The sequence below is a fragment of the Pituophis catenifer genome, unplaced genomic scaffold (genome assembly GCF_029215685.1).
Source record: "Pituophis catenifer annectens isolate HBS135680 unplaced genomic scaffold, rPitCat1.0.hap2 SCAF_6, whole genome shotgun sequence".
NCBI classification, from domain to species: Eukaryota; Metazoa; Chordata; class Lepidosauria; order Squamata; family Colubridae; genus Pituophis; species Pituophis catenifer.
The window spans coordinates 56,234,184-56,306,272 of NW_027256886.1; the positions used below are offsets into that span (position 1 = coordinate 56,234,184).

Consider the following 72,089-nt stretch of genomic DNA (forward strand, 5'->3'; position numbering starts at 1 on the left):
AAGTTTTATTCTTTTGTCGAAAAACTTGGACTGTAACAGAATAGAACAAGGCTATGTGCTTCTGGTCCAATACTATAATTGGGTTAATCAAAAACAGCACAGCATTTTGGTTCCTATTACAAAAGCATAAACATACTGACAGTTCTATCCAAGCTGAGTGCTTTGATGTCTCATGCAAATATGGCTTTTATCATTGAAGTAGTGGACTTTAAATAAATTTACTGATTTTTCACTAGTTTTTGTCAATTGCACCCCATTCAGCTTTAAATTAGATCTGTATCTAATTTCATGATTATTATTTTTTGTCCTAGCAATAGCATTTAGGCTTATACAGAAACCATCCCATAATGCTTTATAGCACACTCTGCTGGTTTACATTGTTTCGCATATTGCCCCCAACAGTATGCAAGGCTGAGTCCACCTTCAGGCCTGTCAGGATAAAACTCCAGGCGGTGGGCAGAGTTTGTCTGCAATACTGCATTCTAACCACTGCGCCACCAGAGCTCTCATCCTACTTTCAGTCTTTGTGTTACAGGTAGCAGTTTTCAATCAATAGTACTGCAAAAGGCATCAGGGAAATTCTAAGCAGAAGTGCCCCTTAGGCAGCACTGCCACCTTAATGCCAAAATCTAAACTCATTTGAATAAAACAAAAAAAATGGTATCAGAATATTAAAAATATTAGCATTTATTGAACTTTTGCTGGAATTTTATTGATGTTGAACCCAAATCTTTAAATTTCTACATTTCCTAAGGACTTATTAATGAAGTTATTTCATGTAATGACCCTATTTGGAAGTTGTACAGATAATCAACACAAGAACTGGTACCTCAGACTTGCACTGTCTAGTCAGTGGAGTCCAATGTAACCTAGTCAGTAATTTTGGTCTTTGTATGACCAGACTGGTCCAGGTAATCTTTGGAAGCTGCAAAACTCTGAAATGATGTTATAAGGATACAAAATATCTGCAGATCAGTTTTCCCTAAAGAGATCACTGATAAAGACTTTCTCATAAATACGTATGCACAGCCATATGCACTTTTAAACCTAATTAAAATGGTAGAATATACCATTTGTATTTTTAATTTAGAGGTAAACCAGACCACTATCTTTTTCAAAAGCAAGACCTGCAGAAGTCTTGGGTCCCTATACCAGCACTACATATTTTGAAACTTCTTGGATTTCTGCACGGACCAGTGTGGCTATACAAAGACTAAAATCATTGACTAAGTTATAGCTGACATCTGAACATGCATATCACTGGAAACTGGTAAGATGGAAATCTGCTAGAAAGGAACGTCAGGTAAGTAGATAATTATGTGCTGTTTAAAAAAAAAGCCCTGCAAATGTTTAATATTTTCCTCAACTGGTAAGCTATTGAATATTACTCATTAAAACATTTACAGCACTTTTGCAAATGAAAGTATCAATCACTCAAATCTTTATTACCATCATAGACCAGCGATGCAAATAAAAGACTTGAAATATACTTGGGAGATTCCCCCTTGAAAAAAAAAGAAAAAAGAAAAAAGAAAAAGTATTATTCTCCACTCTGAAGAAATACATGAATCCACTGATTTGCTTCAGGTGTATGGGGTCATCAACAGCTATCCTGCCCAAATCGTAGCTACTTACCAGATGCTTCTACCTTTCATCGTTTTCTGCAGGTGGACAACATCTAACCCCAACTTCCATCAGCGGATATGTCCAGCAGTGATGGGAATTTCAGCGCTAGGACATTTTGTGACATCCTTTTGCAAGGGATTTTAAACACTACCACTGATGGTACCAGTGTTAACCAGCAAAACTTCAAATAAAAAAAAAAAAATAATCAGGAAATTCTAAAAATGCTCTGACCAGAGACAGCATGTAAGAGTGTCTCTAAATAAATGACATATTTTTTCCTTACCACCCTGTACTCATTCCAAAGCCTTTCCTCAGAGGTCTGGAAAGATGTTTTTCAGAGGGATCAAACATTCTGAAGATGCTTATAATCAGACATACGCAAACATGAAAAGAAGCAGGGTTTTTAAACAGTTCAATAAATGCACTCTATCATGTTTGAAATGGGTTTGTATGTGCATATTTACTTGTTATGCAAGGGATAGCAATATAAAGTATATTTTTGTTTCCTGTGAAATAAAAAAATATACAATAAAAGTGCATTTCAGTGTTCTTCTGTATGCTATTAAAGAATTATGTGCTATAAACTAATATTCTGTAGTCTCTGCTAGCATAATTTGTTTAAAGTGCCTATTTTTTCCTAAGTATTTTTTAAGACAGAAGTATCATACATTTTATATCCACTGCAGTTCATTAATGTGGTTCTGCATATTTGCATATTGCCTTACTTTGTCCAGAATCTTTAAAGAAAACCAAAAGTCTAGACTATTTTTTGTCCCTTGTTGCCTCTGTGACTAGAACTGTTTTCAAAAAAGAAATGATTCATAGTTAAAATGACCACACAAAATCTGAATGGGTCATCGAAATCACGTAACTTTCTTGCTGTTTCATTTCCATTAAAATTCGTTACTGCTTAGAAGGCAAAAGCAAAATAGCACAGACATCTGCACTTAAAGGCAATGAAAATGTTTGTAATGTGCTGCAAAGCTAGTCAAAAAGATTATGGTACATTCTTTTAACACATTGTCCATTTTTGTTCTAAAGTTTTCTTTTTCCACAGTTTTGAAAAGTTGCAAAAGTTTTAACACCAGGCATTGTTTGGTTGTATTCTGTTCCCCCACCCCCCAAGACTGGATAGGAGTCCTGGAAAGTGGATATTTTTGTATCTTATTTTCCACAATGTACAAAAGGAACATCATTAAACACCTGACTACAATTACAGGGTTTTGGGCGTAGGGAATTCTAAATTTTCTTGTAGACATGTTTGCTGATGATTCTTACAGAATTTTCTAGCAGTTTAGCAGGTGGCCCACACATACAATCTTACAGCCCCCAAACTGATTGTGTTAGGCTAATTTGAGAAAAGCAGAATTATAGGCTCTTTTGTGGCACAGGCTAACCTAAGGAATTGTAGCTGTACTAGAATTGATCCAAGATTTCGTTTTTATATAAAGTAAATCCACACTTTGTTATTCTAAAAAACCTGTCTAGAAGATACAATTGCACTGTAAGCCTCACTTTTGCTTGAGGAGCTCAGTATAAAGAATACCACCATGACTAGCAAACTTATTGTCAGCAAATTATGACAATATAAATGGTCTGCATCCAACATTAAATTGTTAGTTGGATTCCTCCAAAGGCAACTTTCCAATTACGTAAGAAACAGAAATGTGTTTAAACAAATAAATAAAAGAAAGCACGGTCTACATTTAAAAAATCAGTCAATGCTGGCTATGTTGGCCTCTGGCAAAATGGCAAGCAAAGTCATACTTGTTTTTACATTTGCAACCACAAATGTTGCATTGGAAAGGGTTCTCAAATCCATGGCATCCCATATGAATAGTGTACAGGATATTGTCAGCAAAATACATATCACAGTGCTGGCAGTGATGCAGAAGCTGAGGATCTTGAACCGGAAGAGTTGGTGCTGGAGTGCTTGGTTGACTGTTACTGATACTTGGGGTGCTGGCCTGGGCACTGTGGTCACTACTTGGACCAGCCACCGGACTGTAATTTCTTTGTGAATGTACAGGACGAGGATCTGGACTTGTAGGGGATGAGTTCTGGGGAATACTGGTTGTGACAGCTGGAACAGAAGTTGCTGCAGCAGGTTGCTGCATCATAAAAGGCTTTTCATCTTGACATGGTACAACATCAGGAGATGGTGGGTTTTGGTTTTCAGGGGGGAGACTAGACAACTGTCCTGCTAAAGTAGATAGCTGGTTTAAAGGGTTATCTATCATAAGGTCTTGTGAATCTCTTGGCAATCCACTAGTCTCTGTTGGCTTTGTTATACTTTCGTATGCTTCAGCCTGAATATTTGGAATTTCATGAGTGAAATCATTAAGATAGTCTGGCTTCTGAACCACCATGGAAGGTGGACTTAAGTTAATCAGTGCTCTTCGGCTATACCCCAAGTTACTGGTCTTCTTTTGCAAAACACCCCACATCTTCTTGCTACTAAGGGAAGGCCGTGTACCCTTTATTGGCACCATTTTATGTTTGCGTCTCCGATGGTGAGACAAGTTGCTTCTGTCACTACAGCGGAAGGAACACAATTCACATTTGTAAGGTTTTTCACCAGTATGAGACCGCATATGAGCTTCCAGATGACGTTCATAGGCTGATGCAAAGGGACATAGGTGACATCTATGTGGTTTTTCACCTGGAGAAACATGAAGGAAGCTTTATTTTGATCACTTTTTCATGGCAATTGCATCCTAATAAATCAAGAAGTTACTACAAATAGTCTGAAAGAAAGCATTGCAGTGAGATGAGTTCCAAGAATTTTATCAAATTCTAAGCAGTTAAGATACTTGACAATTACAAGAACCGACCAGATCCAAAATCTAAACTGCAGTCTTATTTCTAAAATAACAAAAAAATTAAGAAGTCTGCCACATGAGAAATATAATCTGGCTTGTTTTTCTTGCCTTAACTCATATTTAAATTTTAAGCATTTGTTGGAAAATATAAAAGAAAAACACATAGCTTACATGCAATGTATTAAAGTGTGTAACATCACTAGAAAAATATAAAACATGCAGATACGATGATACCTGTGTGGATTCTGATATGTTCTATGAGTCGTGCTGTTCCTTTGCTGGCATAGTTACAATATCGGCATTTTAATTTCCCATCAAAAGTTCTTTCAAAACCATCTACCAACACTCCTGAGTTTTCATCCAGTGGAACTTCTACTGAAGGGTGGTCTAATCCATTTTGATCACCTTCAGTCCCTGCTGCAATTAACAACAGAAAGGCACATCAAGCTTCTTATTGGGAAACATTGCACAGGTTACAGGAAAAGAGGAAAAAAAGTATTTCTTAAACATTGAGCCTCTTTTCATTTATACAGATATATGAAAGCTCAGCTGCACCATGTTAACTTACCTCCTTGAAGTGTCTCTGCATCTTTGTCCCCACTAACAGAGCCTGAAATCATATTCACATGGTGAGTCTGTTGAGTTAGGTATTCCTGAAAATCTTTTACAAAATCCAAAGGTTCTGGTTTCTTTTCGCCCATAGTCACACTACAAATTCACGATGTTGCAAACCTAAAACATGACATCAAGTTATAGTTTATACCAAAATTATTTCAGGGTTTAGTACAGTCATTTGTTGCAAAAGTATCAATCTAACTTACACAATAGAAAGGAAGGTGGTAAGATAAGCATAAGTGTCATGTGTGCATATATACCTTTCTTGTTGCCTTTTCTGAAAGATTTTAATTTGAAAAAGAAAAACAACAAAATGAAGAACTAACATGTTGAAACAGAAAATGCCAACATCTAGCACCATTTTTATTCTCCATAATCCCTCTGATTTATATATAGACATTCTTAGTAAATTAAACAAATGGGGGCACTCTTAGTAATTAGTTTAATGAAAAGAAGGACTGGGGTGACATAATAGCAATGTTCCAATATATAAGGGTCTGCCACAAAGATAAGGTGCGGGGGGGGGGAGTTAACCTATTCTCCAAAGGAGGACAAGAAGCAATGGATGGAAACTAATCAAGGCAAGAACCTACCTAGAACTAAGGAGAAATTTCCTGGTGGAACAATTAATCAGTAGAACAATTTGACTCCAGAAGTTGTGAATGCTCCAACACTAGAAGTTTTTAAGAAGGATTGGATATCCCTTTGTCTGAAATGGTATAGGGTTTCCTGCTTGAGCAGGGGATAGGAGTAGAAGACCTACAACTCCCTTCCAAATCTGTTATTCTGTTAATTTGTTTGCATATATGTACATCTAATCAATTAAAGAGAGATGGGTAAACTAGGCTAGTAAAGATGCTACAGGACTAAAGCTGCGGTGCAACCATATCATAGTAAATAGACTGCTTCTAACTGGGCCAGTCATAATGACAGTCATTTTATGAATAAGCAAGTTCCACTGATTACTACTTGGTGAGAACACATCTTGCTGTCGACATTCTAAACAAGCCCGAATAAACTGTCTAAGCCAACAGAAACTGGCTGGGTTTGCAGAGCATAAGCCAGTTTTGTGGTAGTGATTTACTGGAAACTAAAATTGTTTTAACTACAAACTAAGTGGCTTAATGTAGTACATAAAACCAGTGATTTACCATTACCTGAGGCTGTTTTACATTAGAATTTTATAAAATCATTAACTCTATTTCTTCCACACAAAGCATTTTACAATGACTGAAGTCTCATGTATGTGTTTTATTATTACATAAGAGATATTATAAAATTATTAAACATTCCTTGAGCACTTAAAAATTCATTGCAATTACCAATTATGCATTTCTTTTCATTAAAATGGTTCCTTAAAACAAGACTGGCTCTCCAGCTGGTGAAGAACTGGAAGGGCTGAATATAGCCCACCTCTGTGCTATAAGAAAAGAGACCCATGATTTGAGTAACAATTAAGAGGGTTGTATGTGCTTTTAAAGGCAAGATCTCTAATAAAATGACAATTTTCCTATTAGAAATATCATACCTGAATTTGTTATGTTGAAAACATTGTGAATTCTTCAAACCTTACAAGATTTCTTACGAGATATAAAGCAGACGTGTCCCACTTTTCCTAATAGAAAAAAGAGATCAGCAAATATTAGCTAAATTAGCACTTCTATTCTTTCCAACAAAGGTAGTTCAACAGCCATAATGCCCTGTATCACATCAAAATTATAAAAAGCAGAAATAAACTACAGCATAATTTTTACTTAATGGATATTTGTGCAATTTCATCAAAATATACAAATCAACCCAACTATCATCCACAGAAAAGTAACCTTTCCTTAAGGAATCTCATAGACCATTACTATATCAGTCCAATCATTTGGAGTAATCATGATTTACAAATCAATGAAGTCTCCACAAAGCTTACTAAGCAAACCGAAAAACACTGTACCAAAGAAAATTAAATAATAAAATAACTTATACAATAACTTTTACTTTATAACATAAAATGTATGCACACAAAAAAGTAAAAGATAACTAAACATACCCACAAATACCAACTAGCTGTCAAAAGTTATGATTTGACTTTGTTAATCATGATCCTGGAGGGTAACTTCTTAGAAACAGTAGAACTGTTGCAACAAGACTGATTGAAAAATGCAAGAGAATTTTTAGAAACATGTCACTCCAACCCAGCCTAGAGGATGAAACTCTTAGCTATGCACCTGTCAAAAAATGTAATCAAGGTCCAGTAATAGTAGGCCAACTCAATACCCAACAACATTCCTTCCCATCACACAACAGTCAAGCAGCACCTACAAACTAGTCTCATCTCCTTATCACAAATATAATAATTCAACAACCACACACACACAAATAATGCCATCCTCCCAACACGCTATCACTTCATACAGCTTTAACACAGGAAACAACCAACATACAAGTAAGATAGAATACCTTACCAGTTAAATAAATAATTTACCAACAAGGTACTACTTACAAAACAACATCCACCCACCACATTCTACCTTAGCACATGCAAAGAAAGCAAGATAGATAGATATATACCAATAACCTCAGCCAGGCAATGAATCTTGTTTATCCAATATTCCAGTGCTGCTGTTATGTAGTATGGCAATGAAACTTCTACAACTTCAAGGTTGGTTCTAAAACCAACCTTGGAAACTGCAAAAATTCAACATGCCATGATCTATATCTAGTTGTTTCACTGTAATACGTTACCATCAGAAATTTTGTCTTGTCAGACTTCAACTTGATTGTGTGTTTTGCTATGTTCTTAAAACTTCACTATCATCTCACATTATGCTCTCTCAGTCTTCTCTTCAGTTGTTCCCTTTTATAAGCAAATTCCTTCAGATTTGCTTCTTCCTCAGCTTTTCAATTGACCAACCTGGTTCTGCCTCAGCAGTCAACCCACAATTACCTGCAAGACTGCCCCAGTCTGATCTTTAAGCTGCCTTTTCACAGAATCATGCCTAGAACAGCTACAACTGATTTAATCCCAATATAAAGAAACAAATCTAAACATTACAAAGAATATACTGAAGGAAAATAGTAAAATAAACTACAAACTCTTCTCCAAACTCCTCTCCATCTTCTTTTTCTTTTCACTCCTACCGGCCTGCATCACCAGTTGCAAACTATCCATTTTCTCTGCTGTCCCTGCTCACCCCTCCAACTTGCATATGTAAACTAGACCAACCCCAGGCTAATGCATAACTTAAACATAGCTGTTTCCATTAAAATTGCCTTTTAATCCTATCACAAAAACAATGAAAATTCCTCACCTAAAATAGAAAACAGTGAGAGACCACAGACAACCCATCTGCTTAAAAATGGAGTTCTTAGCAGTTTTGCTTTTACAAATACATTTTCCTTTGTTTAAATACCTATCTTTCTTGCTCAAAATGTGTCCATGAATCAGCTCCTTGAGATTTTCTGCTTGTCAACCCCAAAATGTATAAAGATTTCTGCCTTTCTGTTTTTCAGGATCTTTCTTGCAAAACAGGCACCCAATGATAACTGAATAAAGATTGGCCATTTCTCCTCAGAATTGTGCTCCTTTCTTCAGCTAAAATTTTAGGACACTGATAATATTTTTCTTTATGCTCCTTAAAATATTTTACTTAATTCTGCAAAGCTTTCCTCAGCGGTATGCTCAAATACATCTAAAGTTCTGTTATTATTAAATGTTAATATTATATAACACATTTGAATCCACAAAGCATTTACATCACAGTTAAACATTTGTAAATCTAAAATATTTATAAAATATCATGCTCTGTTGTTTTAGTACAATTGGCTTATCTAGAGAACAAAAATTCTACAGCATTTTGTAGTGAACATTCTACGGATTATAACATTTATCAACTATGATGCTGAATTCAGTAGGGACTCACATATACAAACATTTAATTTATGATCAGAGTTCTTAACATGCAACAGAAATACTACATAACCCAGGAACTGATTATTACAGTTAACAGATGGAAACAAATATGAAATAGTCATTACTACGGAAGTGCTAAACTTTTTAAATTTGAACTATTTCACATTTAAAATATATCACTTGAAAGTGATTCAAAACAACTGTTTCGTCTCAAAACCAGAATCGCTTTATACCATTGTTTCTCAACCTTGGCAATTTTAAAATGTATGGACTTCAACTCCCAGAATTCTTAAACATCTTAAACAGTTGCCAAGGTTGAGACATACTGCTTTATACTCAAAATTTGTATCTCTAGTCTTTATACTGTTGGGGTATTTTTGGTTCTTTTTGTTTTTTGAAGTTTCATTTTTACCTTAAAAGATTAAAAAAAGGCAGTAGATATAACTGTATCTTGTAACAAGCGAATTTTAATTATTTTTTTCTACTTCCAAGTAGTGTCAATAGAAAAAATCACCCATTAGTATGCTAAAACTTGTTAACAATTACTCAAGGTTAATAACAAGTAACTGTTCAAAGGACAGAAAAAACAAAACCTAACAACCCAAAACCCTAACAAACTCAAAATCGTAATAAACATGGATAGTCCTAAGAAATTCAAAGAGAAAATTCCATACAATTAATCTCTACCTTTTAACCTCCTTTCTCTACTAATGGTCAAAATTCCCATCTCTTAAATCTTTCTCTTCCTCTAACTTATTGCAATATTGTATTTGTTGCACAATTATTCTATTATTAGTTGTAGCAGTAGTCCTCTAATTCATACCCAATGACACAACAAGGAAATTTGAAGGATCTTAAAAACTACTTAAAACTTTTTGGTTGCCACTGTCCATTTTGGTTTGTTTTCTTTTTCTTATCATACACAAAAAATAAGTAACAATACAGTAGAAACCTTTGTATTAATTATTCAGCTTAAGACAGAAACAGTTTTATTGTACACCAAATACTTATATGTGATTTTTCAGTTGCTTAATAATGCTACATTTAGCTTTGGATATAAAATTTAAACAATCTTATGCTTATTAGCATCAGCATCAAATCATAGTTAATACTGATATAAACTTTTTATATATTTTTTCTTTAAAGGTCTAAGTTATCAAAACATGAAAATATTAATAATATACATGTAGTATTCTTTATTTGTCTTATAACAATAAAACAAAAAATAAACTATTTGAGGTTATAAAAATTACCTTAATTACCTTAGTCCAAATTAGCTTCAAATCACTGACAGAGGCAAAAATCCACTTCTGAGATTTATGTTCCATCATACTTGGAAATACATTTTTCTCATTAATGCCTCTACAATCAGCCTGCAAAAAACAAAACCAGGACATATATTTTAATTAAAAGTGACATTTGCTTATGCACTTTAACAAATAACTTATATTTTTACTAGTCAAGTTTTTTATATAACTTAGAAAATGCTAGTGTGGATCTCAGAAAAAGGAAAGTTTCCATAACTTCTCAGGAAGAAACATATTCCTTCCTTCCAATGTTGTATATCTCATGTCTCTCATATTCTCATGTATCTCATGTTCTGAGAATTCCAACTAGTTCAGTCACAACAGTGATACAGAAAATAGCAATGCTTCGCTAGAAAGATTCCTTCCTCAATCCCGTTAGACAATTGTGTCAAAAGTTAGCAACATTAAGAGTGACCCGAGCTAAAGAAAAAAGCAGCAAGCCGGCAATATTCTGATTTTCAAATTAAGGGTAGGCATTTGAGTGATATTCTTAAATAATATTTTTTCAAACATTTAAATTTCAGGGGATTATCATTAGGTCTAATGCCAATTACATAATTGGTAATTGCAATACCTTAAGGTCTCAAGAAAAGTCATTCTTTTCCACAACAGTTAATTTTATTTTTATGATATTTTATTCATTCTTCTCCAAGAGATTTCATATTGGTAACAGTTCCCTTGCTCTCCATTTTATTTTAGCATGAAATAAATTAAGCTAAATGACTGATAGTTCAATATAATTAAATGAGATTCACAGCTGAATAAGATTTGATTCTGAATCTTCCTGATTACCCTTTGACACTATTCTTGTTCAGTCATAGTACTTGTCTTATGATTTTTTTTTCTGTATTAGAAGCTAATAGTTATAGCAGATAGCTATTAGGAAAAAATGTGTTATGGTCCTTGAATTGCTTCCAGCAAAGACAAACTGCCATCTTTAAAGTACCTTTCCTGAAATAATTGAAATAGCTCATCTGATAAGGGCAACTATCTGAACTCACACACAGAGAATCATATGAATGTCCCCAAATAATAATTATGATATTTAAGCTTCAATCACTTCATACAATTTGCAGGTATTTCTTATCAAAGGCAACATACACATCCTTGTAACAGAATCTAGCCCATAAACACCAAGAACTGATAAAAGTATGTTGCATTCCTGATTTTAATCTAAAGCTCCTAATAATCCCAAAACAAAAAGTGAAAATGTTATGTGTAAACACTTGTGTAAATGGATGTGTGGTTCCTTCTTCTCCTTCCCTTCCTATTTTATTCCTCATAAGCACTGTCAACTCTATAGACCTTAAGGTATTGCAGAGACAATAAAACTTGTTTTTTTTTAAAAAAAAAGGTATTGCAGGGACACTAATACAACTCCACAGCATGTCTAATGAAATTCTGTTGCTCAAGGAAATGGACTACCTTAATCCGGTATCATTTTCAAACACACATCCTTTTTTCAAATTGTATATTAATAAAAACTTTTGCTGATTTTCTTTCCATTATCATCAGCCTCCTAAAATTTTTACTTAGATAGAAAAAGCAGGAAAAAATATTACTTTTTAAGCTCACAAAGCACTGCTACCACTTCATCCTGAGTGTATACAAGCAGGACAGAAGGAAGAACAGGTACTTGTTCCTGTCTTCTTTCAGCTTCTATTTCTTAAAACCATTTTCTTTTCCTTTACAATCAATTTGAGAAGTTGGTGCAGGAGGGAACGGGGATGATGTGTGCCATCTGTAGAGATGGTATTCTACTTTCCATGTTGGAATATTTCTTCCAATTCAGATTCTTCCATGAGCTGTGCATAAAATGTCCCTAATTGATCTGCATTTCCTAATATTAGCAAGTCATAAATTGAAGGAATTTCCACAGGGACTGAAGTCCTGTCCCTACCCTAGAACGGGTAATTCCACACTATCATGTTTTATCCACACCCTCACAAAAAAAACCTCTATAGTATTATAAAATTGAAATATAAATGGAGTAAATCATAAACTTAGTGATATAACAAGGAGTTATGCACAAAACCTTAAGAACTGAATATTACTATTTACGTGAAATTACCTACAAGATCTAGGATGGTTATGTCACAATATTCACTAACAACTTTTAAAACAACCACTCTAATGATTTTGGCTGCTCAAAAGAAATAAAACATCAGATGGGAGACCATCAGGAAACCTAAGGTTGTAAGCCACTATAAGAAAAATAGAGGTGGTCTAATCATATTCATTGAATAAATAAATTGCATATCAAATGTATGAAAGAAAACTGAACAGCTGTAAGAAAGGGGAGGACCAAGAAAATCATGGTTGGATGAAAGACAGAACAGTGACTTTAAAGAATAAAAGGCAATATATATAATGCTAATGGACATGATGGAAGCAAGGATAGAAGTGTGGGAGAAGTAAATGATACTGAGGTAAACTAATTTTAATGATTTCCTTTTCCAAGCTCATGTCTTTAATAACATATTTCAATAGAGTTGGTATTAAGTTACATATCATGTCTGTAGCAGTAAGGGATAAATCTAGTATTCTCCAGTACTAACATTCTCACTATAATGCATAAAATCTACAATATCAATATAAACTATCCCTGCATTAATTTTCCATTGGGGGGGTGGAATGTTTTTTTTTCTCCTGATTTATTTTAGTGGGAAAATTCTTTCAGCCAAAATTCAAAAATACTACATACAAAAACAAACTTTGGTTGTAGACTGAATGTGATTCGTTTTTTTTAACTCTGATGTTTCTGTAATTGAATGTACTCTGTTCTACATAGGACAGAAATAATATTTAATGCTCATGTCTCTTTAATATAAATCTTGTTGCTAATTTTTGCTAAAATAATTTATCAAAACTAAAATGGAGATAACAAATAAAAGAAACACATCAAAATAATCTGTGCAAAAGAAACACCATGAAAGTATTTTTCCTTCTTTATAAAATACATTTTACTTTATTCAAAGTAACTTTTCTTTCCAGAGAAAAGGAATAAGCAAGTACATCATCTTTGCTTCAAATCAAAATCTAGAGATCTAGTTAAGAACTATTTCTACATCTCTGATTCCATGGTATAGTTTAATTTCTGATTTATAGGTTGAAGTGGCACTTAAAGCAGAGGCAGGAAATTACATTATGATTACGGATCAGTTTATTCCTCCTTATAATGTTCATTCAACAGAGAATACTGTATTGACTAAGGTTTCATAAATCATTTGGATGTTTCTTTCACTTAAGTGGCAATCTTCTGGAAATATTTTTGATGCATGCTCAGATGAACTGAGAAAACCCTGAAGAGGTCAGGACGTGAAAATATCTTAATGCTTCAAGGAAAACTGCAATAGTCAAAGCACCCTTTTGCACCACCCTAACAGCTGCCACTCTTACCGTTCTTGGTAACTCTCAACCTATTTCCCTTCCTTACATAGTCAATAAAACTTGAAAGGACATGAAGCAGAGGAACCTACTGTACCTTCATCAGTACCTTGAGAGTTCTGCTGTATGAATTATGTACAATCCTGTTAGAAAAGAACACTTCATTTGCTAGCACCTATTTAGTTACTTTGCCTGTGCAATTCTGTGCAGTTATGGTTAGTCACTTTCATATAATTACTATACATAAATGCTGGGGAGACCGTGTGGAGGATGAGTAGGCAGTTGGAATAGAACTCAGATTTTTCATTCACCAGAACTCTAAAGGCCTGCTCTATGACTTACTTAGTCTCTGGCCTTCCTTTCTTCAGGCCTACGCAAAAACTGGCTTACTGCTTTTCTACCTTACCAGAGCTCTTATGCTACAAATGTTGAATGCAATTCCTATTTCTTCCATTCTCAACACTAAGATCGCCAGGCAGTCTTCGAGTTACGGCTACAATTGAGCCCAAAATTTCTGTTGCTAAGTGAAACATTTGTTAAGTGAGTTTGCTCCATTTTATACCACTTTTCTTGCCACAGCTGTTAAGTGAACCGTTTCATTTGTTAACTTAATAGCATGGTTGTTAAGTGAATCTGGAATGCCCATTGATTTTGTTGGGTCACATGACTCTAAGATACTGCAGCCAGCCTAAATGTGAACCAGTTCCTAAACATCTGTATTTTGATCATGTGACCACGGGGGATGTTGCAACGGTCGAACGTGTGAAAAAACGATCATAAGTCACTTTTTTCAGTGTCGTTGTAATACTTTGAATGGTCACCAAATGAACCGTTGTTAAGTCAAAGACTGCCTGTACTTTCCCTTTTTTGCTTAGCTGCCAGCCAGTCCGCATGTTAACTACACACGCAAATTTGTGGACGCAATGAACCTTTCAAAAGCTGAATAGTCCGCTGGCGTTGCTGCGTCCCCGGTTTGCGTTAACAGAAAAGAGAAGGTGGATGTCTGAGGCGGTTAAGCATGTGAGAAAGTATCAGGAATTGGCTTTATTTTCCTTCAAGTGTTTCTGCATCTCTGTAGGGTCTACAACAGTGTTTCTCAACCTTGGAAGCTTGAAGATGGGTGGACTTCAACTCCCAGAATCCCCCCAGCCAGCGCTCCTGGCTGGGGGGATTCTGGGAGTTGAAGTCCACCCATCTTCAAGCTACCAAGGTTGAGAAACACTGGTCTACAACAACGTTTGTTTTAATAACAATATTTTAAAAATATTGTTTAACGCATTGTAAGCCGCCCTGAGTCTCCGGAGAAGGGCAGCATATAAATTGAACCAATCAATCAATCAATCAATCAATGAACAAACAAACAAACAAACAAACAAATAAGGAGTGTGTTAGTCTGAGGCGGTAAAGCGTGTGAGAAAGTGAAGGTCTACTAAGCGATGAAAGAAAAAGGCTGTATAAAAATGGCTGGTCAGTAAGGAAAGGAAAAGGTTTAGGAATAAGAAGCAACAATGGTAAATTCCTCTACCTTCTTATTGCTTCTTATTCCTATACCTTTTCCTTTCCTTACTGGCCAGCCATTTTTACACAGCCTTTTTCTTTCATCGCTTAGTAGACCTTCATTCGCTCCCTCACACACTGAACCGCCTCAGACTAACACACTCCTTATTAACACAAACGTTGTTGTATGTAGACCCTACAGCAGTGTTTCTCAACCTTGGTCGCTTGAAGATGGGTGGACTTCAACTCCCAGAATCCCCCCAGCCAGCAGCGCTGGCTGGGGGGATTCTGGGAGTTGAAGTCCACCCATCTTCAAGCGACCAAGGTTGAGAAACACTGCCTTACAGAGACGCAGAAACACTAGAAGGAAAATAAAGCCAATTGCTGACACTTTCTCCACACGCTCAACCGCCTCAGACTAAACACACTCCTTTATTACCACAAACATTGTTGTATGCAGACCCTACAGAGACACAGAAGAAAGGGCGGCGGAGGGAAACCCCATTCCCGACGTCTGCAGTTCTCCAGGATTTAACTTCTGGCAGCAGCAGCCGTTTTCTCCCTCCAAAGTTGGGCATCCTCTCGAGACACCCACCCCTCTCAAGAAAACGCGGTCCTGGCATGGTCGCCAGGGTGACGAGGTTCAACAGAGAGAGAGAGAGAGGGGAGGCTGCCTTTCAACCGAAGCGGGTTTCGGCTTTCCTCGCTTACAGGGCTCGACGGAGGAGCTTCTTTGGCGCAGCGGGGCGATGCGAGGAGCCCGCAGCTGGCCGTTTTTTTTTCTCCCTCCCCCCCAGCCTTCCCGGGAAAGGGCTTCAAAAGTCACGGCTCCAAACTCGTCCCGCGCGTCCTTTCAGCCCGCGGACTCTTTTAAGGTGCCTCCCGGGACACGCCAGCCCTTTTGCCCTTGACTTGCCGTCTCCCGCCAGCCGCAAGAAGCTAGAACCTGCCGCCACCTTCTTAAATTCACCGGTGACCGAGAAAGAGGGGGGGGGAGAAAGGAAGAAAAAGACCCCGGAGGACGACGCAGCCTTCCGTCACTCACCGCCGCTGCACTTTGCAGTCACCCGGGCCCCCAACTCTCGTCGCTGCCGCCTCCATGTTTGTTGTGTCTCCCGAAGCTTAAACGTAACCTATCGCTTCTCCTTAACAAAGTCCCGCGAGAGTTCAACACGGCGCGTCCCGCTCGGGCCAAGGAAAAGGGCTTTAAAGAAGGATTTTCCCAGAGAGTTCATGGCTTTTGTTTTTGTTTTTAAAAAAGCTTCCGGCTCTCAAACGCCAGATGGGCTCCGGGGCCCTGCAGGAGAAGAACGGGATTAAAGCAAATCATTTTGGTGGGCATAACGCTGTCTACCCGAGCATCGTTTTTGAAGCAAAGATTCGTCGCTTGAGCAGATGACAAAGTTTTGTCTGGAAAGGATGAAATGAGTGGCCAGCCCCGCAGATGCGGGATTCCAACGGGAACCAGAAGTGAGAAGAAGAAAAAAATAGCGCCTTCTCTTATCTCTTTGAGGTCCTCATGCAAATCTGCGCTTATCTAACCTTGCGCGGCTGAAAAGCGGGGGACAGAACGTAGAAGGCGAATTGGGAGAAGCCAGGAGCTACATTGCTTTTAGACGTCAACGATGGCACCTGCGGGAGCTTTGGCTTTGCTGAGACGCTGCAGGAAAGTAAGGGGCTGTAAAACTTGTAAGGGCGACAGGCGAAGAACTGCCGCCTGGATGGCTCCGTGGCAGAGCGCAAGTTTAACACGCCGAAGGGGCTCGCTCGCGCTCGGTGCCTGGCACATCCAGATGTTCAAATAACTAGGTGATTGGCGAGGGATGTTGCTGGTTCCAGGACACTAATCGAGACGAATCCCTATCTTTTTACCGTGGGCACGAGGCCAGGAAGTTAGGAAGGCAGTTTTGCAAATCCTGAGATGTCTTCTAAGCCAGATATTTTGGCTTGGGCTGTTGTGTGACAGCAAACATTGTGGCCTGCGACACAAAATTAATTGTGTGTTGTGGATTGGGGTTTAATATAGAATAGAAGGGAAATTGGAATTTGGTTAAAATTAGAGATGAAAATGAAGGGTAAAATTGATAAAAAAAATAGATGAAAGTGAACACAATGGCAAAAAGGAGGTATAGAAATGGTAATCTTAGTTGTAAAATTAAGAATTGTTTAAATTTATTAACCGGCCAAATAATCTGATCAGCAAAAATATATTGTATGTTTGTGTGTATGTATGTGTAAAAAATAAAAACTTTTTACACACACACAAAAAAAAAGAATTATGTGTTGCAATGCATGAACCTTGACAAGGAATTAGAAACTGTTATTTAACAGATGAGGAACCAGGGGGGGCATGATTAGAGTTGGTTCCCTTACTCTGTGTTAACTCTAAGTTATGGCCACGTTTGGTGGTTGCAGTCCACAGCTTTATGTTCCCAGATTGCAGGGTTCAGGTGATATACAGTGTTAAAGCATTGTCACCTTTTAAAATTAAGAATGTGTTGATGTGATGTGTAATAAAGGGTAACAGATAGGGTTAGGGTTGTTCAGTGGGAAACTACAAGAAGGATAACAAGGTGAAAGGAATGTCAGAGCTTCTGTATTGTTGTGTTAATTTTCATAGAGATCCAGTTGCTGACATTTTTCCTCCTGAACAACGTTAAAGATTCACAAGTACTTTTGATTTATTTATTTATTTATTTATTACATGTATTTATATGCCGCCATTCTCCCGAAGGACTCAGGGCGGCGAACACAGTTAAGAAACAGTACCGTATTTTACGGTGTATAAGACGACTGGGCGTCTAAGACGACCCCCAACCTTTCCTGTTAAAATATAGGGTTTGGGCTATACTCGCCGTATAAGACTACTCTTCTTCCAATGCACACCAAATAAAAAATAAAAAAACATCAACTGGCTCACCCACAATGTAAAAGCAGCTGTGCTAGACCCAAAATGGCCCCTGCAACAAGCAGGAACCTCACACAGCCACAAAAAGCCCCCCCAAAAAACTTTCACACTTTACACACACACAATACAACACAACTGGCTCACCCACAATGTAAAAGCAGCTGTGCTAGACCAAAATGGCCCCTGCAACAAGCAGGAACCTCACACAGCCACAAAAAGTCCCAAAAACCAACTTTCACACTTTATACACACAAAATTCCACGTACAGCTTTGTAAGATTTTGTGAGAACGACCCCCGGCGTATAAGACGACCCCCGACTTTTGAGAAGATTTTCATGTGTTAAAAAGTTTTTATTTTGTTTTTTTTAAATATAAATAAATAATAATAATAATAATAATATATATATATATATATATATATATACATATATATATATATATATTTGTTTTCTGAGGTTTTCGCTGGTATTTGTATGTAGGTCTTTGGTTATTCGGGTTTTCTCCCACGTAAAATTGGAAGTGTCTTGGCGACGTTTCAACGAAGTCTCTTCAGGCTGGTGTTTTCGGCTTCGTGCTTCTAGGAGCAATGTTATATGTGTGTGTGTGTGTGTGTGTGTGTGTGTGTGTGTGCAAGTCTTGGTGTATTCGGGTCTTCTCCCGTGTAAGATTGAGAGCACTTTGGCAACGTTTCGACAGAATCTCATCTGCCATCATCAGGCTTATATAAGGGGTCTTCTGCAGCAACTGCCGTTAGTATTTCAAATCTGGTGCTGGTAGTCTGCTTTGCTGAGATGGCTCCACCTCTTAGTTCTGATTGGTTGGGAATCCCAGTCTGTGTCTATTGGCTTGGCTTCGAGTGTATGGTTGGTTTTTCTCCACCAGGTGGCAGGGCTTCATCTTTGTAGCTGGCTGGAATGTGATTTGGTTGGAGGTCTTGGGGGGGGGGTGTCTGGTTTCTGGGGTGTAGATTTTTCTGTCTGTGGGTGCTGGGACTCATTTGTTGACAAGGGCTAGTTTCCAGATGTCTGGTAGGCGGGAGGTATCGTCACGTTTATTCATGTTATGGAGGTGTTTTTCTATTTCAATGGCTTCCATAATGTTCAGTTTTGGAGATTAATTTGGTTATATATATATATCTGTCTTCTCAAGTTTTCGCGGGTGTGTGTATGTAAAAAGTTAAAAATCTCGGGTGTTTTCCCGCATCATTAAAAGTCTGTTAATTGAAATACATAAAACCCTGGCTAAAATCCCAACTTAAAATCCTATATATATATATATTCTCTAGCACAGCCATATAGTACAAATTAGAACTACAGATTTTATATGAAATATCATTATTTGCTGAATCTAATCTTATCTCTAAGTATTTTCTTTTTTTCTTTATATTAAAATATTTTTGCCCATAGCCAAGATGGAATATGCCTCTCTGCATAAATGATTGGATGACACATTCTTGTCTCTCTAAATCTTTCAAATCAGAAGCTTTACCACATATAGTCAAAGAAGGATTAACTTGTGCTCCACTTCAGACATATACAGAAGAAGAGTTAATGATTAAACAATCAGGTAATGTGTCCGGTGTAATTAAATATATTCAAATTCTTTCAACAAAATCTGAAATTTGTTGGATACTCACTAGTGATTTAAACAAATTATAGAATCGTTCAACTGTTGCTGTGCTGATAATAACAGTAACAAGATCAGATTTTGCAGAACGACAGTGATGGAAGCTTGATTTTAAAAGATTTATATAAGTACCTAATAGAGAAATACCCCAAATCCAGTATATATAGTAGTTTGTAAATGGGTTCATTTGTGAAATATTTGTCCTGTCTCGGCATTGTACAAATAGTAGTCTGTGCAAATCTGAAGGACATAACACTGGATTGTTTATACTAAAGGTATGCTAATAATATGAGTGCAACTCATTCAGTTCTTCTAGCATTGTTCTTTACAAGCTAGGATCTTTAAGCTAGAGACTACCTTACAAGCCCATATATAGTTGCTTGTTATATTGTATCCCTCATCTTGGAGGTTTGTGTAGGGTATTGGCAGTCTGCTGTTTAAATATGTATATAAATATATTAAAGCTTGGTTCCTTTGTATCCTTGTTTCTTTTGTCTAGTAAAAAAATTTGCTCAAGAACAAGTTGTTCCATTAGTACAAAAAATGGATGCTGATGCAAAATTTGATGATTCTTTACTCCGAGGACTATTTGAACAAGGGGTTTGTACATGATTGTTTATGCTTAAAAATGACTTAAGCTTCTTTTTCATCTTTAACTAGGTTTTATACAGTATAAGCTCCATGCACGTACAGTATATTGTTTGGTTGTTAGCTACAATACTATAGTCTGTTATAGAATAGTATAATCTAAAAATTAATTATGATTATTGCCAAGTGAACGTTGGGACAGAATGCTGGTTTCCATTCATTTTTTCCTCTAGATTTTACTCTTTATCTTCTACTTTAAAGGAGAGACAATTTAGCAAATTGCTTCAGTGGAAATAGATTGGGAAAGATACATGTGTAGTATTATGCAACAAGCATTTTGATTATTCTTTAGTAAAAATAAAGATCTCACAATGTGGTTTATGTATCACTGATTTCAAGGTCTGCTGCCTAATATTCCATTGACTTTCTAGATTTAAACCCAAATAGTTTAAATTTAAACCCTAACTTGGAATTACTTGGATGTCAGTAGCTCTTGCTTTGACTTGAATTTTTATATTGGGATATAAATCACAACTTGTACACTTTTCTTCTCCGTAACAAAAACTTATTCTTTTTTTTTTCTTAGTTAATGGGTATTGAACTTGAAGCAGAATATGGAGGAACCGGATCTTCTTTCTTTTCTACCATTCTAGTAGTTGAGGAGTTAGCCAAAGTTGACCCATCTGTATCACTTGCGTGCGAACTCCAAAATACTTTCACTAATAAAATGTTTACAACGTATGGCACTGAAGAACAAAAGAGGACCTATTTGCCCAGGCTGGCAAAAGACATGGTAGGTAAAGCACGATGATTAAAGTAAAACATAGATTTACAAAGTTTGCACTAGTGTCATTTACTATCACTACTAAGTGAGTAATATTACTATGAAGTTAAGATCCCAATCCCCATTAAGGTTACATTGAAACACTGTGATGTTCAAGTTAACATTAACATATTCCCAATTGGCATTGTACAGGTAGTCCTTGACTGAGGACCACAATTAAAACCAGAATTTCTGTTGCTAAGCAAAGCAGGTGTTAAGAAAGTCACACCCATGCCATGGTCATTAAGCGAATCATTGCAGTTTAAGCGAATCTAGCTTTTTCTCCATTCACTCTGCTTGTTGGAGGCCAGCTGGAAAGGTTGCAAATGTTGACCACATGACCCTGGTACATTGCAACTGTCATAAATACTTGCAGATTGCCAATTGTCTGAATTTTAATCATGTGATAGTGAGGAATGCTGTGATGTTCCTAAGTGTGAGGATCCATTGTAAGTCACTTTTTTTCAGTGTTATTTTAACTTCAAATTGTCACTACATGAATGGTTGTAAGTCGAGGACTACCTACTGTATGTAGAGTTGCTAATGATTTATTAAATCTCTGTGTTTTATAACATAATCTCTTACTTGGAGCTTTTGCTGTTTTAGATACCTGTAAATTTTGCAATTCAAAATTATAGTGTATTTTACTGACTAGAAAACCAAGGTCATTCTAGTGGTTTAAGATAAAAGCTATAAAGTCTGAAATGTTACTTTTAAAGTTTCAATTTTATTAAATTATTAAATATTTCATTTTCTTTTATTTATCACATTTATGTAGCCATCCACCCTATGAATATGACTCTGAATGGCATACAATAAAAAATAGACCATAAAAAACCCAACCATTAATACATTTTAAAAAATAATATTTAAAAATATAATGATTTTTTTTTTTTAAATTTGATTTATATGCCGCCCTTCTCCGGAGACTCAGGGCGGCTTACAATGCGTTAAGCAATAGCCTTCATTCTTTTGTATATTTTATACAAAGTCAGCTTATTGCCCCCACAAACTGGGTCCTCATTTCACCTACCTTAGAAAGGATGGAAGGCTGAGTCAACCTTGAGCCTTGGAGAGATTCGAACCAGCAGAAATTGCAGGCAGCTGTGTTAATAACAGGGTGCACTAAACCCCTGTACTATCAAGGCTTGAGCATCTTTACACACATTTAAATTAATATCTTTGAAGTGATTAAATATGCATTAAATATATATGTGAAATAGAAAAGGCAGCATGGCTAATTACATTTGAATAGCATATCTTTCAAAACTATTGTAAAGAGAAAACTCTTCAAATGTCTCTTGATTGACTACCTGCCTTTATTTACAATGGCTAATTGTATCAATAAATTAGTAATCAAGCTCTTGCCTCTGGATTTTTTAAAATTGTCTTGACTTCTTTCAAGGCCAATACCATAAAAGGGAAGTTTTCTCTGATTACTTTGCCAAACCTACATTTTCAGTGTCCAGTGGAATTAGCTGACCTCTGAATTCTATGTTAAATGGTAGATGGGCGCCATCTGCATTTCTGAACCAGGAGCTGGCAGTGATGCCTTCTCGATGAAGACTCGTGCTGAAAAGCAAGGGGATTATTACATCATCAATGGATCAAAGATGTGGATTAGCTTTGCAGAACAAGCAGGGGTGTTTTTGGTGATGGCAAATGCAAACCCTTCAGCAGTAAGTAGTTAAAATCATTGCAATGTGATTGTGCATGTATTGTTATACTAAGGTTAAAAATATAGGATAATGTCAAGCTTTCATCTCGCTTTTTCTAATTGCCATTTTCACATAAATCTTCAGCTTATAGAGTATCTTCCTTCTGGAAACTTCAGCAGACAATTAGGGGCAGAAATTGTTATCTGTTCCAGAGGATTTTTTTTTCTTCATTTGAGGCCTGTTTATTCAGAACAGCAAAGCCTACTGTGCTTGGAAATAAGGTGACCACACTTTGTGACCTCACTGAAGATTAAAGTTTTGAACACTTTCAGGTGGCCTAAAAGATTATTCAAGAAGGGACTTTCTTTGGAAGCAGAGGTGATCCAATTGCAGTGCAAACAAAACCCTGCTTTTCTTTGCTTTGCGTCAATGTTTTGAAGGTATCTTGCTCTCAAAACATTTGCTTCAAATCAGAGGCTAGTAATCTCTTCATCTATCAAGGAGTATGTTGCAGAATCTTATGCTATAAAGTAACACACATTTTTAATTCAATTGAAGTTTCATACAAGTGCCAAAGCTCACTTGCAATAGCATTTAGACTTATATACTGCTTCACAGTGCTTTACAGCCCTCTCTAAGTGGTTTACAGAGTCAGCATATTGCCCCAACAGTTTGGGTCCTAATTCTACCCACCTCAGAGGAGTCAACCTTGAGCCTGGTGAGATTTGAACTGCCAAATTCAAAGGCAGCCGGCAGTCAGCAGAAGTTGCCAGCAGTACTGCACTCTAACCACTGCACCACCGAGGCTCATAACTCGTTGAATCTCATTTAATAAAACAAAATCTTACGTAATTTCAAATTCCTTGCCTGAAATCACCCATGAGCAATTTACATTGAAGTCACTCAAAATTTTGGAAGCTTTTTATTTCATTACAGGTATGTATGTGTGTCTACATAGATGATCCAGAAGTGGTGTTAGAATAGTATAGACATTGTGTTGCCAAACCAGATACTATTAACTACCGTATTTTTCGGAGTATAAGACTCACATTTCCCCTCCTCCCCAAAAAGAAGATGAAAATCTGGGTGCGTCTTATACACCAGATGTTGCATCAGCCATATCTGGAGGGAAGGGGGAGGGAGTTGGTGTGATGGTGGCAATGGCAACAATGGGCAGCAACAGACAGCTAACCTGACCTGCTGCCCTATCGCCGCCACCCCTCGCTGCCTGGAGAAGCCTGCCGGGCCGCCTGAGCCACCACACCATCGCCGCTGCCCAGAGAAGCCTGTCTCATCTGCTGCCAGACCGCTGCCACCTGAGCTGCCGCTGCATTGCCACCGCCTGCCCCGCTGCCACCTGCCTGCCTGAGCTGCCACCCCGCTGCTGCCCGCTGCCACCCCATCGCTGCCTGACAGGTTAGCACCTGTTTGTAAATGGTTAGGGGTGCAAGGGTCTTCAAACTTGACAGCTTTAAGACTTGTGGACTTTATAAATCCCAGGATTCCTGAGCTAACATGACTGGAGGAGGAATTCTGGGAGTTTGAAGTCCACAAGTCTTAAAGTTGTCAAATTTGAAGACCCCTGGGTTAGGGATTAGGGTTAAGGTTAGCATTTGTTTGTAAAGGGTTAGGCTTAGGGTTAAGGTTAGCACCTGTAAAAATTATTCTGCTATACTGGTATTTTATTAAATAATATATTATTACACCATTTGGTTCAAAATATTTTTTTCCTTGTTTTCCTCCTCTAAAATCTAGGTGTGTCTTATAGTCTGGAGCGTTTTATACTCCAAAAAATACGGTATATTAACCTGGGTGCTCTGGCGTAGAGAATCTATGCAAGTCTTGATACAAAATGCAACACTATGGCAGGAACTGCAGTTGGATCACCTGTGTAGGAAAAGAGTTATGGATGCCTAAAGAAGGACCCACTTATTTGAGTGGAACTTTGAGTATGAATTATTTTGCAAGGGTTGGAATATATTTATGTGGTATATACTCAACAACATGGTTAATGTATTACTGTATTTGCCTTTTTCCCCCCCTTAGGGCTATAAAGGAATTACATGTTTCATAGTAGACCGTAATTCAGATGGCCTACATGTAGGAAAGAAAGAAGATAAGCTGGGAATCAGAGCAGCATCTACATGTCCTGTAACATTTGAAAATGTGAAGGTAGAATAAAACTTTTAAAGCAGTGTTGCATTTGGTTCTGAGTTTGAAATTCTACGAGGTAAGCCAGCAGGCTAAAGTTATAGAACACTATGAATTTGGAAAGAGAATGATGTATCTCAGGTTTGCATTTTATATAGATGGGTGATAGCCTAATGGGGTAAATATCTTATCAATCCATATTATCAATTGAAAGGCACATGGCCATAATTTATAAGTGACCCAAATTTAAAAGACAATTTCTGAATATCAAAAGCTGCAGCATTTTTGTTTTCTGCTCTGCTTTAAATTTCTTCATTTTTAAAACGTGTATTAAAAAAATTAAAACTAGATTTTCCCAGAAATGTTTTTGAATGCAGTGTCATAAATAATGGCCTTTTGACTTTTGGAAAGGACAACAACAAAAAAAAGGAGTTGATACTGATTATGCTTTTGTTTCTTTTGTTTATTTTTCATTTGTTTGGTTTTTTTTATAGGTTCCTGAATGCAACATAATGGGGCAGGTTGGTCAGGGCTATAAGTATGCTATTGGAATGCTGAATAAAGGAAGAATTGGCATAGCTGCACAGGTGAATATAATTGAAAATAACTGGCCTTGATGGGCAAATCACAATAAAAGAGGAACTTTAACTCGAGTTCCACTTTGATTTTGAGAACAATTGCCCCTGCAATATTAAGCTGAAACAGAAGCTCAATAACAACATGCAGAGAGAGTTTAGATGCATGAGAAAGTCAGTTAAGCAGGAATGAGAACAGTAACAGAATGGAAACAGTTCTGACAGTTAATTCCAAAGAAATGCATACTTAGGGATAAAAGTGTTGACCATACCAAATAGTACAAAGAATAATTTTAGGCATGCTCAAAAACATGAGCTTGGATTTTTTGCCTTTTTTTTCTCCTTTGAACTACAGGCAACTGTCACATACTGCAATCTACCTTTGAACATGCCATCTGTTTAAAAAAAAATGGCACATTATGGAAAAAAGGAACTATTTTTATTTTTAATATATTTTTTTTGAAAGTTTTAGAAAAATTAGTGCAAACTAAAATAAAAGAAAATTAGAACTAAAATAGAAGAAGGGGAAATGAGAAAAAAAGAGAAAGCCAAGGTGCAAAAAGAAAAGAAAAACTAGAAAAGAAAAAATTGATATACAGATGTGACTTCTGATTTTTACAGCTGTCATAAGTACAACTGTTCTCTAAAGTTATAGCATGACTCTCTTCTTTGCATATAGTATATAATCATCAAAAAAGAACTATTTTTCAATCAACAGAAGCCATGGTTTCTTTAGGGGCATGGCATTTGTTGAATCACACAGCTAATGTTAATATTAAATATTATGGTTACTTTCTATATGGAGAAATGATTAAATGTGACAGGTCCCTCAAAATTACATTGAACAGAATAGTTTCTCTGCTAAGACAATCCTAGAAATTCCTATATGTATCTATATGCAGTTCTGAAAAATCCTTTTGAAGGCTTGTAACTTTTTCCTAAAGAAAGACAGCTAATCATTCTTAGACCACATTTGTGTCTCTGTGAAATCCCATATTTGGCAGATAGATTTCGTTCGTTTTGCAGAAGGACCTCCCTTCAAAAATACTGATCCAAATCTTTGGAGTAAAGCAAATAACTCTGTAATCTATTCTTTGCTGCAGTATTTTCCTAGTGAGAATAAGACAATGATAATATGGATTTCTTCACCTCAGTAACTTCTTTTTTTAACGGGAGGCATTTTATGGCTTCCAGATGTTTCTGGATGTTTCATATAATTCATATAGGATCATATTAGCTGACTATGTTAGGACAGCATGCCAGCCCTATTTTAGAATGAACAAATCTAGGATTAAATTACCAGTCTTTCAGGAACCACTATTTAGTGATAAACCTGTTGCAATAGTTGCCATAAAATTAAGGTATTATGTGAATTAAGGTGCTTTGCAATAATTTTAATGCTTGTTTATCTGCACACAGATGCTGGGATTAGCACAGGGGTGTTTTGATCATACTATCCCATACACAAAGGAAAGAACCCAGTTTGGAAAAAGCATTTTTGATTTTCAGGTATTGATTGATGTGTTCTGTGAAATAGGTGATAAAACATAAATAATTATGGCTGGTAGAGGTAAACCTTATGAGCCATGAGCTATACCGTACTGTTACTATTCTACTGCAGCTAATACTGAGTAATTACCACAAAATAATATATTGATAGTCCATGTATAATAACCACAACATATTCAATTGAACAACATATCTAAAATGTCACTTCTGTTCCAGATAAAAATAGTTTGCTTTTATTATTTTATACGTCATGACAAAATTGTTACAGAATCCATATGCATTGTCAGGTAGCAGTTGTAATACATATATATAACATTGTATGTAACCAATTTTGATGAACAACCAGGACAACAATGGTTTCCCCTCCTTTGTCTAGTTTTAATTCAATTTTGGCCATTCTAGTCACTGATCTTTACACACTCACTCATGATTAAGCACTTTCAAGCCCAATTAGATTTATAACTGAGTAAAGGATTGCTTAAGAATTGCAAGGATGCTACTATAAGATTGAGAACTCCATGTATTGTTGATGGCCGTGAAAGGAGAGTTATTTTTTTCCCGAGAGCAATGTTTCAATATAAGTTTTATTTCTAAGGGACTGCAACATCAGATTGCTCAAGTGGCCATTCAGATTGAAGCTGCAAGGTTGCTGACCTACAATGCAGCCCGATTTGCAGAAACTGGGAAGCCATTTATAAAACAAGCAAGCATGGCCAAATATTACACAGCAGAGGTAAGGTCTCTATTTTTTTCTGTTTAAATTTTAAGCAGAACTGAAGGGAATTTATTGTTTCTTTCAGGTCTCAAATCTCTGTTTCAGCCAGCTATGCAGAGGGGAGGGCAGAAGGAACGAAAAATGAAACCTTAAATATATTTTAGAGGATTATTTTAAAAAGAAAGAATAAATTATTTCCTACTTTAAAAGAGAGAAATTATATTATACATTTTGATTATGTGTATGCTTATTTGCTAGCTAGAGTTTACAGTATATGCTGCTCCAGTCCCAAAGGCTTGTGAGTGGAGTTTTGTTTTTTTGCAGATATTTTTGGTGCCTTGGACCACTCCTTGCAGTTTTTCTGGCAAGTTTTTTTTTTTCTGGCAAGTGGTTTGTATTGCTTCCTTCTTAGGGCTGAAAAAAAGTGACTAGCTCACTGGCTTTGTGTGAAAAGCAAAATTAGAACTCACAATTTTTAGCTTCATGCCTTAACTACTACACCAAACTGGCTTTCAGTGGCTAATAGACCCTCTTAAAGTAAGAAATTAAATACGAACAAATTAGAGTGTGTTATCACAGCAAATTTTATCTTATTGAACACTGTAAATCCAATCCTGTACAAATTCGATATCTCTGAAATAAAATTCAAATACAGGCTGCCATGAGCTCAAAGGTTTGGTTTGGTTTGGTTGTTTTCGTTTGGTTTAAGCATCCCCATTTAATTTTTTTGTCATATAACTATCAAAGTTCTTTGTCAGATTGTGGCAAATTATATTTCAAACTAAACTGCTATGGTCAAAAGAATTATAGTTTTCCACTTGAGATCCATAAGCTTTAGAGCTCTTTAATTATGCATCATTAATTTAACATGGCTTTATTTGATTAATATTTTGTATCTTTTGTAGTATATTTATTAGAAGGGTGGTTAATAGTAGAAACCAAACAGTTCATAAACCCTCATAACAGGCTTATTGTATATCTTAAAGGTTGCAACTCTAACAACAAGTAAATGTATTGAATGGATGGGTGGAGTTGGCTTCACAAAAGATTATCCAGTTGAAAAATATTACAGGGACTGCAAGATTGGTAAGTTATATATGATGCATTTCTATATGTTGCATTGCATTGAATTCAGAATTTAATTATTGCAAAGCTGTTAAAAAGCATCAATTTTAAGAGTTTTCTGATAGATATTCAGGGGCAAATTCTTCATTTATCTGACAAGGAGTTTTTCTTGTCTTTTTCCTTAGTAATTTTCTGTCGAGCTCCTCTCGACACCGCCAGATATATCGGCGACAGTGATCCTTATCGACCGAGGCTCCTGGCGCTCAACTTGCTGCACCGTGAAGATTGGGGGGGGGTGGAGGTCGCGGATTCGAAGCTTACACGGTGGAGGGGGGTGTTTGGCAAATTAGGCGGACGGTCACCCAGCGGTCGGGGATAGGCTAGCTAGGCTTCTGATGCCCGACGTCCCGTATGTCCATCGCCGCGCTGCAGGAGGGGCCTTTCCGCGCGTGCGCTGAAGATCCTGTACCCGGAAGGGCGTTGGCGGGCAGGCGCGAAGGTTTAAAAGGCGTTGGGAGGCAGCTGCTCCCAACGCCGACTTTGCGTGTATTTCGCTCGTGTTCACTTGCCGATGACGGGCTGTTCGAGGAAATAAATCGTTTAAGCATCTGGAAGCTGCTGGTAGCGTTTTCTTTGCCATCCGACGCAAGCCTGCAGAGGCGAGTTGACAGAAAGTCGGCGTTGTTTTTCCTGGTACCACCGGTTTGCTTCGTGACAGCCATGGCGGAAGGTACGGCGGCCGGAGCACCGGGACCAGAGGAGGTAGCTGGGGATGAGGAGGCGGAGACCGTTCAAGTGTTGGAGGAGTCGGTGCTGCCGGTGGTGCGCTCCAAGGAGAAGTTGCCACAGTTGCGGGAGAACGTTGTGACGGAGACAGAGGGGGATAGCTCCTGCGGGGGGAAGCCTACACTGGGGGAATGGTGGCAGAGTTCTGCTCTCACCGGAGCCAAGCAGCAGCTGACGCCTCAGTCGAGCGACCCTTCGTTTAAAGGTTGGAGAGAAAGGCGCTGGGTGGACGAAGAGGAGTGTGAGTGGAGCTATACCACAGGGGTAGGCACTTCCACGTTGGATGTACTTCGTGAAAAGTTTGGAGAGTCCAGCTTCAGGGATGCCGCCTCCTGGCAGCCATGGATATCGGGGCAAGACGCTTGGCATGGACAGGGGGACACGCGGGGTAGCACGGAGCCTCGGTTCCGTTTAGCTAGTCCAAAACTCCGCTTAGAGAGAGGGGTCTATAGGTCTGGCAGAAGGGACCCTCCCTCCTCAGGGTCAGTACCATCAGCGTTAGGGGGGGTGTCACGAGGGGAGGATAGGGTTACCCCACGTCGGCAGGCCCCGCCAGCCCCGGGACCACGAGACCTGTTGGGCCAACAACAGAGGGGGGTTGGCTCAGAACAAGGTGCTCAGCCGGCAGGGCAACCTCCTATGTGGATGCCTGGTGTAGGGCAGCCACAACAACAGTTCTGGGGACCGCCCCCTATACAAGCCACATTTGATGGCAGTGCTGATAGGGTTTCCCTCTTCCTAAGCCAAATATTGAGCTATATGGACCTATATGGTCACCTTTACCCGTCGCAGTGGGCCATAGTGGTTGCCATCACGGCTGTATTACAGGGTGAGGCAGCAGACTGGGTGGCAGACCTCCATAGCGACCATGCAAAAGAGTTGGCGAATGTAGGGTTATTTTTGGAGGCTTTGCGTGTCCGGTTTGAAGACCAGTCAAGAACTCAACTATTGGAAGGAGAACTAGTGACTTTAAAACAAGGCGGGCGTCCTGCTCGACAGTACGTTAAGGAGTTTCGCACTGTAGCTGGCCGTTTGCGGGCCTGGCCCGAACGACTCTTAGTGCACCAGTTCCGGTTGGGGCTGGATAGAGAACTACGGCAGGCCTGTGTTTATCGGGGACTACCCCCCAAATTAGCAGATTGGTTTAATGCCGCGGTGGATCTGGATGTTGGCCTGCGTGAGTTCCGGCCACGGGGAGTGGCTGCTTATCCACCTCCTCCTCGCCGAGGTACAGAGCGAACGGTGGTCCAAAGAGGCACGAGTTCATCAACACCTCGTTCTTTGGTACCAGTTGGACGGGGAACCATCCGTTGCTTCCGGTGTAACCAACTGGGTCATCGGGCAGCTGACTGTCCGGTGCCGCCTGGGCCACCTATCACATCCAGACCCCCGCCGACGTCTGGTGGTGGACACGAAAGGGCTCGCTCCTCGTCTGAGTGGTCCAAGGCAACAACCCCGAGGACATCTCGTGGTCGTCGAGAGGAAACGGAAACGCCTTCGGTTCGGGAGGACCTCCAGGTTGCCTCAGAAAGCAGTGAGGAGGACGCTCCAAACGATCCCATGGTGAGTGGGCCAGTTCGCCCGTTTGTCATTCCCATTGTGCTAAGACACCCCCAAACCTCAAACTTTAGCCATCAAAAAGCCCTTATCGATACGGGTTGTACCCGGTGTCTTATTCGTGAGGCAGTAGCTAAAGAACTAGGTCTTCGTATGCTGCGGTTACGAACTTCCATCAACTTTGAACAAATGGATGGTTCTCTTTTGGGTGGTAAGCCAGCAACGCGGGTGACCGAGATAGTCCGATTAGAGATTGGGGAGCACTGGGAGAACATCCGGTTTATAGTAGTGGATGCCATGGTGGAACCCATAATATTGGGGCTAACGTGGTTAGATAAATGGAGACCGTTGATATGGTGGGAGGGCGGTTTCCGAAAGCTTCGACTGAGTGTTGGGCCAGACCCAGAGCTGGAGGATCGGGTGCATCGAGTCGACACAAAGGGGAAAGAACCCTGTTCCAACGAACTCTTTGATCTAGGGTATCCCGACATATACAGGGACTTAGCAGATGTGTTCAATGAGGAGGAATGTGAAGTCCTACCCCCCCATAGAGCCACCGATTGCGCCATAGAGCTAAAACCGAATGTTAAGTTACCCAAGCCACGTATGTATGCTATGACAAGGGCCGAACTAGAGGAACTTAGACATTACATAGATAAAAACCTAGCTCGGGGCTTTATTCAGCCTAGCCGGTCTCATATGGCTGCTCCCGTTTTATTCCGGGAGAAGAAAGATGGGGGGTTACGATTATGTGTGGACTTCCGGGGCCTAAACGCTGTGTGCGTTGAACACTTGTATCCATTACCTTTAATGAAAGACTTACTTGCAACTTTAGCGACCGGAAAAGTGTTCACGAAGTTGGATCTTCGAGAAGCTTATTACAGAGTTCGAATAAAGCCTGGCGATGAGTGGAAAACCACCTTCAACTGTCCATTAGGCAGTTACAAGTTCCGTGTGATGCCGTTTGGGCTACAAGGTGCCCCGGCCGTCTTTATGCAGGTCATAAACGAGGTGCTCCATGAGCACCTGTATCGTGGAGTGCTTGTCTACCTAGATGATATCCTAATTTACACCAAAACGATGGAGGAACATACAGCCCTCGTACGACAAGTACTTTCTAAATTGTTACATGCAAAACTTTTCGTGAAGTTATCGAAGTGCGAATTTCATCGCACTCAATTGGACTATTTAGGGTATCGCATATCGGGAACTGGGATAGAAATGGATCCAAAGAAAGTAGACACCGTGTTGGGGTGGCAAGCACCCACAACACGGAGACAATTACAGAGCTTTCTTGGTTTCGCGAATTTTTACAGGCAGTTTATCCCTTCGTTCGCTCATATCGCCCTTCCTTTAACTGAGTTATTGCGCACAAAGCAAACAAGTATGAAAGCGAAACCAGGACAACTCCTCACGTGGACGCCGGATTGCCAAGAAGCTTTTGACGGACTAAAGTCCTTGTTCTCGCAGGCCCCTGTCTTACGTCATCCTGATCCAGTAAGACCTTTTATTGTGCAAGCGGATGCTAGCGATGTCGCAGTGGGTGCAGTGTTATTGCAGCGAACTCCTGAGGGAACACTGTATCCCTGTGCATACACTTCCCGCAAATTTTCTATTACTGAGAGGCGATGGGCCATTTGGGAAAAGGAAGCTTTTGCGGTGAGATGGGCTCTGATTACGTGGCGACACTTGTTGGAGGGTAGTGGTGTTAAATTCGAGGTCTGGACGGACCACAAAAATTTAGAAGCACTCCAAAACCCGAGACGCTTATCACCCAAACAAGTACGATGGGCCCAGTATTTCCAGCGTTTCAACTTTGAGTTGAAGTACGTGCCAGGGGGGAAGAATTTTTTAGCAGATGCACTCTCAAGATTACCGCAATTCGCTAGTAAAAGAGAAGATGTAGTACAAGCGATGGTGCCAAAACATCAACAGGTAGCCCGAACATCACATGATGGGCCGTCGCCTTCGTGGAAAGATAACCTGCAACAGGCGTTAGTTACTGATCCATGGATATCAGAACATGGGGAGTTAATAACACACCGGGACGGATTTGCGTGGGTTAACGATAAGTTGTACATCCCCAAGTCACTGCGACAGCCAGTACTACACCAATGTCATGATGCCAAGACGGCTGGTCACTTTGGATTTTTGAAAACGTTACATTTAGTACGACGACAATTCTGGTGGCCCCATCTGAGAAAAGAGGTTGAGCAGTATGTAAAGAGTTGTAAGGCCTGTGCCACGGCAAAATCTCGGCCAGGAAAACCTTTCGGTCTTTTGCAATCTGTAGCAGAGCCTACACGGCCTTGGGATGACATCGGCATGGACTTTATCGTAGACCTACCGGACAGTAATGGCAATACGGTAATTTGGACGGTGGTTGATCTCTTTTCGAAACAAGCCCATTTCATTCCATGCCACGGGCTACCATCAGCTAAAAAATTGGCAAAGATGTTCATCTGGCATATATACCGTATTCATGGGCCACCGCGGCGTATCATTTCAGACAGGGGGGTCCAATTTACCGCAAAATTCTGGCGCAATTTTGTGAAGATGCTAGGGGCGGCACAGGGTCTCAGTTCGGGTTTTCATCCGAGCACCAACGGTGCTGCTGAAAGGGCTAACGCCATGATAGAGCGATATCTACGCTGTTATGTAGCATACCAACAGTCCAACTGGTCGGACCTTCTCCCTTTTGCCGAAATAGCCTACAACAACACTGTCCATAGTAGCACAGGAAGTACCCCCTTCCAGGTGGTGTCAGGGAAGGAATTCTCCGCTATCCCTGACCTAGAAGTACAAGGTCAGGAACGGGTTTCCCCTAATAAATGGGCCACTGATATTAAGAATCGGTGGCCACGAATAAAAGACGCCTTGGAGAAAGCAATGGAATCCTATAAGTACCAAGCGGATAAGAAAAGGGCAGACCATAAGCCATTTGCTGTAGGGGACCGGGTCTACCTCTCAACTAAATACCTGAAATTACGCATCCCTAGCCGTAAATTGGGTCCTAAGTACCTCGGACCATTTACCATTGTCAAAGTCATCAATCCGGTGACCGTAGAATTAAAATTACCTCCCCTCCTGGGCAAGGTGCACCCTGTATTCCATAGTAGCTTACTGAAGCCGGTGGAAGGGGTGAGAGAGCATATGCCACGACCTGGTCCCGTGGAGGGAGATCGCTACGAGATAGAGGAGGTATTGGATTCCCGACTCCATAGGGGTAGAATACAATACCTAGTCCGGTGGAAAGGGTATCCTCTCGAGGAGGCATCCTGGGTTGGTGCTAGTCATGTCAAGGCCAACCGGTTGCTTCAGATATTCCATAAACGATATCCACAAAAGCCCAACCCGAATATATATCGACCCCCGTGAGCTGAATGTTAACGTGTTTATTTCTGTTTTCCAGGAGCACCTTTGGTAGGGGGAGCCGCCTGTCGAGCTCCTCTCGACACCGCCAGATATATCGGCGACAGTGATCCTTATCGACCGAGGCTCCTGGCGCTCAACTTGCTGCACCGTGAAGATTGGGGGGGGTGGAGGTCGCGGATTCGAAGCTTACACGGTGGAGGGGGGTGTTTGGCAAATTAGGCGGACGGTCACCCAGCGGTCGGGGATAGGCTAGCTAGGCTTCTGATGCCCGACGTCCCGTATGTCCATCGCCGCGCTGCAGGAGGGGCCTTTCCGCGCGTGCGCTGAAGATCCTGTACCCGGAAGGGCGTTGGCGGGCAGGCGCGAAGGTTTAAAAGGCGTTGGGAGGCAGCTGCTCCCAACGCCGACTTTGCGTGTATTTCGCTCGTGTTCACTTGCCGATGACGGGCTGTTCGAGGAAATAAATCGTTTAAGCATCTGGAAGCTGCTGGTAGCGTTTTCTTTGCCATCCGACGCAAGCCTGCAGAGGCGAGTTGACATTTTCCTTTAAAATGGGATGGTTGGCTTAGATGAGTTGAAAATATGGTAATGAAAGCTGATACATTTCTTCTGCCTAATTTTCTTAGAGGAAGAGCAGTTAAAGTAACTTTCCTTTGTATTCGTGTGTATGTGTATATATTTTATTATTCATTAGATTTATTCATTAGATTTTTATCCTGCCTTTATTACTTTATAGGTAACTCAAGGTAGTGAATATATCAAATACTCTTATTACATCCATTTTAGCCTTTTCATTTATTTATCCTCTCACTTCCCTGAATATTCTCAATTCTGTGTATACTACTTTCCTTCAGTTCAATTATATCCTCTCTTTTCCTAATTTCACACACAACGTATCTATATTTCTTCCTTTCATTTAATTAATTAATTCATATCCTTGTTAAATAAGCCATGATGGCTTTATTCACACATAATGCTATAAAACATGGCTTATGGCTTTGCTGATACACAGTTAATCAAAATCAAATAAATCATGTTATGTTTTAGAACACTATATAAATGCAATCATTTTTTCATCAGTAAACAATTTACTGATTAATACATCCCTGACTCCACTGAACTGTCATTTATACAGGTTGTCATTGCAATAAATATAGCAATTTTATCTATATCGATGTAATAGCCTGTGGGCATAACAATGAGAGATAGGAGGAGGAGCTGACTAGATTCTCAGAACCATGAGGGAACATGGGAAGTCAGAAGGCACCCTCCCTAGTTTTCCAGGAAGTAAAAGGAACATAGAGGAGAAATATTTTCAGTCTTGCAAAATTATATTAATGTAAGTTTATAATGAAGTTAGAGTTTGTATTCGTGGTTGTGCTTCGTGTCTGGACTATACAAAGGACGAACAACAGTTGATTGCTCCCTTACATTTACGTTGTGGCATGGTAAACTAAAGCTGAAAGTGCTTTAATCAGTTTTTGTATGCCTCCTTTGATTCATTTTTTCCCCTGATGGTTTGTTTCAGGTACCATATATGAAGGAACTTCAAATATCCAGTTAAACACTATTGCAAAGTGCATTGCCCAAGAGTATTGAAATTCCAGGAATTGAGTGACTGTTGCCAACCTGATTTCTTCTCAGAAAGCTAAATAAGATTTCACTTCTTTGTGGGTTGCAGATTATCCGTTCATTGCAAGTTTGAAAACAAGGCACCAAATTACATTAATTTTTAATTATTGTGCAACTTTCTGTACAAGAGTGCAATATAAATGGCTGAACTATTAGGAATCAGTAATATATCATAAGAACACTTACTTGTTTTCCCAATCACTGAAATAAGAGTTTACGCACTTCCACACTCTCTTTTAAACAAAGAACTTTTGCCTGCTTTTGTACTAGCCCAGTGGTTCTCAACCTTTTCTTCACCACGGACCCCCCCTTTAAATACTTTTTGTGGCCACAGACCCCCAAGACTTAACTTAAGATTTAAATCATCACATTTATTTAAGCCTTCTGGACCCCCTGTGATGACATTGTGCCCTCCCCTGGGGTTTGCGGACCACAGGTTGAGATCCACTATATTAACCTATCAAATATCTAGGAAGGCTTTATAATTCTGTTTATTGAAGTGATAAGCCTGAGCATATTCAATAATGTTCAAATACTTTGCAACTCTTGCAGAGTAGTAGAATAGTAACAATCAGTCCTTGAAAAGATTATCTTATTATTTAGACAAAGTAAATACTCAGTAATTGGGTAACTGGGGAGATAAAGCAGATTTTTATCCCTTGCTGTTCAAATGAGATACTGTATGTATGCATGCATGCATACAAACACATGTATTTGTTAGTAGTGTGGTAGATTTCCTAACAGGGTAATCCTATTACCATTGTTTGAGATCCCCAGTGTTGAACAACAAGATAAATGTCATTCAGAAATTTTATTGCATTGTTCCAGGTTTCTTTATCCTGCCCATTAGAATTAATATTGTAGGATTTGGGTGGGGTTTTTTTAGAAGCTTCTGAATTCTAAATTTTCTCCCATCAGGGGTTTAGTTGAGGACAGTGAAAGTTTTGGCTCTTATATATACGGAGCCTGCCGAATTCCCAATTTTATCCTTTTTCTCCTTTCTCAATGCCACAGATATTTCTAAGACGGCAGGGAGTGGAGATCCAACAAAAGATCTACTCAAAATTCAGAGCTTTCTCTTAAATTCCAAAGAGGAATTCCCAGTCTTTATTACAGTCCTGCAATTGCAGCCCTTTTATCCTTATACAACACTCCTATGTTCGAGCCTCAGCATTCTGTATAAATAAAGGCATAAATGATATGTAAGGACAAGAGACTTGTGCTTTACATTGAACAATGTGTGGAAATGATGGCTTCTTGAAGGTGTAGATAAGAAAAAATACAAGTTCCATTTAAATCAGTGGTCTTGTTTTAGCTATTGTCACAATCTTTGCCTTTATTGGATTATAGAATGTATTCTACCTCATTGGGAGGAATTATGACAACAAATGAAAGTGCCTACTTTATTTAGTGCCACATTTGAAATATAGCTGTGTCTTACATATGTAAATCATCTGGGTATGATATGTGCTCTTACTAGTAAGGAAGACGGATCACTTGAAAAGGGGATTATTCATCGCATTTGCACAGAGGAGTAAAGAAGACAAAAAGAACACAAGAAAACTAGCAACAGTAGAACATTGGGGAATATGCTGACGTAAACTGCCCAATTTAAAGCTGTAAAACACTATGGAGCAGTATATAAGTCTAAGTGCTATTGCTACATTCGTACATACTTATTGGCCTAAGCCTCTTAGAGAAGGGCACGAAAATGAGATATGATTTGCACAGGGAGTGTAACATAATCTCTTGTAAATGACACTTGTGAAAGTTGCTTAGCTTCTGCTGACATTTTATATGGCTAGCTACTAGGAAGAAGTGGTGTGCTATGATCAGACAGCATAATAATCATGTATTTTGAGATGGTAGGGGAGAGACAGTGCTGAGGATAAGAATGCAAAAGTGCCAGAATACAAGGCCATTGGTTTTATCTTTTAAATGTCAATAACCAGCTGAAGCACTTCGTCTCATTTTTAAACTGTCTTTGGGGATGAGTAACATTTACTCTTGACTGGGAAAGGTACATGTATACATGCACCCATAGTGTATTCTACTTTTTCTCTAAATCTTTAATGCTGCATGAAAAGGCTTTGCTTGTCTCCCCCTTTTCTTCTCGAGTAGCTCCGAGCCTAACAATAACAGAAATATAAATGCAAATTAAACTGGTGTGCCAGATAGACAATTTGGGGAGAATTACATCTTTTTAAGAAGTTTATCTCTTTTTAAGAAGTTTATCTCTGTTGTAAAAGGCAAATAATATTTTCCAAATGGAAAGCAATTTTTTCTTTTCTGTTGTAGGGATCAGTGTCCTCCCACTCAATATTTTGGAAGTTTTAACAACTCTAAACTATGTGGGGAAGTAGCTGAAGGCGGTTGGCAATTGAGAGAAAATTGGCAGAATATCTTGCTGTACCCATTTGTATTGCTGACAGCAATCTCTTCTAGACCTAGACAGCTAACTCTAAATTCAGCATACTAACTTTTTATTTGAAATGGGTTTGTATCAAGCATTCCTTGCTTGGATGAATGTTATCCTGTTTAGTTTGGGCTGCATGCAATGAACTGTATTCGTTAAAATAAAGATGCTGATTTTTTTCCCAATTTAAAAATAACATTTTGTAAACAGAACATCTAATACAGGCATATGTTTGTATTCCTTGTATGTTTGTATTGGTGATGGAAACTTGATTCTTGGAAATGTATTTTGTAATTTTCGTACAATGATTATAAGCTTCATCTGCAAAATGATTCTGTGAATCTGAAAAGCTAATTAAATGCAAAGATTAAGCAAAAGAGTAATGAAGTCATATAGGGTATGTGGTCTCTTTCACCCACACAAAGAGCACAATGTGTTTTGAATTCCATGCTTCTTTATCTTCCTCCCATAGCATAATCCTCATTTGCCTCTTGCATTTTTCTTGCCAGTTATAGATTAAAAAAAATCAAATACATGTCAGATGTCATATATAGCTTACTGTATCCTGAAATAGCAGACACACAACTAGCCATAGAGAAGGTGACATTGGACAGAACATCCTAGTGCTGTATGGAAAACTTGCTTATTTTAAGACCACCATATGGTACTTACCGATAGAGCGGTGGTAGCACAGTGGTTAGAATGCATTACTGCAAGCTCCAGGAGTTCAATTCTGAATGGCTCAAGGTTGACTCAACCTTCCATCCTTCTGAGGTCGGTAAAATGAGGACCCAGATTGTTGGGGACAATATGCTGACTCTGTAAACCGTTTAGAGAGGGCTGTAAAGCACTATGAAGTTGTATGCTATTGCTATTATGATAGGACAGAGGTTGTATTCATTCCTAAGCATAAGCATGGCCATACATATGCGCACACAGAGTGAAGCGGTTTGCAGGCTAGCTATTTTTGCACATGTCTGTTCAAGGTACAGTCCCATTCCCAAATCTATGCTGGCAGCCTATCGGGCGTCCATATATTCAGTCCACACAGTTGCAATGAGGAAGGTAGAAAGGCAGCATTTTTCTTTTCAAGTTCTGTTGGTTTATGTATGTATTTTAATGGGATACTAAAAAAAGAACCCACCAAAATGTATTGTAAACAAATACACAGTAAATATTTTAGAACTATTATGAACTTTTCCAAAGAGCAGTTGATAGTAGTATCCTGGACGAAAGACTATTGATTCCAGCTAAGTGCGTATCTGAGTTGGTTATTGTGGGTCTTTCTAATATGGTTTATTGAGTGAGGGTCACAGAAAAACAAAAATGCCATATTAAGGTTTTTAATGTTTGTATACTTGAAGTTATCGGAAGCCTGTCCTCTTTTGATCCCAATATAGTTTAGATTGCTAGGGGGGAAATTTAAAGATTTCCTGTTCCTTTCTGCTTCTGTGTCAGCTTCTGATTTAGCAGTGCTGCAGCCATTGCGATGATGCCAATTTTCCTTAACAAGACATGCTGACCATTGGACATTCTTATTACAGAAGTAAAGCATTGTTTGTATCAGTGTGGATAGGACTCTGCGGAAACTGGATCTTGCAAAAACAGCTTTCCAGAAAATCAGTTGCAGTATCAGTAAGTCAGGAAGGGGCTGGTAAGTGACGGAGAGCAAAGGCGACATCAGAGGCCCTTGAGGCCTGCTGGTTGCCCACCTCTGACCTTGTATAAGATGGGAGTGTTGTTGAATCAATTGGAAAAAATGAGCATAACCTCATCAAACTTAATGTATATTTATGTGGAAAATTGCTAAAGTAAATCCAAAATAGTTCCTTTTGACTTCAGAAAAGGAAACTTCTCAAAAATGAGATTAAAGCCAAAAAGGTCAAATGTCTCCACTGCATCTGGGGTTACTCAAAACTGCACGAATAGAAACTCAGCTAGGATGAATATTGCAGGTCGGAAAAGGTCTCAACAAGTCCACCAGCTCATCAATGCAGTTAATAAGCAGTAGCAATAGTGCCAAGGAAGCCATTAAGGAAGGAAAATTTTCCTTCACAAAATAAAAACAACACATCCACCAAAGAGATGCAAGTGGAAAAGAGATGCCAAAAAGAGGTTTTTTTTGAAGAGTACATAACAAAACACAACTGGGAAAGCTTCAAATGCATCACAACTAGGAAACCATCAGGGAGATGGTTGAACTACAAATCTTACTTCCATAGGTTTGTATAGTGCCCAGTTTAAAAACCTCCGAGATGTTTTTACAATAAAGTTGAGAAAACAACACCCCAAGAGCCTTGGTGGCGCAGCAGACTAAAGTACTGTTAAGTAACACCAGCTGCCTGCAATTACTGCAAGTTCAAATCTCACCAGGCTCAATGTTGACTCAGCCTTCCATCCTTTCGAGGTAGGTAAAATGAGGACCCGGATTGTGGGGGCACTAAGCTGACTTTGCATAAAAAAGAACACCGCTTGGGGGGGGGTGAAATCCCTACTAAGCAGGTATATACAAAAGTATGAAGGCTATTGCTTAACGCATTGTAAGCCGCCCTGAGTCTCCGGAGAAGGGTGGCATATAAATCGAACCAATAAAATAAATAAATAAATAAATAATATAACAGAACATTAACCAAATAAAATTTAATATCAAAGGTATACATTAATATATTATATTATATTATATTATATTACATTATATTATTATATTATATTATTATATTATTTATAATAATAATATATTAATATTACTGGAAAATAATTTTATCATGAAAGTTGCAAACTAGATATTTGAACTGAATTTTTTCTAGGAATGGAATTGAATTGAATATTTTGTTTTACCAAGTGTGATTAGACATACTAATTTGTCTTCTGTGCAGAAGCTCTCAATGTGCATTCAAAGCAACAGAATATGATAACTATAATAATAATACCAATAAGAGGGAGCATTATGTTTTGAATTATTTTGACCAGTTAAATCCATCCAGTTGCTATGGTTTTTTTAACTAGTCATATTGATGTATTTTCTTTTTCTTTTCTTTTTCTTGTTTATTTTCTTCTGCTATTTATTTATTGTTCTATTATTTTTGCTTTGTTTAAACTTCCTTTTTTAATTCTACACTTTTTATAGTGTGAGCTGCCTAGAGTAGTAAGATAGGTGTCAAATAGATTTAATAATAATAATCTAGCCAAAATATTGAGATCAAATATAAAATGATTGGGTTTCTAATGCCAGGGTATTCTTAAGGTTGATCTTTGTACCAAAAAACTATAATGTAGTTATAATAATAATATTTTTTAATACAGTATAAAGAACCGGGGTGATGCATAAAGTTGCTGATCCTTTTGGTGAAATTTACTGTAAAAGCAGTGGTGGGTTGCTACCAGTTTGCCCGGATCGGGCAAACTGGTAGCGGCAGCTGCAGGAGGCTCTCCCCACTCACCCAGACGCTTCTGCGCATGCACAGAAGCTTCTGCACATGCGCAGAAGCATCGCGAGCAAGCGAGCACATGCACTCACGAGCGAATTGGTAGCGACGGGTTTCGAAACCTGCCCCTGTATAAAAGATACAGCACATTTCTGTACTACAGAAGAAGAAAGTTTGCTGAAGAAAATCTACTACTAAAAAAAAAAAAATGTATAAAAATAAATAAATCTTGCATTACCAACCTTTTAAATTTGACCACATTGACATGTATGTGAATTGGTGTGATTTCATTGACATTTCATTTACTTGGACTCCTAAAAAGGTTCCGATATATCCTCCTGACCCTAGGATAAGAATATCTTTCCCAACCTATTGGTCTCAATCAGTGGTGGGTTGCTCCCGGTTCGCACTGGTTCTATAGAACCGGTAGTAAATCCAGCGGTAGGCTCCGCCCACCGACCCCAACATCACCAAAACGCTTCTGCGTATGCACAGAAGAGCGCGCGCGGCCCTGCTGCAAACCAGTAGTAAAGGTAAGTAGAACCCACTCCTGGTCTCAATAGATGTTGGGCTTCTTTCACTTGATATAAAATATTTGGATATCACGTGATCAGGGCAGAGAGGGAAAGGTCCTGTTAGATAGCTAGCTAGATAATTAAAACAGCACAAGGTTGGAAAAGCTGAGACAGTTTTTAGAGGAATTCAGAGAGTGAAATATAGTATTGAACAAACTGTCTATCGGGATCAGGATGTTTGGAGACCAAAGACCAAGTTAGCAGTTATTGTAGGATAATATATGCAAACTTTCTGTAGGGAAGTTTGGCTAGGAAACTGAAAGAAACAGAACTCTTTTGTGCCTTTCTTTGTGCTCACCAACATCCCAGCTGTTATTCCCAAAATGTTATTTCTAGTCTGTGAGCCTTGTTCGAAAGAAATTTATAGGCAAACTATTTCTAAGATATATTTTTTTAAAAAAACTTCTATTATATTGTGTTTTCAATGACCTTGTAGCCTGCATTGTAAATTGATTGGAAAGAGACCCAAGCCTAATAAATAGTAATCAGCAGCCTTAATATCCAATATCCTAGCTGGTCCAATTAGGCAAGAATACATAACTCATCACTATGTTTCTTTTGCTGGAGTTATTTACTCACAATCCCAAAGGATCAAATCCATTTTGAATTGTTTAGGTCCTTCGATGAATCCAGTTTCTTCCCAACTGCTTGGGGTTCTACCTAATGCCATCTTTTTCCAGGATGACCTATAAAACTGGTTAGAAGTGGGGTTGTTAGGACTGTTCTTGCTGTAATTTTATCATTGCTAAGGTTTCTGTTGTCAGAGTGATTTAAGTTGCCTTAAGCTTTCCAAGAGATGGGAAAAATATATTTTAAACAAAGGCTTTCCCAGTCCTGAAGTCCATTTCAGGGAGAGAAAGAAAAAAAAATGAATTGATAAGTTATTCGAGTTTAACATAGCCATGTTCTTCCTCATGGGACAATTTCTGAAACTTATTACATAAGCATGAAACGTTGCACAGAAAACAACCAGCTATGTGATTTAGCATTTTCCTCCACTTAAGGCGGCCACTAGAGGGCTGTGCATTTCTCAGTATTGTAAATAAAGTGAACATATTGGAATCTATACAGCAGAGGGCACAGGAGTGCTTCCATTCAATCCCAAAATTATTAAATCTGTGTTGCATGGAGGCTACTGAAGGGGAGAAAAGCATGGGGGAAAAGTGCCAAGAAAGCTTGCCATTCTGGGAATAATTAAGTGTATTTGTTTCCAGAGTTAACATTTTTTGAAGGTTGATAATAAGTTCTCTTTGGCACTGAAGTGAGATGGCTTTTCAAAGAGTGCAGTGTTCATTCATTATGGTTTTTTTTTTCTTTCTTCTTCTTACTGTTTGGTGCCAGTTTTTCATTAATTCTAAAAATGCAGCTGCTTTTTCTCCCCATGAATAGAAAATTAAGTATATTTCCCTCCTCCTCCATTTCTCACAGTGGAAGTCAGGCCATTTGTCCATCTAATTTTTTGTGTGGCCCCGGAGCCCCATTCTTCAATTTTGTGTGCTGCTACACATTTTTCATAGTTACAAACCAACAACATAGGGGAAAAGGGATGAAAAGTATAACACTGGTTTCCAGTGGCCGGTTACCACCATCCTACCATTATCAGTCTTGGCCATCTACATTTTTTATATTACAAGCCTTTTTTTCTCCAAGCTACAAAAGATTTCCCATCTCTTGGTCTATATTAACTGATAACAATTTTGCCATGGTTTCTTCTGATTCCTTCTCTTTTCCATTTAGTATAATTTCTTGTACCAAATATTCAGAAAAGCTTGTTTCACATAGATATTTAACTATATGTTTGTGACTTTTGCTTCACTTGCATTTGTGATCATTTCTATTGAAAAGCTTTTTCTTGTAAATCAATTGGCTTATTGGTTACCGTGAAATAGCAAAAGAATGGTAAAGAAATTGGACTGCAGTTGGGATGAGTGGGTGATAGCCTTTAGCCTGAATCTGCCTCTTGGAATTATATGAAAATTTTAATTAAGTAGGATAATCAGAAGATTTGCCCACAAATTATCTTGTAAGGAATAGAAACTTTCAGCCTATGTGCAGTTTACACATGATTTTGAATTCGATGATTGTACACATTTTGAAAGGAAAAAGTTTCAGTATCAATCTGACCTTTAAAGAAACAAGAATCACATTCAGAGCTTTCCCCCCAACTGATGTCTTTATTTTATCCAAAAGAACGTTGCACCTTTATGAAATGCTTACATATTTGGTTTTGCCAAGTATAGTTTTAAAAAGCCTTCCCCAAACTCTCAGTCTCCAGATACTTGAGATTATTGACTGAGGCCAATGGATTTTGTAGTTTAAGAGCCAGGAGGACACCAGATTGAGGAAAGATATTACAGATTTGGATCAATTGTGAATCAGTGTGACTCTTTTTGCCTTAGAAGAGTTTTATTTCATTTTTTGATCCAACTGTGTTATAAAGTATTCTCTTTTAGCATGAGTATTTGTTTAACATTTATGTTTCATAGACCAATTTGTTAAATAAAATACGATAATCATCATCAGCATGAAGTGAGTAAACAGGATTCTTTTGCCAGAATTCTTCAGTGAAATTTGAGAGTCTCTTGACAAGTTACCTTTTGAAACAATAATGTATATTTGGATAACCTGATAGTCTGAGATAATTCTATTTATAGCATTTTAAGAAAGAAAAATGAACATGAGTGAACAAGACTTCGCATGCAATCATAGCTGGCTATGTTTAAGGAATGTTTGTATTCAACAAATAAAAAAAAAGGCAAGAGCAAACTTCTAACAATGTTTTCAAAACTATAAGATTGGATAAAGCTTATGAGGATGAAGATGTATTAGATCCAACAATGGAAGCCCACTAACATGACCTGATAGAGTAATCAGTGTTGTGCAAGAAAAAGAATCAAAGAAGCAAGCAGAACAAGATTTTTTATCTTAGAGATTTCCTATTTAGAAATAAGATCTATAGAAGATACTCTGTTCAGTATTGCTTTCTGACATTTTCCATCCAAGAAAAGAATATGGGTGATGCTTTCCAAAAGCAAATTGCAGATTCTATAAAAATATATAAAGTAGTAATAACAAATGGCAGCTTTTAATTACTGCAGCATCAACTGGAAAACAAATCTGGACCTTCTTGATTTGTCTTGCTGACAACTTTTTTCTTCTGAGAGTGGATGAGTGGATAATAGAATCAATTATCATCGATTCGATGCTAACTAATGGGGAAGGCACAGCCAAGGAAGTTCAAGTGGCAGGAAAGTTAGAGAAGATTACTATGTAATGTTGGGATTGTTCATTTTAAGAAAAACTAAAACTGTGTTCAGGTATATGTATAACTTCAAAAAAGAAGAGTTCAATGAACTTTGTCCAAAGGTAAGTAGGATTCCATGCAGAGGTAGGTTTCAACAGGTTCTGACCAGTTCTGGAGAACCGTTAGCGGAAATTTTGAATAGTTTGGAGAACTGTTAGTAAAAATTCTGACTGCCCCCGCCCCCATCTATTCTCTGTCTCCTGAGTCCCAGATGATTGGGAGGAAATGGGGATTTTGCAGTAACCTTCCCCTGGATTGGGGACAGAATGGAGATTTTACAGCATTTTCCCCTGGAGTGGGATGGGAATGGAGATTTTACAGTATCCTTTCCCTGCCACACCCACCAAGCCATGCCACGTCCATCAAGCCACACCCATAGAACCGGTAATAAAATTTTTTGAAACCCACCACTGATTCCATGGCAGAAATTAATGAGAAAATAACTTCATTATGGGTTTCCAAAAAGAGAACTATTTCAACTGGGAGAAAAATTGGAAGAATTTGTCTTGACAAAGTATTCCATAGCATTCTGGTTTACAAGCTAGTGAATCGTGCACTGGATGGTATGACAGTTGTGAATATATTTGGATGAAAGCCTCTATTCAGAGAACACTCAGCAGAGGTTCCTAATCATCCTGAGAAATTGAATGTGATGCCAAAGGATTCTGCTCCAGGATTTATACTTCCAATATGACTGTTAATGACTCTTCCCTTAAAAATGCTGAAGTGTAGACTGAAGGGTAACTGGCTTGGTAATAGTAACTTGTGGAAAAAGTTGTTGGAAAAAAAGTTGATACAGGATCCATATTTTCTAGTTCTCTATTTCCCCTATGGATGTGTTCAGTTGAAGTCTTAAGAGTTCTGAGAACAATAGCCCTTAACCTAAAAGGGAAAATATATTAGCCTTTAGTCTATATTCTTTTTATCTTAGTTAAAATATGTGGTAAGAATATATAAAATATTAATCTAAAATAAGTAAACTTGATGAATCAATCCAACAGAAGAAATAGAGCATGGGTCCCCAACCCCCGGATTGTAGCCCTCTACTGTCCCAACAAGCTTCATTTTCTATTAATGGTGACAATGATTTCCCTGACATGTTTATCTTTCCTATATATTTATTTATTAAATTTCTATGCTGCCCATGTCTCCTACAAGGTGATTCTGGGCAACTTACAAATTAAAAAATCAGGTGAAAAATAATTAAAAGAATAAAAGATTAAGACAAACCAACATTAAAATATTATTGAAAATGTGCTAAAAGAGCCTAAAGGAGCCAAGAGATGAATGGGATAGGGGTGAGACAGTCTTATCCTGTCAACTCCCTTCAACGCTGAGTGCCCCCCTCTAGGCCAGTCCTATACTGACTGACAAACTGTTAAAGATGTGCTTAGAACACTGCTATTGCAATGAATCTGGAGAAATATTCATTGAACTGAGACCATAGAAAATGAGCGGGATTACAGGAGGTAGTTGGCATTTTTGCTTTTGCTTTTCTTTAAAAAAAAACTTTGTGGATTAGTTTCTAATGGTAAGTCCTCAACTATGTAGAGGAACCATCATATTCATTTGAAAGAACAAAGTCTCTCTCTCTCTCTCTCTCTCTCTCTCTCTCTCTCTCTCTCTCTCTCTCTCTCTCTCTCTCCCTCTCTCTCTCCCTCCCCCCCTCTGTGTGTGTGTGTGTGTGTAGGAACTCAGAAATGACCTTGGAGATGTTATGTAATAATATACTGTAGATATGGACCAGCTCCTGATGACCACAGGTAACACCTAACTCATGATGAAGGAACTGATGGCTGCCAATTGAAAGTCATGTCATCTGTGGGTAGCTATGGATGGAGCTTGAGGAAAAGTTTGGTGGTGTCTTTCTTTTTAACTAAAAACAATTATAGGGTATATAGAACACTATGCTTTGCATTAATTTCCTACCTCAGAATGGAGGAAACTCTGGCCCTATACAAACAGAGCTGTATAACAGAATAGGCTAGCCATTAAAGGCTGCCCACACCTACTGTAATATTTCAGTTTTGCAATTATTTCTCTGACATCCTACTTTTTCTGTTCTGGGAGTCCAAATCATGAGAGAATGCAAATTTTGAAACTCAGTGTTGAAAACTTTTCCTGCAAGAAATTAGGAGTAGAGCAATAGTTAAAGGAGAAAAAGTATTCCTCTGTCAGTTTTGTGCTCAAAAACTACCCCTCTTGATCACCTCCATTTTCCCTTTGAATAGTCTTGGGTCGTGGCGATGCAGTGGTTAGAATGCAATATTGCAGGCTAACTCTGATAACTCTGCGTACTGGCAACAGTTTGATCCTGACTGGCTCAAGGTTGACTAAGCCTTCCATCCTTCCATGGTCGGTAAAATGAGGACCCAGATTGGTGGGGGCAATATGCTGACTCTGTAAACCACTTAGAGAGGGCTATAAAGCACTATGAAGTGGTATATAAATCTAAGTGCTATTGCTATGCTTTGTGATGTATGTTTTTGCAAGTAGCTATAAAGTACAGAACCTTTAGTTTAAGTTAACCTTAGAACCACTTCCATTCTAAACAAATTGTTCCTTTTTCTTCCATTAAGCTTTAGAGAAATGAATTGATCTAGAACATTTCTTTTACAGAGTAAAACTTCTCAGGACTTTGAACTACATGTTCAGGATATTTTTAATTAGTGGAGAAAGAGGCCTAGTTTTGAAGTGGCTCGTGTCTCCTTTTAAATGTACGCCTGTAGTAATTTCTACACAGATAATGAAAGCCATGCCTGTCTTCTAAAACTGGCTGATTTATGCGCTGTTTGCTGTTTTTGAGAACACAAAACAATTAATTTATGTGTGAAAAGAACAGTGAATTAATCCTAGTGAGCCCTGGAGGCTTTTGAGACCTGCATCGTATGTTGAGCTCGTTTAAAACTTGCATAAGAAATTAATGTAGACTCAAGCCCTTTCATTTGAAAAGTGCAGCAGTGGTGGCTGTCCCTGGGATATCTGCGGGATCATTATTCAGAAAGGTTAAGGGGACTTTATTTTTTTGTATTTCTCTTTAAAAAAAAAAAACATTCAGTATGTATTTGGCAGTAGCAGCTCAACATGGTGTATTTCAACTTATTAAAGAGAGATTTTTTTAAAAAAGTAAAAAAGAAAGAAAGAAATGGGAGAGCTTTTCATTCACCTTCCACTTAATTTTCTTGCTGCCATGCCAGTCCTTACTTAATGAATGTAATTGCTACCTTTGATGAAAATACTATTATCAAGATCACACATTACATTGGAAAACAGGTTTTTCTTTAAACACTGCTACTGAGGTCTCTAATTATGCATGTAACAAGTGGCTCTCGAACAAAAGACCATGTTGTCTACAATTGCTAGGAATTGGAGCAAGGCAAATTTGAACAAAGGACAGATTAGATGTGCTCCAAGAGGCACAATGCCCATTCCCCTGATTAATTTCCTGCAAAAACTAAAACAATTCTCTTTTAAAAAGAAACTGAACCCTCCGCTCCAGAATGATCCATATGCCGCTTGTGCCTATCTATAGGATAGATAATGGCTGCAGATTTTAGTCTATCTAATAGTTAATAATTTAAAGAGGAAAGCTCTTTTGATAAACTTCTCTTTTCATATGTAAATAAGCACTACAAGCTTTTCAGGAATGGGGAACAAAGAAAAACTGACTTCTCCATAGAAATCAGAAGCCAAGGAGCATCTTCGCTAGCTCTATTTCGGTATATAGAATCTAATTTTAAAATCAAAATTCTTTTAATGCAATGTAGCCAGTGGAAAACATTGTTCATGATAATGTAGTTTAAGAAACTTTGCCTGGTTAAGACTAAAGTCTGCAATAGTTTTAGTTTTATAGCAATATAAAAGAAAACAAATAAATAATGCAGCAAAGTCAGAACAACTAGCAATAACATTCCTCTGTTACACTGTCCAAATTAATTTTAAAAATGATTTTTTTTAAAAAAATGTTTCCTTAGTTGGTCTTTAAAACATTCATCAATTACTTCTACTCATTACATGAAGAGTGGAGTGATGGTTAGTATGATTTACCTAACTTTGCATATTATCTTTATATTAGAACAGAAATACACAGAAACACACACTCAAATTGAAAGAGAATATGAAACATTATACCATTACATAATAAATTATACAGCTTAGATGCTCAGTAACTATTGCTTGGAATCAGCAAAAAGCTAAAAACGTCTTGAGCTTGGCTTGATTCTTTTTTTAATATAATTTTTATATTAAAAAAGAATTTTTACAAGACACAAACAATACAAATATAAGAAAAGAAAAAATAACAAGAATAGTAAATAAGAAAGAAAACAGAAAAAGAAAAAATATAGAAAAAACAATTATAAAGAAACAGCTTCTGATCTTTTTGACATCAGTTATAATTGCATTTATATTTTACCCTCTGTCTAAGGTTACATCATATATTTTTTTCCCTAAGTTACCATTTCTAGTCTTCAAACCCATAAATCACGTTCATTTTTCTTTCAGCAAAAAGTTCAAAAGGGTTTCCAGTCACTGATAAATACAGTTGTTGATCTTTCTCTAATCAAGTTAATTTTGCTATCTCTGCTAGTTGTCATTGTCACCAATCATTCGTCTATTGTGGGTATTTCAGAGTCTTTCCATTTTTATGCATATAATAGTCTCGCAGCAGTAATCATATATAAAAATAATCTGCCATGGCTCTTCTGTAATTGATTTCCATTAATCCTAGCAAGAAAAACTCTAGTTTCAGCTAAATGTTAATCTTTAAAATTCTTGGTTTTATTATATTATTTGAACAATATGTCCATTAGGCACGATAAAATGTCCTTCATGTGGTCCACTTTTCCAAATTTGAAGTACCTTTATACCTTCTGAACAATTTTTCTGGATCATATATAAATGGTACATCATTTTATAAAAATTCTCTTTTAAATTATAATATAATGTAAATTTCAATTCTTTTAATCACATATTAGCCAAGAATTTTGCTTGATTCCTGTTGACCACTAGCATGATGCTTTCTTAGCTATGGAAATCTTTAGCCATTAGGTTTCACCCCAGAACTTCTGTCAACTTTCTAATCTATAGGCATAAACATGGCCCATGGTTAACTTATCTTTCTAAATGTCTTTTTGCCAGTTTGCTCTTTTTGTCATCAGTTGAAAGGCCACTCAATCAGTTCCTCTTTTCCTGAACTGATTCTATTATAAACTGAAAATCAGATTATGTAGACTGGTGCCTGAGTTTGGTTGTCTTCCACTGCCTCCCTTTTTCTCATTCCTGAAATATTCTTGAAATATTCTTGGAGTGAGTGTCAGAGAAAGGGTAGAATGCAGTGATGTTTCATCTGCAAATCTTTTGCCTTTTGCAATTCATAAAAATGTAGCACGAGACTTGAGATTCTTAAATGCACAGCATTTCATACAGGAACGAAAATATGGTTTAATGCTATTCAGATTCTAAGCTGTGTCACAAAACAATGAAAACAAGATTTTAGGTTGCAGAACACATAAACAACAATAAACGAGTCCATAAGCATGGTTATAACAACCTGAAGACCAACAAACTTATGGCATTAACCTTGGTGGTCTAACATTTATGTCATCATATATTTGTTGATATTTCACCCATGAAACAAAAAGGAAAAAAATGTAAACAATGAAACCAGAAAGAAATGGGATTCAAACAAAATGAATATGATTATTACACTAAAACTGAATTGAGCAACCCTATCTCAACCTATTACTATAAATATATTGTTCTTTCTCTATATCTATCTTCCTATATGTGAACAATCAAGGACAAGAAGAAATAGAATGATGATGTAACCATATAATTGGAGGGAAATAGGCCACATTTTCAGACTATTTATGTTTAAATCCTGGTGGAGGAAACTTTACCTTTATAAACTAAAGTTAGGAGAGGCTGTGCTATATAGTTCTTCATAATTTTCTCCTATGTATTTGTCCTGCAATTTAACAGGGTTTTTTTTAGATTTATTTTTTACCCCACTTTTATTATTTTGATAAATAATTTGAGGCAGCAAACATATTTTAATACTATACCTATAATATTATACCTTCTTCTTCCTATTTTCCCCACAACATGACTATCCCAAAGTCACCCGGTCAGCTTTCATGCCTAAGGAAAGACTAGAACTCACAATGTCCAGTTCCTAGTTTGGTTTCTTAATCACTAGACCAAATTGGTTTTATTTTTATTTAGTTTTATTAGTCTGCTTCTTTTACCTCAGTGGCTGAATAATATAGACATACTTTAGGATAAGACATTGAATGGCCTAGAAAGGGGCACCATACAGAAACATGGCAAATACTTTATGAACCATATGGGCTATTCCAGGACACATGTATAAAGATCATTCATTCTGGTGTCTCAGAAATTGATAAATCAGGTATTTCTAAACAGTCATACAAATTAGGCACAGTAGCTTTAGAGGGGGAATCTTGTTTATGATCAGAGCATATCAAAAAATGGAAAATTAGAAAACACAGCAGTTATTACTGAGTAGCTTCTATAATTAGCTGACTCTGTGAATACAAATTGCCCTATCGGTTTGTGAGAAATCATGTAAGCGTTGTTCAGTTGTGCTATTTTTTAATCAAAAGTAAAATTCTATCTAATTATGCTTAGTTGTTTCTTCTCCCAACCTTAAATGATTGCCATTGTTTCTTTTCCCTTCAGCTATGTACCTGTGTATATATACACACACACACATGTAGATAGATAGATGATAGATAGATACATAGATAGATAGATAGATAGATAGATAGATAGATAGATAGATACATACATAGATACATAGATACATAGATACATAGATACATAGATACATAGATACATAGATACATAGATACATAGATACATAGATACATAGATACATAGATACATAGATAGATAGATAGATAGATAGATAGATAGACAGACTATGACCATGCTGTGGATATGGCTAGATTTCTCTTATTCCAGCTTCTGATATAATATAACATCACAAAGGTATATGCAGTACGAGACAGCTGTCTCCTCATTTTCCTAGATATCCCTTATTTCTCAACTACTGAATGCAGTCACTCAACCAGAACTTCTTTTGCTCAATCTTACACAATAACTATCCTAACCCCCAGGGCAAGACAGAGGAAGACAATGAGGGAAGGTGAGAGGAGGCATTCAGAGTGAAAGCGGGAGAAAACAGCTCTGAGAGCATCATCAAGGTCCAACAGGATGGTGTAATTTTAAATCACTGCCCTTCACTAGTCTGGGATCAAAGCTGCTCAGATACTGTTTCATAGTCAGTGGCCTTTTAGACAACTCTATATGTTTGAAGGAAGACAAAAGAGTTCTATGCTTTAAAAGGAGAGAGAAAAATGTTCTATACCCTTTAGTGCAGTTAAAAAGCTGTTAGGATCTTAGACCACAGAAATATCCTTGGTGTTCATCAATAACAACTGTTAACAAGATGGAAAAAAATATTTTTAAATTATGAGAATCAACATTGGAAATGTATTAACCTACCTTGCCTATAAAGGTAAACAATTGCAGCATAGATCTAAATACGACTTTATAACACAGAGAACTATTCGTGTGACTCAATAGGACCACAGCTAAATGTTACCCGTGATCCCTAATTATTAAAAGGTTGGGCACATCTTTGGTGCCCAACCTTTCATATAACTTACATCTAAACAATATGAACCTTTTTGTAGGGTAGTAAGGAATAATTATGCCAAACAACTGGTGTTTTATGTTGTCTATCCACATTCTACATAAACCGAACATATACAAAATATACCAAGCTCTCCTCCTTCAGTTAATTCAGTATTAAGTTAACAAGGCAATGTTATTTCTACTCTAAGTACAGGTAGTCCTCTTACAATTACAACTGAGCCAACATTTCTGTAGCTAAGCAAGATAGTTGTTAAGTGAGTTTTACCCCATTTTACAACCTTTCTTGCCACAGTTGTTAAGTGAATCATTGCAGGCAACTATGAACCAGTTGCCAACCAGTTGCCAAGCGCCTGAATTTTAATCATGTGATCATGGGGATGTTGCAACAGTCATAAGTGTGAAAAACAGTCATAAATCACTTTTTTCAGTGCTGTTGTAACTTTAAACAGTCACTAAATGAATTGTTGTAAGCCAAGGACTACCTGTAATTTATATTCCAGTTTTATTATTCTTATAAATAACTTAAAATATACTCTTTCCTCCTCCACGTTTGCCCATAATAACAACCCTTGAAGTGAGTTGGGCTGAGAAAGAGGAGTGCAAAGTTACCCAGCTTTCATGCATAAGGCAGGACTAGAACTGATGATCTCCTGGTTTCTAGGCCAGCACCTTAACCACCAGACCAAATTGTCTCTCCCCTTTGTGTATGGTATTCTATTTCCAGCAATATAGAAAGTTGCTATATAACATTAAACTAGCACACTTACAACAGTTTATTTCTTTGCTTGGCCTGAAACTACAATGATGACGCTGAAGGCTTTAAATCATATCATAATTTAAAACTAGTTATTTTTAGAGTTTTATATAATAGATTTTAGCCTAATTTGCATATATTTGACAACCAGATGAAAATCTAAAAGGACAGTGGTATCATAATGACTTTTACAAAAGCATTTGTTGATCATAATACATAAAGTCCTTTTATGACTTTCATGTGTTAAATTAATTGGGGCTATGAAGGAGCAGCTCAATATTCAACTATCAAAAATCTAAAATGCATAATTTTGAATAAAGGCACTTTATCTGAATCTCTAGTGTGAATTCATTGCTTACATTTAAAAAATGTTCCTTTACAAAAATGCATTGGTTTAATTTGGCTGACTATTCCGCTCTCTTTTTTTTTTCAAAACTGTACATAATCACTACTAAAAACCATTCCAGTTTATAGTTCAATAAATGAACACTTAAATCTCATGTTGGCATAAAAACCTGATGGTTTTCTTTAAGGAAGTTCAGAAATATCATATTTTAAAAAATATACAAATCTTTGTGCAAAGCTGCTGGGGAAATTTGTGAACACTGTATTGAGTCAGTTCTGCTCAACAACATGCCTTCCAGAAGCAGCAGCAGAAATGTAGTTAATACCTGTGACATCAGAGAGAAAGAGGCCTATAAATCTCTCCAACCAGTGGTGGATTTCAAATTTTTTTACAACCGGTTCTGAGGGTGTGGCTTGGTGGGCGTGGCAGAGGAAGGATATTGTAAAATCTCCATTCCCTCCCCACTCCAGGGGAAGGATACTGTAAAATGTCCATTCACTCCCCAATCCAGGGGAAGGTTACTGCAAAATCCCAATTTCCTCCTGATCAGCTGGGACTTGAGAGGCAGAGAATAGATGGGGGCAGGGCCAGTCAGAATTTTTACTACCGGTTCTCTGAACTACTCAAAATTTCTGCTACCGGTTCTCCAGAACTGGTCAGAACCTGCTGAAACCCACCTCTGTCTCCAACGCTTGGGTATTGTGTTGTCTTTCTAATATTATATGTATTAGAAAGGGGGCTGAAGCTGAAAGATCCCTCCTCCCACCCTGGTGTAAATCAGTTTCTACAAACACATCTGCAGGTATCTTACAACATCTGTACAGTTTATTCAATGAGATTTAAAATAGACTTGCTGCTTTGTGGAACAGAATCATCTTGAGGTACAGAACTTTTTGGTCCAGCATGTTGAACATGCAAGAGTCCCCAATCCTTAGCATTTTGAATTTACAAGTAGCAGATGAAACATCTTACCCCTAGAGCTTAGAGAACAGCTGCTAATTAAACAATAACAGGGAAAATAGACAAATAAACCAACTACAGAATAATGTGCTTTTTTCTGTGCTGGATAAGTAACCTTGTTTAAAGCTTTAAATGTTGCCAATAACAACAATTCAGTGTTTTGTTTTGTTTTTTAAAAAAATCATCCTATTATCATAGTAACATTTTAAACTGGCTGTCCCTTGTATTTCAAATTAATTTTTTTAATGTTTTGATTGTGAGGACTTGGAAGACCCCCAGGTTAAAAAAACAGCTCTGACAATGTTCGGGAAGAAATAACTTGAAAGTGAGGAGAATATTGAGTGAACAAGTGCAAATTTAAGAAAAGAGAAGATAGCAATCTCAACAAAATGTCGCCTCATATTGTAATGCTCCGCTGCTCTTTCCACCTCCTTCTTCTGTAATCAATGAATTAACATCATGAATTTCAGACTAAGTGCCTTTATTCCCAGCTGTTCTTTAGCTAAAGTTTTTTTTTGTACTTGAGTATTGACCAGATCATTCACAATGCCACATCTTTGATTAACTCCAAGTACATGAAAGCTACTCAGCTACTCAAGAGTCTTCTTCATTTATGATCAGCAAATGCTTTGAAATCATTATAATACCACCAATATCCTTAGTCCTTAGCTGAGCAAGAAACATATTAGACCAAATTCAACAACAATCAAAACATGCGACTAGGTCATTGGTTTTGTTGGATTCATGTTGATGTATATATCTATACATCTATATCTATATCTATATCTATATCTATATCTATATCTATATCTATATCTATATCTATCTATCTATCTATCTATCTATCTATCTATCTATCTATCTATCTATCTATCTAAATATTTTATTGATCATATTTGAGAACTCTCCATCTCCCTCACAGAGGAACTCTAGGTAATGTAAATAAAATATTAAAAGTGTCAAAAACAATATATAAAATTTAGAAGAGGCAAGGAATATTAAAAATTGATTAAGAAGTGGATGGAAGGCTTTTAGGTCACTAATCAGGCTTACAGCTGTGTGCTCATCAGCATGCCCCAAGCAAAGGTGCAGAGCCATGTTTTTAGGCCTTTAGAGAAGGTGAGACAGTGGGGCAGGGGTGAAATCTAAAATTTGTTACTACCAGTTCTGTGGGCATGGCTTGTGTGTGTGTGTGTGTGGGGGGGGGGGGTAATGTGACGGTGGGGGTGGCCAACTTTTTTTTTTTTTTTTTACTTTTAAAAGCATTTTTTCTACAACCTCTTTGGCCAAAGAGGTTGCAGAAAAAAATGCTTTAAAAGTCTCTGATGATCAGGCAACTCAGCTGGGATCTCCAGAGGCTTTTAAAAGCATTTCCCCCCCCCCCAACTTCTTTAGCCGAAGAGGTTGTAGAAAAAATGCTTTTAGAAGCTTCTGAAGATCAGGCAACTCAGCTGGGATCGTCAGAGGCTTTTAAAGGCATTTTTTTCCTACAACGTCTTTGTATTTTTTCGGCCAAAGTGGTTGTGGAAAAAATGCTTTTAAAAGTAAAAAAACAGCCTCTGATGATCATGCGGCACAGCTGGGCCTGGGGAGGGGGGCGCAGGGATTTTTGCTACCGGTTCTCTGAACCACCCACCGCCATTGCTACCGGATCGGGTGATCCAGTCCAAACCGGGAGCATTTCACCCCTGCAGTGGGGGCTTGCCCCACCTCTGGGGAGAGAGTGTTCTCTTGGCTATATCCTATTTTGCTTATTTCAATATGCTTTATGTAGGGTTACTTTTAAAAAGTTTAGCTCATGCTAAATGCATTAGCTAGGTTGAATACCAGTAGAAGGTACAGAGATCACACGATCCCTGTACCTAAAGTTGTATATTGGTTGCCAAGTTCTTACAATCCAATTTAAAGTCAGAGCACTGACCTTCAAACATTAAAAGGCTTAGGGCTTGATTAGCTGCAGGACTGCCTCTCCATTCTGAATATCTCTTGCTGTTAAGATCTACAGGAAAGGTTCTTTTGGAGATGTTCCTGTGGTTGCAGGACATCTTTCTGGAACATGGAAGAGAAGAGATCCTTCTACTGCATTCCTCCTCAGCTAAGGAATACATTTTGCACACAGCTATTTGGCTTCTGCTGTCAAAGAATTCAGAACATTTGTAAAGACATGTCGCTTTACCAGGCTTTTATTTGTTATTTGAGTATACAAGTAATTTTATTAACATTTTAAACTTTTTAGCATTATGCTTTGTGTTTTAAATTCTTATTCTTATTAACCTACACAATCAAATAAGTGTCTCAGCAACGGTCTTTCACAAGCCGCCTCTGATTTTTTTAAAAAACTGATTTGATAATAAGCAGTTAGCTTAGTTGATATGATGGACTGTAATGAGGACAATTATTACTATTTATGGGCCTACTGAAGCCAAAGAATGTGGCTAACTAAACCTAGTCTTAAACTAACTTTAGTCAGAGGACACGTTACAACTAAGTGTATTCTCTGAGAGTCCTACAAGTGAAGAGGAGAAATGGGAGAAAGCCAGTCACGGGCTGATCCCTTAGAAGAGGTTTTCATCATGAATTAGTCTTCCAATGGCTTTTGTTCTAATTTGACTTTTCTTCTTCCCTTTCTCCCACTTCCAAAACCCGCCTCTCTTTGCATTTAAATGTCAAATCATCTCAACTGAACCAACAATTTACATAAGATTGGAGCCGATCCAAATTCCTCTAGCAAATAAGGACATTTCAAATGGGTAGAGAAATGTGGGCAAGTAGAAGAAACTAGTAGTCATATGGTAGGACTAAGTCTAGAGTACTTGCCTCTTTCTCCATGGCAATAAATACTATCCACAGGCTCTTTCCTGTAAGCAATCACTCCCTTTCTTGGCTCACAAGTGTTTTTTAAGATTTTTAACAGCAGGCATGCATGCAAGGCAATGTTCAAAAACAGGTTATTCTGCACATGGCTTTCATCTTTCATGGAGTTTCATTGCACCTTTCTAATGGGAAAAAAAGAGGGCTATCAAAAACTTGAAGTCAAAAGCGATCAATAAAGTAGCCCTGTCTATATATAGATTCTCTCCCTTCTGTTCCCACTCAAGCCTACATGCAGTCTTCCAGGGTGTCATTAAAATAAATGGAAGCGTTCAAAGCTTTGTATTCAGGATAATAAGAAGACCTTTTTGATAATTACATACACACACATATGCACAAATAGGAAAGGACGCTGGTGTCTCAATGAGATTATGCACTTTGGAGTCTGGACTAAATCTTGAGGCAGAGTGGATCAGCTCTCTATGACTTGGCTTCCAGGTATTGACTGTTTACTTCACAGTTCTCGAGAGAAAAAAGAGACATATTATAAAGAAACAAAGAAGAAGTAGATCAGGCTTAAACCTTTATCTCTAAAGTGTGCCTCCTTCTGTATTAAGGAAAGGAAACCCTATCCAGACATCGTAATAGGAATGGCTCCACTTCTCCTGTCATAAATCTGAACATGTAGAAAGAAGACTTATTGGTGAATTTAACAGTATTTTTCGTTGAAGTGGCAGTTGCTAACCATTACACCAGTATTTATTTGATTCTTAAAGAGCACAAAAGCATGGACTACAAATAAAGAAGATGGAGTAATAGCTTTTGACTGGGCCACTAGCTTTAAACTTGAAATGAAGTGTCCAGTTTTGAGTTACTGTGTCCAAATGCCATTTGTACAGTTTGAAAAGTGGGGGCATTTTTCCAGCTTGTCACTGTTAGCTGTAGTTCATTCCTATGAATGATGTCACTGAAGGAGCACGTTGTGCTGCTATAAGTACTTCACTCATGACTGGAATGTATTAAATGTATTAATCTGTGCCTTTGACTGTAATTTAGGGAAGCCCTACGTTTGACACATTCTTCTACAACTTTGTTTTATGGCCCACTCCTGCAGATAACCATGGCTCAGGAGCAAAGTGACTGAATGAAGTTAAAGGGTCGCAAACCATCCTATGAACTTCTCTTGCTTATTTCACTGTCAAAATGGTAGATATTAGATTAAACATTTCCATGGCTCATTTTTTTTTTTTAACATGGCTCTGCGAGTATTAAGATGCATGCCATAAAGTTCAGCATTGTCATGATTTTCCATCTTTGGTTTCAGTGTCACTATGAATACAAGGCTTAAACATGCAGAGGCAAACACACAGATCTTGAACAAACAGTGTCACTAACAGAAAATAAAGACATGGCTATAACATTCACAGATAAAACACAAGGTAAATGTTTGCCAAATGTTTGTCAAAGCTATTTTAAGCTGTCTGAATTTTTTTTAAAAAATCCCTTTGTGTCTACACAGCAAGCTTTGCTCTTCTGTCAACCTGCTGAACTCATAAAGCATTTATAGCCATCTTTAAACCATTATTTTCCATAAATCAGAGCTCAATTTTCTCCATGAAATACATGATTTTGAAATTAATGCAAAGTTGAAATTAATTTCAATTTCTAAAGATATTGTATGTATCTATGTAGATACTATATATTTAATTAGCCTATTTATGTGTTTTCTGATAAACACATAAGTAGCGCTATTATTATATCTATTTATCCATGTTGAAGGTGGAGAGAAGAGCAGTAAAAGCCTAATCCAATCACAACCTGCACACATGCAACATATATTTTGTTCCATTTTGAAATGGGACTCTTTTGAAATGTCTGTTTCATGGATGTGGCAGAATATTACATTTTTCTACAGTCATATTTGTAAACAAATTGTGATACAGTCAGAAGACTAGCTGAACAAATCAGAATATGTTTCAGGCAAATGGCCAGGTGTGCTCCAGAACTCTCAGAGATCTCGTATAACTAATCCTCGACAACTGAGTCTAAAATTTCTGGGGCTAAGCAGTACATTGTTAAATAAGTTGTGCCCCACTTTATGATTTTTTTGCCACAGTTGTTAAGCAAATCACTGCAGTTGTTAAGTGAATCATGCAGTCCTTCAGCAAATCTGGCTTCCCCCATTGACTATGCTTGTTGGAAGCTGGCTGGGAAGGTCACAAATAATGATCACATGCAACTTTCATAAATACATGCCAGTTGCCAAGCACCCAAATTTTGGTCACGTGAGCATGGGGTTGCTGCAACAGTCTTAAGTATGAAAACCGGTCGTAAGTCCCTTTTTCAGTGCCACTGTAACTTTTCAAAGTGTCACTAAACAAGTGCTTATAAATTGGCAACTACTTGTAAATCATATTGACAGCTTTGCATCAGTTTCTACTGGGCCTAACATATTCAGGCTGCAAAATTTGGATGACCACTAAGTAGAAACACAGACGGCCATTTTGGTCACCTAATGTTTTTGCGGTCTATTTTTCATTTAGGAGGTGGAGTTGAATAATGGGAATAACATTAGTAAAACCTGATTCAAAGTTCAGAAATTATACTTTACTTGCTGGATTGGATAACTGAGTCCCTAGAACTTATTATCATGCATAACAGAAAAGTAGTATAATTATGCCTAGTAGGCACTGTTGCTCATGCTTCATCATAAACTAAAAGGAGGAAGAGACACTAACCATGATGGTGCTGGTCATAGAACAAACTAAATAACTTGTGAATTATAATAACTATAACGTAACTATAACTATAACTGTAATGTGATAACATCCTGTTATATGTTCTAGATCTGACTGCTGTTAAAGATATAGTTGCCACCAAGATTAGCTCAATAATGCTAATTACAATTGAAGGCTGGATTATAGACGCTCATACTTGAGCAGTGCACTCTTAAGTCTTCTTCAAGTATTTCTTTCAATGCTGAAAGTGGGAATGCAGTTTTCAGTTATCTCTTCATCTTTGGTATTTTGAGATCAGTTGATTGCACATATTTTTTTTATCTCCTCTACCCTACGAGGTAGACCAAATTAACTCCATAGGAAAGTTAAAATTAGTTTTATTGAGGCAGGCTATAATATCAGAAAGTGTGATTGTGCTGTACCCAAACATACACACATACATGACACATGCATAAACACAAACTTTCTTATAATCCAGTCAATAAGAAAGGTGTCTCCTGAGTAGCATATATACTGCAAATGCATAACATTTTAATAATCTTTATTTATTGTATCAATATATCTCGTACTCTTTTACAAATAAGAAAGTCCCAGTATGTTCCATTGAAGAAAATATTATAAATTGAAGCCATATTCCACAACTTCTATACTCAGGTAAAAGACCATCACAGACTTAAAAAAAAGAGCTTTAAAAGATTATCATTTTGCACCATGCCAGAGCCCCACCCCACTGTCACTCAATATACAGTAGATCTATATATCCATTCCTATGAACAGACCTTATATACAGTAGATCTATATATCCATTTGCTATGAACAGACCAATGGGATGGGAAACGAGATGGTAGGTTAGCCTAAAGCAGGAGTCTCCAAACTTGCCAATTTAAGATTTGTGGACTTCAATTCCCAGAATTCCTCATCCAGCCAAATTCATTAGTCTTAAAATTGCAAAGTTTGGTGACCCTTGGCCATAGGTGGAGAACTATGATACCTTTATGACCTGTGGATTTCAACTCCCAGAGTTCCTGAGCCAGGGTCATAGTTCCCCACCTCTGGCCTAAAGGAACACATGTCTTTCTTTCCAGCCATCTCTTCATAAATCTTCGTTTCTGTTTTCCTCTGCATTTTGCTCCATGCTTGGCTGAATTATGTCTATGATCTTTTTGTATTTTTTTTAATCTGGAAAAACCTAGAATCAAGTGGGAAAAATTGTTTGCCAACATACTCTAATTTTGTAAAGAATGCAATTTTAACTGAATTTAATTGAAAGATACCACCAACATTTCTCTTGTACCATTCTTTGGGAAAGAATGGTTTTGATCACAGTAAATTGTTCTTCCTTTTGAAATTATAATTATGACTGAGTCTCAAGTTATATCATTTTATGAACTCTGGTATATATCATTCCATCAAAGCATTCTCCTTAAGATATATATCACACCCCAATCACCTATATCACACAAAGCTAGATCAAGCAAGAATGGATGAGAAGCAGTTTGGTCTAGTGGTTAAGGTGCTAGCCTAGATACCAGGACACTAGAGTTCTGGTCCCATGTTAGCCATGAAAGCCAGCTGGATGATTTTAGGCCAGTCACTCTCTCTCAGCCCAATCCACCTCACAGGAATGTCGTTGTGAGAAAAATAGGAGAAGGAAGAAGTGTTAAGTACGTTTACTACCTTGAGTTATTTGTAAAAGCAATAAAGGCGGGATAAAAATCCCATAAATAAATAAATAAGCTCTACTGTTTGGGAACATTGAGGCTTCTCAGTAAAGAGCAATCTAAACATCAAGAAAATATTTTGGACTAAAATTACCCATCACCCTGAAACCAACACAGGCCAAAAATTCTGTTGCCTGGGACTAAAGAGGGTTGTAGTCCAATATCACTTTGAAAAGTACTGAGTTAGGGAAAGGCAATGGTATTTCTTGCAATCTCTGGAAATATACTATCAGTTCCTTTGTATATTTCTTTCATATATATTTCTGATCCCCCCTCCCCCCTCTTGGTATGTGTATGTGTGTGTGTGTGTGTGTGTGTGTGTGTGTGTGTGTGTGTGTGTGTGTGTATAATTTCAAAATCCTGCAGGGTTCTGTATGAAGCTGGGCAATTCATAAATGTAGAAAGCGCAGTGGTCCACCTGCAGGCATTGTTAACTGGCAATGATGAGGATGATAGAAGCCCTGGGAACAGTGACTGACCTCTGACCTTATTGATCTGACACTCCTCCAACCAGCTGAGTTGCTCCAGTCCAGTCAGCTGAAAAGGAATTTAAAGGGTCGTCATCTTCCCTCTTCAATTCGCCTGCCATTAATAATGTTTTCATCCATGACAGTGATAAACATGGGGTACTTGAGGAGAGTTTATTAAGGTCAGTCCATAAATAAAAATTAAAATTTTAAAAAATGGGTTTATACAGATGAACAGATGGATGGATAAAGTTAATGGGAAAACAATAAAAATGAAAATGGACAGATGGATAGAGTACGGTATCTGGCAGTGATCTTTCAAAGGAAAAAAAAAAAGCACACACACACCCTTTGCCTCAGAAAATCGTATCATATCATACAATATCTTTCCATCCCTTAAAAATAGATAGGTTTAATGAAGCTGCTTCAGAATGTATAAGCTTTGAGGATCTATGGCCTGACTAATCTTTTGTCTTTTGATGCCTATTTTCTGAACAGGTACAAATAATCACAATCATTTTTCTATATTAGGTCTGTATCTGAATGCTACTGCAATATAAATGTTCCTCTGTGCCTGGATTAAATACCAAAGGACTTTCAGGCTATGCCTTGTACTTCATATGAGAAGCCAACAAATGTGACTTCCTTTTTTTTTTCATAAAAGGCTTTCTTTTTACTCTTTTAACAGAAAAATGCAAGTTGAATGGAGAAAAACAACAACCAGATGCATATTATTTAAACTTCCATAACAAGATGCCATTAAAACCACATCACATTTTAGCCTCCCTATAACTGGCAGATATTTTTCTTTACAGTTCTTTGGCCATACTTAATCTAAATTCATGTACCTGTTATTCCATGTGATCAAATTCCTTCAAGGAACAGACAAATTTCTTTCTGTAGCTTTTAGTTGCTTTCAATAGTGTTCACAGCAGTTGATAACTACAAATATATATTGATCTTTCTCTAATCACATCATTTTACTTTTTTTCTATAATCTATACCTAATCACCAAAACATAAGTCCCAAGTTCACTTTTTTCATTTTTACTCAAAAAGTCTACAAGAGGCTCCCAGTTTGCAATAAATATAGATAATGTCCTTTGTCTAATCAGAGAAGTTAATTTATCCAATTTATCAAAATCTGTCAACTTCGCCAACCATTCCTATATAGTGGATTGTGTCAGAACTTTCCATTTCTGTTCATACAGTAATTTTCTGCTATGATCATATACTGAAATAATTTCCATGGCTTTTTTCTGTTTATCTATTAATCATAGAAGGAAAATTTCTGGCTTCAATTAAGTATTAATCTTTAAAATTCTCTATATCAAAATATGTATTTGGATCCAAGTTTTTTTTACCTTTTTAAAATGTCCACCAAGCATGATAAAATGTCCCTTCATGCTGTTTACATTTCCAACATACATTCAAGTTCCTTTATACATTCCAGATAATTTCTCTGGCATCATATACCAGTGATACATCATTAGATAAAAATTCTCTTTGAGATCATAACACGATGTACCTCTGAATCCAGTCCTTCCAAACGCTAAGGGGGACAGTTCCAAGCAAAATATTAAATTAACAGAGAACGAAGTAGCATTTTTCTTCTTCTTCAGATTTCCTTGGATTACTGTCAGAGAGATGAACCCAAATGGTTAGTATAGGAAGAAAAAAAAATCAATTTTTAGATTGTGCCTCTAATGCCAAACTGATGAGGTAATCAAGAATAATCTTCTATCGCTTAGCAATGTATTTGCGTGATCATTGTGAGGGTGACGTCTACTCTAAAATTGCTTAGGGAGATGCATAATTACAACTAATCCATAAAAATGAGGAATTGCCTATAGAGAGCTATTCAGTTCCATCAGAGTGGAGAAAACTGTTGCCCCATTTATTTTCAGAAGAATTGTTTCCTCCTGCCCCATTGGCCATACTTTGGACAGCATCTGACAACATAACAGAAGTGGGAAATTATTTTACAAATTTGAGGCAGTTGTACTTTTAAAAATTTGGCCGACATATCCAAACCTTGGAACCTTGTGTATGGCTTGCAATACAAACCTATATCCTCTCCCCTTCTTGACTTTCTGGACCTTCTTGACATTTTTGCTGCCATCATTGATTTCTGAAAAGTCTTATTTTTGCAAGGTCCCAAAGCAAAAGAACAGTGGATCTGAAGCTTTAACTTTGTCCTGAGTGGGTTTCATACTCACTGCGCTTTGTAAGAAAGGCCTTTAGGAAAATTTTCTGTCTCCTTACAACTGTAGTATTCTACTTCCCAATAACCATTGAAATTTCTTAATATTAAAGATAAAGAGTTTATTAGCCCTGAAGCCAATTAAAAAAATATTATAGAAAAAAGAACCCGCTGCAACATTGCTGACTCAAAAGGAGTCATGTAAATCAGAGGTCTCCAAACTTGGCAATTTTAAGATTTGTGGACTTCACTCAGGGGTGAAATCTAAAATTTTTTGCTACCGGTTCTGTGGGCGTGGCTTAATTAGTGGGCGGACCTTGGTGGTAAGGTGACTGGGTGGGCGTGGCCAAGTCAATGTCACTTCTTTGCCCTTTTTTAACCTACAAAACACAACACAACACAACTGGCTCACCCACAATGTAAAAGCAGCTGTGCTAGACTCAAAATGGCCCCTGCAACAAGCAGGAACTCACACAGCCACAAAAAGCCCAAAAAACAACTTTCACACTTTACACACACACAACACAACACAACTGCTCACCCACAATATAAAAGCAGCTGTGCTAGACCCAAAATGGGCCCTGAAACAAGCAAGAATCTCACACAGCCACAAAAAGCCCCAAAAAACAACTTTTACACTTTACACACACAAAATTCCACATATCTCCAGCTTTGTGAGATTTTGTGTGTTTGTGTAGTTAGAGTGAAACACTACAGAAACACACTAAATCTCAGAAAGCTGCACAAATATTATTTTATTTTATTTTATTTTTATTTTTATATAAAAGCAGCTAAATTTAAAACTTCCTAAACTTTAAATGGCTAGGTCTAAAAAAAGAACAACTAAAAAAAACCCCAATTACTATTTTTTTTAAAGCTCCCAAAGGGGAAAAAAACTTACCCAATAGAACAGGGGTCTCCAACCTTGGCAACTTTAAGACTTGTGGACTTCAACTCCCAGAATTCCTCAGCCAGCTTTGCTGGGAGTTGAAGTCCACAAATCTTAAAGTTGCCAAGGTTGGAGACCCCCTGCAATAGAAGGTACAAGGCCAGGCAGGCAGGCAGGCAGATAGAGCTGCTCACCGATGAGCTTGATTGCAGGCAGGGAGATTCAATTGCTTGCTAATGCAATGGATTGCAGGTATTACAGCAAGCTAAGCAAAGCAGGTGTTGCGACCAGCAGCTAAGGTAAGCAAGCTGGACGCTGGTGGTGGGGGGGAGATTTTTGCTAGCGGTTAGCAGGCAACTCAGCTGGGGTCATCAGAGCTTGGCTTGTCAGAGCCATTTAAAAGGAAAAAAAGGCTCTGATGATCGCGCGGCTCAGCTGGGCATGGGGGGCGGGGGCAGGGATTTTTGCTACCGGTTCTCCGAACTGCCTGCCGCCATTGCTACCTACTCGCCCGAACTGGTCCGAACCGGGAGCATTTCACCCCTGCTTCAAGTCCCAGAATTCCCCAACTAACCATGCTGGTTGGGGAAATTCTGGGAGTTGAAGTCCACAAGTCTTAAAGTTGCCAAGGACGGAAACCCCTGATGTAAATGACAGAAATCACTAATAATTTCCATTACAGAGGCTAATGTATTTCTGGTTTAAGTGCATACATATGAATGTGCTCCTAGAGCCCAAAAGTTGCTTACCTCAGGCATTCATAAAAGTCCTTTTGAAACAAGTGGCATCTGCAAATATGTTTAGGATTATGCCTTAGATGGCCATTGAGAATTTATATGTAATGCCCGGAAAGGAGATTACTGTATATACATAAATTCAAGTAAAATCCTTCCTTTGCTCAGTTCCACCCACCCTGCAAATATACAGTTTTAGAAATTTGGTTCTGTGGGGATTTCTACAGAGGAAAAGTCACATTTCCGGAATACTGCTCTGTGAACGATAAATTATTGTCACTCTGCAGTGACTGCTGATGAGAAATATTGATACCATAAAATAAGATGAAACCTTTAGTTTTAGTTTCAAATAGCTATATTTCCCCAAAGAACTCTTCAAAAATATTAAGGGGAGCACTGTTGGTAACGCCGTCATGAATTTCAATGAGATTTAGGTTCCATTCCCCAAAGTATTTTTGTTCACAGGAATCCTCTGAGAATTACCTGGGTTTGGTTTATAAGTCGTCTCTTCTAAATAGCCTTTCCTTCCTTGTCGAGAATGCTTTGATATAGGAGCCTACATTTGGGAGGCATGAGTGTGTGTGGGGACTTGGTAACCCATTGATTAGGGTCTACTTAGAGCCTGAAATTTTCCAGGAGGTATGTGGACATGTTGTTGGGGTACTATTGAAACATAGTCCAAGCCAAAGCTTGAAGTTGCAGCCCCTCTAGATGTCCAAATAATTTACTGTTAGGTCAAAATTTTCCACCACATTTTACAAAAGGGCAAATGTCCCCCCTAGAGCCATTTGGCTAGTAAAGCCATTGCTGAGTTATAAGCACACTGGATGGCCTTAGGCTGCTCATATTTTCTCATATGGGCTGGCCTTTGAGCTTGCATGCATTCTACCTGTCTTTTTTTTACTGAGGGCATCCCTTTTTCTGTCATTGCTTGCTGCAAAATCTCTACCCCTAATTTTTTTTATTTATTTTTTTTGGCAGCTTCCTAGCAAAATATTGTTAGTAAGATTTTCTAACATGGCTATTTATACTTCAGTCCCCTCCTAGAGTTTCTGGGGTTGAAAAGGATGTGCACCGCCTCTAGTACACATCCAAGACAATGTAGGCATGACACAATTTTATACATAACCACAACTAGTAACATGCATTTGAACTATTGTATACAATATATGCATTATATTATAACAATATATACATACACTTGAATTATTATACACAACCATATCAGGGGTGGGTTGTACTTACCTTTACTACCATGTTTGCAACAGGGCCGCACGCGCTTCTGTGCATGTGCAGAAGCTTCCTGATGACATCGGGGTCGGTGGGTGGAGCCTCCCACCGGTTTTACTACTGGTTCTTGTGAACCAGTCCAATTTGGGGGCAACCCACCACTGAACCATATATATATTATATTATAACAATATACACCTATCGGTATATTTGAATTATTATATAGAACAATATATACATTACATTATAACATCTATTTTAGCTTCTACTGAGCTGGGGCTGCAGAAAAACCTTGGTTATGTAGGGAAACCCTGGCTAGAAGAAAAACATACATTATAACACTATATACAGTACATGCATTTGAACTATTACATACAATGAGAATATCATTATATGTTCCCCAAGCATAGAAAATATATTAGGAGTACGGAACCATACTACGGTATTAGCCTTGTCCAAATATCATGCACACTACTGGTTGCATTACCTTAATCAAAAAAATACTTCCATGAAATGCTAAGAAAATGGGGATAATATTTTCATAACAAGTACATTGGGAAGGAGCCAATAGGACTTACACAGGCAGAGGTAATTTTAGCAGGTCATCCTTATCTTCCTCCATGCTCTATGCACACTTTTTCTCAATGGAGAATCTGTAAAAAGAGTTACAGATAGTCCTTGGCTTATAACACTTCATTTAGTGACCGTTCAAAATTTTAATGGCACTGAAAAAAGTGACTTACAACCATTGCAGCATCCCCATGGTCATGTGATCAAAATTCAGACGCTTGGCAACCTACACATATTTATGATGGTTGTGGTTTCCTGGGGTCATATGATCACTTTCTGCAACCTTCTGACAAGTAAAATCAATAGGGAAGCCAGATTCACTTAACAACTGTGTTATTAACTTAACAGTTGCAGTGAGTAACTTAGGAACTGTTGCAGGAAAAGTTGTAAAATGGGGCAAAACTCACTTAACAATCGTCTTGCTTAGCAACAGAAATTTTGGGCTCAATTGTGGTCATAAATTGAGGACACTTGTATGTGGAAAGAATTTCCCTTTGGTAGTTTGTCCAACATTAAATGGGTATATTATTAACATACACCCAATCAAATTTTGTTGGACAAATACGGCATTCTTCATCCATTTTCTATGCATAAAGGTAAAGGTAAAGGTTTCCCCACACATGTGTGCCAGTTGTTTCTGGCTCTAGGGGCAGTGCTCATCTCCATTTCTAAGCCAAAGAACCAGCACTGTCCGAAGACATCTCCATGGTCATGTGGCCGGCATGACTCAATGCCGAAGACACGCGGAGCGCTGTTACCTTCCCACCAAAGTGGTCCCTATTTTTTTACTTGCATTTTTTTACGTGCTTTCGAACTGCTAGGGTGACAGAAGCTGGGACAAGTAATGGGAGCTCACTCTGTTACGTGGCGCTAGGGATTCGAACCGCTGAACTGCCGACCTTCTGATCGACAAGCTTGGTGTCTTAGCCACTGCACCACCACATCCCTATTCTATGCATAGAGAGTGTCAATATGTTCATGTTAGTGTACAAATTGTATGTATCCTCCCAGAGGCATCTTTACATAAACTTTATAGTGAATGCTTGTTCAGATACTCATTCAATATGTATTGAATTGTCAAGGGGTAAATTTTTGATATTTTGTTGAATCCTTCTTTTGGCTTTTAAGTCAAAAGAGCAGGCTATTTCTGAGAAAGCCAACGCCTCATGGAAGCCAAGCAATGTGGGCTATGGTGCCACATCAAGACATTGTGCAGTATGTAGATGTTCAATACTCCTGTGAAGAAACAGACTCACTTAACCTTATTAATGCAGATGGTAAAGGAATAAAACCTTCTGTTTTCTTATTGCAATAAAGATAGGGATAGATAAAGGTAGAGATAGATATCACCACGTTGCACAACCATGTGCAGTTTGTGATAACTGCAAAAATGAAAGCAACACTACTGACACAGCAAAAATAACCAGAGAGAGAGAATGAGAGAACAAATTCACTTATAAGGCATTATGTGAAAATGATTTGAAAATACACAATGTTTAATGTTCAAAGCAAAAGAAAGTGGGAAAGTAACTGAGCATGAGATAGCTTTCAAGACATAATCATGGTATAAATAGGTAAATACGCATGGGAGCACTGTAAATGCACAAGTAGTTTGGTGCCAATAAAATGTGGAAGATAAAAATAAAACGTAATATAGCTGCAGAAGTATTTGTATAAATCATAGAAATGTACAGGAAGGAAAGTAGCTCTGTGTTCATTTCAGATGAGGTAATACAAGGAATATAATGCAGGCAGCAAAATATGTAGCCGGCAGAACTGAACCAGAGCCCTTCTAGAGGTGACATTTTACAAATGTTATGATTTTATCTGCAAATGGGCAATGTGTAATACAAAATCATAAAAGTTGGATCGGTTGTCATTTTTAAAGGAGACATGCTCTAGATTTTCACTGCCTTTATTCATATTCGATTCTCAAAATCACGTCCTTCTGAATCTAGATTGCTGAAGGCCTTTGGATGTATTCTTAGGCCTCCCTGGTGAACTGTTCACTTCGGTGGCAGGAATTAATTTCTGTATCTAAAGTAATTGATGTAAAAATCAGCTCTGGTAGGAGAAGAGAAAGTAGAGGGAAGATACCATTGTATTTAAATATATGTAAAACTGTTACAGAGGCTAGTTTTATCCAGTTTCCACTGAATCACAAAATAACAGCGTTGGGATGGACCTTGGAGGTCTTCTAGTTCAAACCCTGGTCAGGCAGTAAACCCTGTATTATTTCAGACAAATGATTGTCCAATTTCTTCTTAAAAACCTCCAGTTTTGGAGCAGCCATAACTTCTGGAGACAAGTCGTTTCACTGATTAATTGTTCTGTCAGGAAATTTCTTCTCAGTTCTAGGTTGGCTCTCAATCAATTTGAATTTATTTAAACAGCAATAGTTTAAACATAGGTTAATAGAGTTTAATATTAAACTGAGTTTAATATTAAATAGTTTAACATTTAAACAGCAATACTTTCCATCCATTGCTTTTGTCCTGCCTTCAGGTGCTTTGAAAAATAGGTTGACACCCCCTCTTCTTCTTTTGTGGCAACCCCTTAGATATTGGATCACTGCTGTCATGTCATCCTTCTTTTCATTAAACTAGACATACCCAATTCCTGCAACTGTTCTTCATATATTTTAGCCTCCCTAATCATGGTTACTCTTCTCTGCACTCTTTCTAGAGACTCAACTTTTTTTTTATATCATGGCAACCAAAACTGGATGCAATATTGCAAGCGTGGTCTTACCAAGGCATTATAAAGTGGTACCTCACAAGATCTTGAGTCTATCCTTCTGTTAATGCAACGTAGTCTCCCAAGATTGTCCCAACATACATTACAATATTGGAGAGCCTTACATTTAGACCTCTGTCTCATTTCCTCAGAAGACAGAGTGGACAGTGTAGAATCCCAAAGAGAGCATGGGGTTAGCATTCTTCTTAACACGATTTAAGAAGAAAAGATGATTTAACAGCATTGACTCCAGTGATTTGAGATTAGAATGCTTCTCTTCTGATTTTGAACTGAATGGCATTCTGAATTCATATACTGAACTGAATATCTAGCCAATGAGTAAGTTAGGCTGACAAACAGTCTTGCAGCAACCTCCTATGGCTGAATATGGACATGAAACTTATC

At 37.8% G+C, this 72,089-nt stretch overlaps 2 protein-coding genes across 6 annotated transcripts; one reads left to right on the forward strand and one right to left on the reverse strand.

Moving 5' to 3' along the window:
* Window positions 1–1,418: 1,418 nt before the first annotated feature.
* IKZF5 (IKAROS family zinc finger 5) lies at window positions 1,419–16,298 on the reverse strand. Of its 2 annotated transcripts, XM_070944959.1 has the most exons (6): window positions 16,201–16,298; window positions 10,227–10,337; window positions 6,592–6,678; window positions 5,017–5,180; window positions 4,683–4,865; window positions 1,419–4,288 (listed from the first exon to the last, which is right to left on the reverse strand). In XM_070944959.1, the coding sequence occupies exons 4-6, from the start codon at window positions 5,147–5,149 to the stop codon at window positions 3,345–3,347; spliced, it is 1,260 nt and encodes a 419-aa protein (XP_070801060.1). In that variant the 5' UTR covers window positions 5,150–5,180; window positions 6,592–6,678; window positions 10,227–10,337; window positions 16,201–16,298; the 3' UTR covers window positions 1,419–3,344. The 2 variants fall into 2 exon arrangements, with proteins under 2 accessions (XP_070801060.1, XP_070801061.1); XM_070944960.1 differs by lacking the exons at window positions 10,227–10,337; window positions 16,201–16,298 and adding an exon at window positions 7,102–7,153.
* A 421-nt stretch (window positions 16,299–16,719) lies between these two features.
* ACADSB (acyl-CoA dehydrogenase short/branched chain) lies at window positions 16,720–38,916 on the forward strand. Of its 4 annotated transcripts, none has more exons than XM_070945677.1 (11): window positions 16,720–16,825; window positions 19,470–19,629; window positions 20,189–20,289; window positions 20,864–21,070; window positions 22,609–22,779; window positions 24,805–24,930; window positions 25,404–25,496; window positions 26,904–26,993; window positions 27,589–27,726; window positions 28,695–28,794; window positions 36,020–38,916. In XM_070945677.1, exons 1-11 carry the CDS (start codon window positions 16,781–16,783, stop codon window positions 36,088–36,090), a joined length of 1,302 nt encoding a protein of 433 aa, XP_070801778.1. In that variant the 5' UTR covers window positions 16,720–16,780; the 3' UTR covers window positions 36,091–38,916. The 4 variants fall into 4 exon arrangements, with proteins under 4 accessions (XP_070801778.1, XP_070801777.1, XP_070801776.1 ...); XM_070945676.1 differs by lacking the exon at window positions 36,020–38,916 and adding an exon at window positions 34,529–34,959; XM_070945675.1 differs by lacking the exon at window positions 36,020–38,916 and adding an exon at window positions 28,959–29,372.
* Window positions 38,917–72,089: the final 33,173 nt, after the last annotated feature.

Excerpts from the sequence above, each read along its gene's own strand:
- ACADSB (XM_070945675.1), top strand. The coding sequence starts at position 16,781 with ATGGCACCTGCGGGAGCTTTGGCTTTGCTGAGACGCTGCAGGAAA. Across the intron at positions 24,931-25,403 it reads TAACATTTGAAAATGTGAAG|GTTCCTGAATGCAACATAAT; the intron begins GTAGAATAAAAC and ends TTTTTTTTATAG. Across the intron at positions 28,795-28,958 it reads TTACAGGGACTGCAAGATTG|TAATTTTCTGTCGAGCTCCT; the intron begins GTAAGTTATATA and ends CTTTTTCCTTAG.
- IKZF5 (XM_070944959.1), bottom strand. The coding sequence starts at position 5,149 with ATGGGCGAAAAGAAACCAGAACCTTTGGATTTTGTAAAAGATTTTCAG. Across the intron at positions 4,866-5,016 it reads TGCAGAGACACTTCAAGGAG|CAGGGACTGAAGGTGATCAA; the intron begins GTAAGTTAACAT and ends TGTTAATTGCAG. Across the intron at positions 4,289-4,682 it reads ACATATCAGAATCCACACAG|GTGAAAAACCACATAGATGT; the intron begins GTATCATCGTAT and ends ATGTTTCTCCAG.